The sequence below is a fragment of the Cricetulus griseus genome, assembly GCF_003668045.3.
Source record: "Cricetulus griseus strain 17A/GY chromosome 1 unlocalized genomic scaffold, alternate assembly CriGri-PICRH-1.0 chr1_0, whole genome shotgun sequence".
Classification (NCBI taxonomy): domain Eukaryota; kingdom Metazoa; phylum Chordata; class Mammalia; order Rodentia; family Cricetidae; genus Cricetulus; species Cricetulus griseus.
This window is the reverse complement of record NW_023276806.1, coordinates 152,427,637-152,498,769: the sequence shown is the minus strand read 5'-3', so window position 1 is coordinate 152,498,769 and position 71,133 is coordinate 152,427,637. Positions and strand designations below refer to the sequence as shown.

The 71,133-nt window shown below is 44.8% G+C and overlaps 2 protein-coding genes across 3 annotated transcripts; both read left to right on the top strand.

Annotated features, from left to right (window-relative positions):
* The first annotated feature begins 18,215 nt into the window (after window positions 1–18,215).
* Txnrd1 (thioredoxin reductase 1) lies at window positions 18,216–58,539 on the top strand. The gene is given in 14 exon segments (NM_001256882.1): window positions 18,216–18,328; window positions 36,150–36,272; window positions 37,546–37,618; window positions 39,093–39,212; window positions 41,095–41,237; window positions 41,637–41,752; window positions 43,358–43,583; window positions 44,916–45,008; window positions 45,603–45,679; window positions 46,063–46,219; window positions 46,311–46,418; window positions 48,767–48,862; window positions 51,705–51,839; window positions 56,859–58,539. Coding segments are annotated over 13 exon segments (1,500 nt in total). The 5' UTR covers window positions 18,216–18,328; window positions 36,150–36,185; the 3' UTR covers window positions 56,928–58,539.
* Eid3 (EP300 interacting inhibitor of differentiation 3) lies at window positions 19,482–33,908 on the top strand. Of its 2 annotated transcripts, XM_027392530.2 has the most exons (3): window positions 19,574–19,607; window positions 22,195–22,265; window positions 27,705–33,908. In XM_027392530.2, exon 3 carries the CDS (start codon window positions 27,738–27,740, stop codon window positions 28,908–28,910), a length of 1,173 nt encoding a protein of 390 aa, XP_027248331.1. In that variant the 5' UTR covers window positions 19,574–19,607; window positions 22,195–22,265; window positions 27,705–27,737; the 3' UTR covers window positions 28,911–33,908. The 2 variants fall into 2 exon arrangements, with proteins under 2 accessions (XP_027248330.1, XP_027248331.1); XM_027392529.2 differs by lacking the exon at window positions 22,195–22,265 and having other exon boundaries at window positions 19,482–19,607.
* Window positions 58,540–71,133: the final 12,594 nt, after the last annotated feature.

The following is a 71,133-nucleotide window of genomic DNA, read 5'->3' as shown; positions in this document are numbered from 1 at the left end:
AAAGTATACTATCTCACAACTTTTAAAATATAGCATATTGTATCAACCATATTTATCATGCTCTCAGTAGACCTCAAGACTTCACAGAGTCCATGCCTCTTGTCCAACTGCAGTTTTATATCCTTAATCCAATCTTTCCCCCATTGTTAAAAGACCCACATTGAAGCCTAATAGCCACAATTCTGCTCTCTGTTCCCATAAGTTCATCATTTCTAGGTTACACATAAAATTGAAATTGTGTGACATTTGTCTTCCAGTGTGTCACTTTTTTTTTTTTTTTGGCAAGCATATAACTTTACTACTTACTAAAGATGAAATCAAATTTGCATGCACAGGTGAGCACTCACTGAAACACCTTGGATTCATCACATATTTGAGTTTCAATTAGCTTATATATATATTTATATTTATATAAAAAGAGCAATAATGGCAATATGTTATGCATCAATAGCAGCAACAGCTTTTCCAGGTTCTGCAGTCATTTGAACAAAATTGTAGAGACATTCAGCACACTCCATTTAAAAAAACAAAAACAAACAAACAAACAACAACAACAAAAAAGTAAAAAACAAAATCCCAGAAAAACAGCACAGTTCTGTTACTCTTGTGGTACTTGGCACCATTTTTTTTTTTTAAATTAGCTTCTCGGTCATCATCTGGGAGGAAACCATTCTGAGCAACATCACTAAAAACAGCTCTGATAAAGCATGGTCATTACTATGTATCATAAAGCAGGTCCACATATGAGTGAGTACATATCATGTTTGTCTTTTTGTGATTGGGTTACCTTGCTCAGAATGGTTTCTTTGAGTTCCATCCATTTTCCTGCAAATTTCAAGATTCCATTGTTTTTTTTTTTCTGCTGAGTAGTACTCCATTGTGTAAATGTACCACAATTTCTCTATCCATTCTTTGGTTGAGGGGCATCTAGGCTGCTTCCAGTTTCTGGCTATTACAAATAATGCTGCTATGAACATGGTTGAACATATGTCCTTGTTATATGAATGTGCTTCTTTTGGGGATATGCCTAGGAGTGGAGTTTCTGGATCTTGTGTTAGACTCATTCCCATTTTCTTGAGGAGTCGCCATATTGATTTCCACAGTGGTTGTACAAGTTGGCACTCCCACCAGCAGTAGAGGAGTGTTCCTCTTTCTCCACATCCTCTCCAGCATAAACTGTCATTGGTATTTTTGATTTTAGCCATTCTGACAGGAGTAAGAAGGTATCTCAGAGTTGTTTTGATTTGCATTTCCCTGATGACTAAGGATGTTGAACACTTTCTCATGTGCCTTTCAGCCATCTTAGATTCCTCTATTGAGAATTGTCTATTCAGTTCTGTACCACACTTTTTAATTGGATTGTTTGGTGTGTTGGAGACTAGCTTCTTGAGTTCCTTGTATATTTTGGAGATCAGCCCTCTGTCAGATGTGGGGTTGGTGAATATCTTTTCCCAGTCTGTGGGCTGTCGTTTTGTCTTGCTGACTGTGTCCTTTGCCTTACAGAAGCTTCTCAGTTTCAGGAGGTCCCATTTATTAATTGTTGATCTCAGTGTCTATGCTACTGGTGTTATGTTCAGGAAGCAGTCTCCTGTACCATTAATTCAAAGGTATTTCCCACTTTATCTTCTAGTAGGTTCAGTGTGGCTGGGTTTATGTTGAGGTCTTTGATCCATTTTGACTTAAGTTGTGTGCAGGGCAATAGGCTTGGGTCTATCTGTAGTCTTCTACATGTTTGCATCCAGTTATGCCAGCACCATTTGTTGAAGATGTTCTCTTTGTTCCAGTGTATATATTTGGATTGTTTGTCAAAAATCAGGTGTTCATAGGTGTGTGGATTAATATCAGGGTTTTTAATTCTATTCCATTGGTCTACCTGTCTATTTTTGTGCCAATATCAAGCAGTTTTCAGGACTATAGCTCTGTAATAGAGCTTAAAGTTAGGGATGGTGATGCCTCCAGAAGTTCCTCTATTGTACAGGGTTGTTTTGGCTATTCTGGGTCTTTTGTTTCTCCATATAAAGTTGAGAATTGTTCTTTCAAGGTCAGTGAAGAATTGTGTTGGGATTTTGATGGGGATTGCATTGAATCTGTAGATTGCTTTTGGTAAGATTGCCATTTTTACTATGTTGATCCTGCCTATCCACGAGCATGGGAGATCTTTCCATTTTCTGGTATCTTTTTAATTTCTTTCTTTAGAGACTCAAAATTCTTACGGTACAGGTCTTTCACTTTTTTGGTTAGTGTTACTCCAAGGTATTTTATGTTGTTTGTGGCAATTGTAAAGGGTGATGCTTCTCTGATTTCTTTCTTCACCAATGTGTCATCTGTATGTAGTAGGGCTACAGGTTTTTTTAGTTAATCTTGTATCCTGCCACTTTGCTGAAGGTTTTTATCAGCTGTAGGAGTTCCCTGGTTGAGTTTTTCGGGTCACTTATGTAGACTATCATATCATCTGCAAATAGTTTGACTTCTTCCTTTCCAATTTGTATTCCCTTAATCTCATTTTGTTGTCTTATTGCTCTAGCTAGAACTTCAAGGACAATATTGAAGAGGTATGGAGAGAGTGGACAGCCTTGCCTTGTTCCTGAATTTAGAGGAATTTCATTGATTTTTTCACCATTTAATTTGATGTTGGCTGTTGGCTTGCTGTATATTGCTTTTATTATGTTGAGGTATGTTCCTGTTATCCCTGATTTCTCCAGGACCTTTATCATGAAGAGGTGTTGGATTTTGTCAAAGGCTTTTTCGGCATCTAGTGAGATGATCATGTGATTTTTTTTTCCTCAGTCTGTTATATGGTGGATTACATTGATGGATTTTTGTATGTTGAACCATCCTTGCATCCCTGGGATGAAGCCTACTTGATCGGGATGGATGGTTTCTCTGATGTGTTCTTGGATTCGATTTGCCAATATTTTATTGAGAATTTTTGCATCAATGTTCATGAGGGATATTGGTCTGTAGTTCTCTTTCTTAGTTGTGTCTTTGTGTGGCTTGGGTATCAAGGTTATTGTGGCCTCATAAAAAGAGTTTGGTAATGACCCTTCTGCTTCTATTGTGTGGAATACTTTGAGGAGAATTGGTATTAGCTGTACTTTGAATTTCTGGTAGAATTCTGCACTGAAGCCATCTGGCCCTGGGCTTTTTTTGGTTGGGAGACTTCTAATGACTGCTTCAATTTCATTAGAGGTTATAGGTCTATTTAAATTGCTTATCTGTTCTTGATTTAATTTTGGTAAGTGAAATCTGTCCAGAAAATTGTCCATTTCCTGATGAGATCACCTTTTAAATTTATTTTATGTGTAATGAAGTGAAGGTGTCAGATCCCCTGGAGTTGGGAGTTACAGACAGTTGTGAGCTGCCATGTGGGTGCTGGGAATTGAACCTGGGTCCTCTGGAAGAGCAGCCAGTGCTCTTAACCACTGAGCCATCTCTCCAGCCCCAAGATCACCTTAAGATGAGGAAATGAGGGGTGGGGGAGGAAGGATGGGGGTGAGGGGAGGGAGAGGGAGAAGGGATTTACATGTGAAACAAGCTTGTTCCCAACTTGAACTGAAAATAAAAAAAAAGGTGAGGAAATGAAATGTAGAAGAGCATTACTGTGCAGAGTGGTTAGCTCTCTGGTGAGCACACTGATAGTTCCTGGTCACTTCCTAGCTTTCTCTGACTACTTCTTCAGAACCCTTGTGGGTGCACCCCACCTGCCTTAGGTATGATGCTTATGGTATTGGTGCCATAGTGTTCCTGGAAGTCATGGTGACTTTTGTAACTGGAGGTTATATAATAGACCATCACACCAGCCACATCTTAGCCATGCCTGTGGATGAGCTGCCTCTCAAATATGTCTACCTGGGATAGCTTTCTAGTGTCTTTGGCCTGATGAGTAAGGAGAAATCAATTAATATCAGTGAATATGAACTTAATATTGTTATGCACTGGCCACCATCTTAGAGCTATTTGCATGGGAAACAGATTAAAATTTGAGAGTACTTGCGTGACATTTTGCCCAAAGTATCTGTCCAGACACTACATGTCACTAATGGGTGCTCCCACATATGCATCCTGAGCTCCAGCTTTGATGGAAAGGGCCCAGTATTTGAGTCATTCTCACTGTTCCCCACAATAGCCTTGTGTGGTTGTCAGACTAAATTCTAGATGCTAGGGGCTGTGGAGAGTGTTCACTGTCTGCTGTCCCTGCTGCCTCTGTAGGGGTTGCTTTTCTTAAACAAAGTTTCTCACCAGCACAGACCCTGGCCCAGCTCTGGTCCCCCACTCAGTCATTTGTTCCTTCAGCAACTGTGTTTTGGGCATCTGCTTGGGTGCCCAGTGCTGGCAGGAGAGAAAAGGTGAATGGGTCACACCCCATTCCCAAGACCATCCTCTTCATCAATATCTGCCTCCCTTGTGCTTTAGAATAATCTGCCATCTGTAAAGGCTCACAGAGGAGGGTGGATGGCGGGTAAGGGTTTTCTCAGGAAAAGTAAGGGACTAGCAATTGACGAGGAGCAAAAAGAAGGAACAAAATATTATGGCTTCTCCACTGAATTAGTCAAAGAGGAGGGTGGAGAGGAAGATGGGAGGCTTTGTCCTACAGGAAGTGAGGATTCCTGGGAGTTGTATCTATTTATAATTATTTTGTGTGTGTGAGTACAGACGCATGCACATTGCGGTGCACATGTGGTCAGAGGCTCATCTTCACCTCATTGAGGTGCTGTCTGTCTTCTTGTGTTTGCTCCTGGGAAGCTGCTCCAGACTTACTGGCTTGAGAGCTGTTGGCAGGTTCTTCTGTCTCTGTCCCCATCTCTCTTCAGGAGTGCAGGAATAGCAGATGTGTGGCGCCACATCTGGTTTTTTGTGGGCTCTGGGAATTAAATTCAGGTCAGGCTTATGAAGCAAATTTTACCCACTGAGCCATCTCAATCCTCTGTGTATTTTTTTTCTCAATGAAACTTAATATAGTCATTAAATATTGAGAGTTTAATTGTAAAAGGATTAAATTAGAGATGGGCTTGAGCGATGGCTTAGTAGGAAAGGGCACTTGTGAAGTGTGAGGTGGGTTTGGTGAGAGGGTCTAGGGTGGAGGATGGCTGTGGTCTCTGCACATGCACAGGAGCACACTCCAATCAGAACAGTTCTATGCAGGTAGTTTTCTTTTCTAACCTTCACATGGGGTCATCAGGCCCATACAGCAAGTGCCTGTACCCACTGAGCCATCTTGCCAGTCCCCTTTTATCTTTTGAAATAGTTTTTAAAATTATTATTTGTTTGTGTGGCTGTTTTGTCTCTATGTGTGTCTGTGCATCATGTACTTGCCCACAGAGGTCAGAAGAAGGTGTTTGGTTCCCTGCAACTAGAGTAACAGATGATTATAAGCTAATGTGGCAGTGCTGGGACTCAAACCCATGTCCTCTGGAAGAGTAACCAGTGCTCTTAACTACTGAGCCATCCATAACTCTGATGACCCTTTTAAAATTGAAATCTTATTTGTGTGTGTGTGTGTGTGTGTGTGTGTGTGTGTGTGCACCTGCTCATCTGGATGTGTACCATGTTAGTGTGTGTGTGTACTCACACGCTGGTGCTATGTTAGTGCATACAGATGCCTGTCAGGGGTAAGAAGGTGTCAGCTCTCCTGGAGCTGGAGTTATAGTAAGGCGGTTGTGAACCACCCAATGTGGGTGTTTAGAGCTTAACTTGGGTCCTCTGCAGGAGCAGCAAGTGTTTTTAGTCACAGCCCTTGCTTTTGTTTTTGAGACAGGTTCTCACTATAACACCCAGCCCCACCTTGAGCTTTCAGTTCTCCTGCCTCACCTTCCCAAGTGCGAAGATTACAGATGTGAGCCAGCATGCCCAGTTTATGACATTTTCTTTTTCATGTGACAAAATAATATGTAAGAAGTAGTTTTATTTTATGTAGATTTTTGCTGTATTAAGAATTATTTCCTCTAGGCAGTGGTGGTGCACACCTTTAGTCCCAGCACTTGGGAGGCAGAGTCAGGTGGGACTCTGTGAGTGTAAGGCCAGCCTGGTCTACAGAATGAGTTCTAGGACAGCCAGGACTACACAGAGAGACCCTGGAACAGATCACTTTTCTAGATCTAAGTATGAACCTTTCTGAAGTTTGGAGTCTTTGAACTGGCTTGTACATATACCCTACAAAGTCAGTGACCTGCTGGAATCTAGTGAGAAATAATAGCCGGCTTCTAAGTAGTATTGCTTGCCAACTTGAGAGGTAAAAAGCTGTGTCTCTGGGATTATTGATGAGGTATAGTGTTTTCCCCGTGTCCTAGTGCCTGGCTGGGATTGTGTTCTGTTCCATTTCATTGTCTGTTAGTCACGCTCCTTGTGGAGTACTAGTAACAGAGGGAAGGAACCCTAAACAGTGATGGCCATGAGCCCTGCTGTAAACCCATAAGCACTGACAAAGTTACTGACAAAGTTCTGTGAGGCAGAGGTTGCTATCACTTCCCTGTCACTGATGAGAAAAGGCTCAAAGAGTTAAATAAGTCACTCAAGGTTATTCACCCGGCAAGTCAGCTGGGACTCAGCACTGAGGAATATGCCTGCAGAGTCCAGGCCCCTGATGAGTGTTGTCATGACCCCACCAACACCTCCATACACAGTCAACACAACTGTGTTAGTGTTGTTCATGGAAATAATCGCTACACTTGTTGGGACCCTGGTTTGTGCTCTGCTTATTTTTTTTTAAATGTCTGTTTTTGTTTGTTTGTTTTTGTTTTTGAGACAGTTTTTCATGTTGTAGCCCAGGCTGCACTTGAGCTCCTTTTGTAGTCCAGGCTGGACTCAAACAGTAAAGCTCCTGCCTTTGCTTCTCCGGTGTGTGGTCTGCTCTTCCATGAATGGATGAAGAGGGTGGATATCAGTGATTGCATAGCACTTGTGGGAATTTAGACATCTCTTCCTCTTCTGGGCACACTGTTGTTTTTCAAAAGGTACACGGAGTGGGGCTGAAAACAACTCTCACATTTCTCACAAGGATTGCTCTACAGTAGAGACTAGAAATACATCTGGGGCCCAATTCATGACAAAAGGGAATAGTGTGACCCATCTAGGTTCTTTTGCCTGTTTTCTTTTCTTGTGGTGCTGGGGGCCAAACCCAGGAACTTGTACATGGCAGGCAAGTGCTTTGCCACTGAGGTACATCCTCAGCCATCCATCCACTGTGGCTGAGTTGTCAGATTCAAATTAAGGTAATGTTGTATATTTTGTAGTAATTAATGTCTCCTCTCCAGATGTTGTCAATTGGACAGATTTAGATTAAGATTTTCATAATATAAACTTTATTTAGTTGATATCCTAGTGGATTGGTCTTGCTAGCAAATAATGAAGGACTTTTCTTGTACTTAGGTGATATGAGTCCTACTGTTTGTGGTCATTAGTCATAGTCACAAGTTGAGGGCTCTTGAGCTTTCCTTTCCTCATCTGTACATAGAGATGGGATGAGGTACATATAAATGCCTACCGCAGTTCCTGACACCTAGTTATAGCAGTAGCTGCTAACTCATGTGATATTAGGCATCCATAAAAATGATTCATGGAAGTTTAATAGCATGGGAAATTGTCTACATCATAATGCTTCATGAGAAAAATGAAAAATGTAAAATAGATTTTTGTAAAATGTCACATCTTGCTTTAGAAAGCAAAGGAGGGCTGGAGAGCTGGCTCAGCAGTTAAAAACACTTATTCTTGCAGAGGACCTGGGTTCTGTTGCCAGCATCCACATGGTGGCTCAGAATTCCAGCTCCAGAGGATGAGATGCCCTTTTCTGACTTCCATGGGCACCAGGAACACATGTAGTGTATATGAATCTATGCAGGCAAAACATGCATATCCATAAAATAAAATAAATCTTTTTTATTTAAAGCACAGAAGAAGGGTTGAAAAATCCTGGTGTTTGTGCTCCTGTCCTTCAGTGTATTAGGCACTGTGTAAATATAAATGAGTCAGATCTGGTTTCTCTTTAGGAGAAAGGCTTTAAAATATTTAAGTTTTTACAACTATGTGGATGCACATGTATCTGTGTGGGAAGGGTGTGTGCATGTAGATACAGGTGGCTTGTAGAGGCCACATGTCTCCCTGGACCTTACAGGCAGTTGTGCACCACAGCTGGGGATGGGTTCAGTCCTTCTGCAAGAGAACCTAGCCATCTCTTAATCCACAGGAGAAAATTTTGGTAGACGACAGACTCACAATCTGGGGTGGAAGAAATGGAGGAATTTCAGGATGTTGCTCAGATTTCTGTCATGAAGTGTGGGCTGTGGTGCCATTCTCTCAGAGACTGATGACTTCTTCTTCTTCTTCTTCTTCTTCTTCTTCTTCTTCTTCTTCTTCTTCTTCTTCTTCTTCTTCTTCTTCTTCTTCTTCTTCTTCTTCTTCTTCTTCTTCTTCTTCTTCTTCTTCTTCTTCTTGGTTTTTTAGGACAGGGTTTCTCTGTGTAGCTTTGGAGCCGATCCTGGCCCCGAACTCACAGAGATCCACCTGCCTCTGCCTCCCGAGTGCTGGGATTAAAGACATGCGCCACCAGCGCCCAGCCAGAGACTGACTTCTAAGGAACACAATGGTTTTTGTCTTGGCCATACTGTGGTGCCCAAGGTAGCTGTTTATATCGAGGGTAACTGCACATGTCTGGGTGAGCTAGGGTACAGGCTTGAGAAGGCCCAATCTACAGATAAGCTTTGGGGATGAAATAGAACTGGAGGAAAGTCTGTGTGGTGAAAAGTCTGTGTGGTGAGACCAGAGCCTGACTCTTCACTGGATCCAGACAGTGAGGAGAGTCTTCCTTTTAAAAGTCCCTATAATGTTGTACAGGTGGTCTGCTTATGCTTCAGTTTGGCCACAAATGTTCTCACACCCCAGACAAAAATGGCTTAAAGTAGTAGAAGCCTATTTTTCTTTCCTGAAATAAGTCTAGGCAGCAGTAGCCTAACACCGGAAATCTGACTTTCCTTAGCCCTCAGCATAAGCAGGGTACCCAAACTAGCCATCACTGGGAAGAGGGCTGAGAGAGAACATGTCCCTTCCATGTAAGAATATTTCCTGGAAGTTACACATAACAATTTGCCTAGACTTACTAGCCAAAGTGTAGTCACTTAGCCATATGCATGCCAAAGGGAGACTGAAAAGTGAAATCTTTATTTTAGGATGTTGTACGGCCCGCCCTGGTGATGTTGATAACATCTTGTATTTACCTGTGCATGGCTCAGACTGGTTCATCTGAAAAGATAGCACAACCATTTCCACATAGGTCATGTATGTCTCTAATTTAAACTGCATGTATAAGCCAGGTGCAGAGGCTAGGGTACAAAGATCACCTGCACTTCAGTTTGAGACTAACTTAGGCAATACAGTGAGCCTCCTATCTCAGAAACGGAAACCAGAAACCAAACAACTTTCAAAAACAGCAACCATAAATGTAGATGCTTTATAGTGATGCCTGTATGTGACAGTACTTCATCTTTTTGGGAAGACAATGACTGCTCCTTGGACTAGAGGCCTAGCACATGTCTTTCTTCTGAGAAAGATGAATTCCACAAATGATTAACTTTGAACCCTGTTCAGAACAGTGTCCTCTACTGCACTGATTTAGAGTTCCTGAGAGTTTCAGTGCTTGCTACAGTTTCAGTCTGTAGATAAGAGAATTATAAGGAACTAGGTGGGAACATACCAGGTTGTTCTCTGTGGTGAGGTTGCTCTTTTGTTTTGTCTTGGTGCTGTGGAATCATATGCTTGCTTGGCAGGAGCTCTCCCACTAAGCTACAGACTGGAAAGGAAAACTTGGGGGCAGCTTATGAGACCTAAGTCTGTCTCATTTAACACCAGTGCCTGGCAGGCATGTTGCATGTGGCCCAATAGTAAATCATAAACTCCCTTGAAACTATGAGGGACACCTCCCCCGTTTTTAGAAGTGATTAGATGGCCTGGTTCTTGAGCATGAACTTTGTAGATGACCACATCATGTTGCAGTGCTAAAAGGTTGGACTGGCATAGTGTTTGCTACCCATCAGGAGGATCCAGGGTTCCTTCTGGCTCAGGAGGTGACTATGGTCTTCCATCAACTGCCTATAGTCAGCTGTTGGCAGTTTGGGTTTTTCAAGAAAGTGGAGGAAGATGCTCCTCACAGTCAAGCACCTCACAGCAGGTGTAAGTGGGTAAGAAGAAGAGGTGGGAAACTTTGATCTCTAGGCTCCCAAAGCTGGCTACCATTAGTAATTAGTTCATGGCTGCCTGGCTGGGGGCGAGGGTGGCTGATCCCCAGTTTTATAAGACAAGACATCTGAGAGTTTACTGGAATGGAGCCCACGCCTCCTGCGGCTCTTCAGGCTAGTAGTTTTCTGCATTAAAACCTTTTATCTTCCGGCTGGATGTGGTGGCACACACCTGGAATCCAGCGCTTGAGAGGATTGAGTTCAGGACAGCAGCAGGGGCTACAGGAGAGAAACCCTGTGTCAAAAACAAACAAATGACAAAACGCTGTTTCCCTTCTTTTACAGCTAAAATAGGACAGTGAAAAATCTAAAGTGAATAGCACACAGGAGTGTGTTTCTGCCTGCTCCAGTAGTGCCTTAGTTTTGTGTGTACATGGAACACAAACTTAAGGTAGTATTTCCACGCCTAGCAAGTTGACTGAGCAAAGCATGCTCTTTTCTCCTTGGGAAAGATGAGCACTGTAGAAAACGCATGCTTGGGGCTAGGGTGTAGACCAGCTGGCAGAGTTCTTGCTTAGCCTGCAGGAAACCCAGGGTTTGCTCTCCAGTACCACCGAAATGACCTGCCACCTGTAATCACTTCAGAGGTGAAGGCAGAAGAATCAAGGTCTTCCTCATCTACATAGCAAGTTCAAGGCCACTCTGGCCTATGTGAAACTCTGTCTCAAAAAAATGAAATAAAATGGCATGCTTCATGCAGACTGGGAATGGGAAGAAGGTGAGTGTCACCCTTTAATTAGATTGTGGACAGGGTCTGGTGTAATACATTGTTGACAGCAGTTGACTGTGAATGACTGACCTCCTACACGGGGCGGTCGGGGGGGGGGGCGGAGGAGAAAGCATTCCAGCTTTACATCATGTCAGAAGAACCCAATGATGCTAATATTGATTACCGATCACGTTCTAGGTCCTTCTCTGTTTACTCACCGCATTCCACAACTGCCACACAAGGCATAGCGACTATTGTTATTTATCAGCACTTTACTGAGAAGTAAACTGAGGCACACAGCTTGCTAGCAGCAAGGCCAGGCTGTAGCAGGATCCCCCACTACTAAAATACACTGCTTGTCAGTAGAAAACCAAAGGAGACGTGGCAGTGTGGGGTTAGCCCAGAGCTGTGTCAAAGAAGAGACTAGGCCCCAGTTAAAGGCAGGCTGTGGGGTTCCAGAGCACATTTGGAGTTGGCACAGTGTGGAGTGCTGGTAAAGGGGCCTCAGCACAGCAGTCCTTGTTTTCTGTGGACGCAGAATGATGTGAGGATGGTACTGGAAGAGAAGACGGAGAGGACAGCTGGTGCCCAGAGGTGAGCTCCTGCCAGCTCAGAGAGCCACCATTAGACAGACACTCAGTCTGTGCACAGACTGGTAGCTTGAAACTAGCTTAGGCTGAAGTGTTTATGCCACAGACACTGGCAAATGCAACAAGACAGGGCTCCTTCACCTTCATCTGCAAGCTTTTCTCCACTTCCCTGACATCCAAAAGCACACAGAATCCAAACGTGGAGTGTGTACCTCCTATGGGGGCATGTACTGTGCCCGGCACGGGGGAAACAGGTGGTGGATTGTGGACTAGCTGTGAGCCCTCAGGCCAGTTACCCAGCCTTGAGTTACTCATCTGTGAATGGAGATGATGCTAAGACTCTCAAAGGGCTGTGGGAGAAGGAGGCTCTCAGGAAGTAAGAGAAATGAAGAGATGTCCTTAGTGCAGAAAACAAGGTGGAAGAAACAAAGGCGGAGTGACTAGGTTTGTGTTTGAGGGGAGATGTCTTTGTGTGGTCATGGCCACCATGTAGGATTTCACTGTTCCCAGGATGGATGCTGTGTGGATAAAGTCTTCTTTGGCCCTTGTTAGAAAGTTACCGCTGTTTTTTGTATCTTTAGCATGTTGCTGTTCACACTTTGTGGCCTGTTCCTCCCTATACATTACTTAACTGTAAAAACATGGATCTGTATCTAAGGCTTTTTGTCACCTCTCCAGTGTTAAGACCACTACATCACTCCCCAGTGATGACACGCCAGTGTCTGATTCTCTTCTGTGTATTCAGTAGAGCATGTGGACCACATGTGAGCATTCACCATGGTCCAGGTCCTTCCCCAGCAGATTACAGAAGGAATTTTATTCAGATGACCAGTATGTTCTCAGTGTTGTCCCAGCTTCCCTCTGAGAAATGAGTTTCTTACAAGTGAAATTCACCTCTCTAGAACTTTAGGAGACCCCCCCCACATCTGTCATGTTAAAAATATTCTTTCCCTTCTGGGGAAAAGATACAATCCATATAAATTAATTAGTAATATCCTCAATTTACAGATTTAATCTTTGAACAAATATTTACTGAGTGATTACTATGTGTGCACACTGTATTAAGTGCTGGGCATTCAGTGATGAAAGTCATAATTGTGGCCCCTGCTCACTTGTGGCTATTTACATTGAAATCATTTAAACTTAAATAAAATAAACAGGTCTGTACTGATGCAAACTGTCTTTTAAGAGCTCAACAGTCACGTGGCACTGAGGTGGGAGAGCACAGATGAACATCTCTGTCACAGCGAAAGTTCTGCTGGACTGTGCTATTCTAGAGGAGGCTGGCATGCATCAAATAGTCCTAAATAAAGTATAATTGCAAGTGTGAGTACCAGGCAGACTGTCTGGTTATGTGGCACGTTTCATAGGACATGGCTTCTTTGATGCCATCCCCAAGGAAGACAGGTTGGAACTGGATTTGTGGAGTACTTGGGAGTCAGTGAAGCCCTGTGGTGAGAGGAAGCACAGTAATTAAAGGGATGCAGGACGGACTAATGACTGGGGTTGGAGGGAGGTGTAGGTGAGATGAAGAGGTGAAGGACCACTGAGGATCTGGTGGGAAGCAGATAAGGGAGCTTGGAAGCCTCTAGTTAGACAAAACCGGGGCTTTACTTCTGAGTCCTACTGCCAACATAAATGTGTGTTCAAAGAGGTTCTTCGGTCACCTTGTCCTTTCCTCTTTGGGACCTGCCACATTACCCTGTCTGGGTTATTCCCTCAGTATGTCGATATGATAACACCCTGTAATCAACTCTTTTTTTATAGGAACAAAAATACAAAGGCCCTGGCACTGTTAGCCCCATCCCGCATCCTCTTCAGGCTTCATTCCCTGCTCCCTGCTTCTTGTTGTTTCAGGATGAAAGAGTTGGCTCTGCTCCCCACCTCCAGTACTTTTCTGTTCCTTGTTTCCCTCAGCTTCTTCACTGGTTCTTATCCACAGGTTCTCTCAGCAGCACTTCGTCTCTAGGCCTCCTTCCTTAAACAGCCAACTTTCATTGGCTTCTGCCTACATTCCCAGGGCCTCCTACTTGGCCGAGTCCTTCTCTCTGTAACTTGGTGCTCAGGGCTCTGTCTCTGGGCCACCTTCATTTCCCTAAATGCACCAGCTCTCTGGTGATTTCATCTAGGACCACAGTGTGAGAATTAACTTCATGTGTCAGCTTGGCCCAGCTATGGTCACCCACTCCTTTAGTGTGACAGAGATGCTGCTGTAAAGGTGTTCTAAAAGTGTAATTAACATTGAAATCAGTAAAACAGATTACCTTCCATAATGCTTGTGGGCTTTATACAACTACTTCAAGGCTCTCAGAGAAAAGCCAGAGGCCCACCAAAGAGGAGTCCCCTGCCTGCAGAGTGATACTAAAATCTCCAGCCTGTGGATTGTAGATTTGTTGGCCTTCGAAGCATTGAGCCAGTTCTTTAAGACAGGGTCTCTTACAGTCCTGGCTGGCCTCAAACTTCCAAGCAAAGGATAACCTTGAACTTCTGATCCTCTGGCCTTCACTTCCAAAACATTAGGATCACAGGCAAGTCCCCTGTTTGCAATTCTTTTTTTTTTTTTTAAATTCACTTTCCCCTTATACTCATATATTCCACAGATTGTTTTTTTTCTAGAAAAACCTAACATATGTAGTATTTTTATTTTAGTATTTGTTTATTTTTTTTTGAAATTGGGTAGTCTTGGCTGGCTTGGAAATCACTTTGTAGATCAGGTTGGCCTCAAACTCACAGATATCTGTCTGTTTCCACCTCCTGAGTGCTGGGATTGAAGGCATCTGCCACTAGGCCCATCTAGTACATATAGTATACATATAGTATATATTGATGTCATTTATATTGGGGTCTCCTGATTTCTCTCAAATTTTTACTTTTAACTCTGACCTCTAGATATATATATCCAATTGCCTATGGGAACATAGACCTCTCAAGTTGGACTATGAATGTGAACCAAACTAACTTTTGCTCCCTGGGCTGGTAGACTCTTATCTTCCTTTGACATCTCTCATTCCACTGTCTGCAAACCTGTGTCAGCTTCTGCCTCACTAGTCCAAGCCTTTATGGCTTCAACCTCCATGCAGCTTCCTCCTGGATCTGTGCCTCTTTTCTACCATTTCTTCCTGGTTCCCTGGCTGCCTGGCTGGCTAAGTACAGCAGGCTTTAGACTTGATTCTTGTTTGTTTCTTGTCTCCTCTGCTTAGAAAGGTTTGCATGGTGTGCACCTTCACTTTCCTTTAGGCTCGCCCCACAGGCACATTCTTAGATAGTTTCTTACCCTTCTGCTTCCTTTATTGTTCTTCAAAGTGCAAAGAGCTCTTTCAACACCCACCTCACCCCTGTTGCCTGGTTGAAGAAAGCAATGGCTTCTATGAACCAAGAAAAGCACAGCATGTTCGAGTGATGATAGAAATGATCAAGGAATTGATGATGCCTGAGGGGATCTTTCCTGATGAAGTTATTGGAATGACAAGAATTGGTGAGAGCCTGCACAGGAGCCCAAGGACCTTGCTTTTATTCTACCTGGAGTCATGGCAAAGAATTTAGTAGTTTGGTGGCCATGGGGAAATACTGGGAAATTCTGTCTGGTTCATTCTATTTGCCTAAATAGAAACTAGGTTATGAGCAGAGGGATGGCAGAAGCAGCAAGCAGTGAGACACGTGAGAAAAGGAGGAGAAAGTGGAAGTCACCAGGGCTGCTGGGAAAATACAACAGGGTGATAGACTGCTGTAAGGACTCAGGCACTATGCTGGCCTGCCCCTGTCACCTGGCAGAACCCTGGTCAGCCCAGGTTTCCATGGTTGTATAGTCTGCACTCAGGTGCAAAGGACCCCTTTAAAAGAAAGACTCCTGCCCACTTCCGTGCTCTTTCCCTCTCTCTTCCCCGCGGTTCTCTTGGAGCAGATAAGACTTTTCCTGCCTCCCTCTTCTCTTCTGTCCTCTCTCTGTCTCTGTGTCTCTTTACCTCTTTTCTCTTTCCTTCCCCCCTTCCCTTTCTAATAAAACTTCCCACTTAAGCTTGTCTAGGTTCATAGAGCTCAGAGACTAACCCAAGGAGTCGACACTCTGACGCAAAAGCAAAAGGTTTCTTTTTATTGTTCAAGCTAGCCAGCTTGGATCTCACTGCTTGGCGGGTAAATGAGATGCCAACCAGCCAAAAAGAGAAGCTTTTAAAGGGGCAGACCATAAGCTTGAAGGCCACAAATTTCAGGGTTTCCATGGTTACTTAAGGTCATACAAAGTACAGAGTCAAGCAGTAACTATATATTTTAAGCAAGATACGTTTGAGTGAGATAAGACAGGCATGGGCTTGCAGAGTTATGGGGTCACAGGGTCTGTCAGTTATCCCCTGGACTGGGGAATCTTTACAACAGGCAGGGGACCTTTAAGACCAGCAATTAGCAAAGGAATGTTAACAGGAGTGGTGGACAGTCACCTCCCCTTCTCTGAGAGCAGGGGCTCAGGTGCCAGTCATGGCACTCCTGGTTTAAGGAGTTAAATTTTCCTTTGCCATTAGAAGTTCCCTTTTCAGGGCCTAAGTTTTTAAACTTTTATTAATTTTAATTTTTGGTTCCTCAAGCTCTGTCTGCCTGGCGTGTTTGTCCCTCTGCCTTGGTCACCCTCGCCTGCCATGGGATCAGCCAAGGTCCCCACACGCTTTCTGATAACAGTTGCTGAGTAGGGCTGAGGACAGCTTTGAGATTTGTGGCCTTGACTTTTAAGTAGAAATCACTTTTACTCTCCAAGTGTTTCTCCAACAATGTAAGGGTACAGGCTGTGTGGACAGCTAGCATTAACAAGAGTGGGTCTTTTTTGGTTTTGGATTTTTTCTTGTTAGTTTTGTGTGTGTGGTGTGTGTGTGTGTGTGTGTGTGTGTGTGTGTGTGTGTGTGTGTGTGTGTGTGTGTGTGTGTCTGGGTTTCTCTGTGTAGCTTTGGAGCCTGTAGACACTTTGTAGACCAGAATAGCCTCAAACTCACAGAGATGCACCTGCCTCTGTCTCCTGGGTATTGGGATTAAAGGATTTTATCCAGATGGTGTCTGACAGTATCGAGCCTTTAATCCTGGCAGACGCAGGTAGATCTCTGCATCTGAAAACCTGAGTGGGTTACAGGACAGCCAGAGCTACACAGAGAAACTCAGTCTTGAAAAACCAAACCAAACAAACAATACATAACAATCAATCACAAAAACACTAAGGGTGGGTCTGCCTTGTCTGTGCCATTAAGAAGCCCAGGAGGTGCCAGGCGGTGGTGGAGCACGCCTTTTAGTCCCAGTACTTGGGAGGCAGAGACAGGTGGATCTCTGTGAGTTCGAGACCAGCCTGGTCTACAAGACCTAGTTCCAGGACAGCCTCCAAAGCCACAGAGAAACCCCGACTCAAAAAACAAAACAAACAACAAAAAGAAGCCTGGGAGGCAATCTCAAGGGCCCTAGAGGAAGGAAGGCCTGAACAGCCATTGTACCAGCTCAGTGTGCTCTGTCTCTAGGTGGACATTTTATAGTGGAACACTTTTAATGCAATATGTCCCATATCGCCTGTCTTAGCTAACAGTTGAGAAACAGACAAGCATTTCCCATCATTTTCTGAGCACCTGCTCTGTACCACATTCTGGAGAGGCAAGAAATCAAACAAGGGTTTGCTTTTCCAAAGTTCTGATACTTAGATGTGTAATTAAGAGTAGGTATTTGGGGCCACAAAGAGCTACTAAGCACTTGGTTACAGTCCTAACACTTCAGTCCAGGTGAGGTGATGGTACAAGCACTGCATACATATGAGAAGTGTGTGGAGTGGGGGAAGTGTGGGAGAAGGGTTAGCCTGTGCAGTGTGTGTACATTGTGCAAGTTTTTTACTTTCACCTTGGAAAAGCCTAGAAGGAACGCAGGAGGCCGCCCAGTTACCAGGAGGTGTGGCCTTAAGCTGTTAGGAGCTTTCGCCTTGTTTTCTTTCACCCTGGCAAGAACCAAAGTAGTGGGCCAAACACTTCATTCATTCATTCATTCATCTATCCACCAAGCATTCTCACCGACCTAAGGGTAGAGAAGCATGAGAGGACATGCCTCCTTTGGCAGATGCTGTGCTAAGTGCCAAATATACTATTTCCCTTAAAGTGAACAAGACAACCCCAAGCCTGACAAGGAGGAAGTAATGTAAGGAGAATTAGTCACTTCTTTTCAGGGTTAGTCAGATATGATTTAAAAATCCCAGTAACTTCCTTTAGGGAATTACTAAATGTGACTAATCCATTGCCTTAGGGCAGTGCGTCCCTAACTTTATTGTCAACTAAAATCACTTGTGGAGTTTTTAAAACCTAGGTGCCAGGGTCACAGCCAGTACCAAGGTCATCAGAACATCTGTGTGGGTGCCAGGAGTCAGTATTTCTAAAGTTCCTCATATGACGACGTATTTCGTAGAGAGCAGCGCCCAGGGCAGGCAGGGGATGGTTTACTCATTGCACACTCAACTACTACTGGGTCTGGTTCCCAACATTCTTTGAATTGCAGCCCTAGCCTTGGGTGGGGGTGGGGCGGTTCTGAGCATCAGGAATAGGCGCTGTCCAATTAGGAGCTCTTACTTTGCCGAGCCGATGGGTACAGGTTGCCAGGGCTGCACGAGGACTGGATTTTTGCTTTGTCATTCTGACACTGTCAGTTCACCCGCCTACTAAGAGCAGGGCGTGGCTTCCTAGAGCCACTAGGAACCAGCCAGTCTTTAGCCTCAGTTTGCTTCCGTCAGGCCTTGCATCCACGCGGAAGGTGTGGGACGCCGCGGGGTGAGGAGAGCTGGTGTTTTCATCGTGCTTGTTCACGTAAGCTCTGTGTCAGCGTGAAGCTGACCGCCAGGGGCCTGGGTTGCTCATTAAGTTCGCTGGCGGGTCGGAGAGCATCGCTCCGGGGTGGTGATTTGGAAGGGGAGGGGGCACACATTCAATGTGTGTCTGAGAGGGCTGGGTCTTTTGCGGTCGAGCTAAGGGAAGCTCTTGGCAGGGTGCTCAGGATAGCCAGGGCCACAAAGCTTCAGTATATGGGGACTTGAGTCTGGTCCTTGGCTACTGGTGGCTTGCAGGCTACCAGAGAAAATGGGTATCATTTGCAGAGCAAGGGTCTTGATTTATACATATGTGGCAGTGTGCCGAATATGAGTGATAACATTAAGAAATTGCATGCCTTTACAGGTATTTTCACATGCTAAGAAACTCCATGATATTGTGCCGCACATGTCATGTTTTTCAAGTGGCTTGCCCTTCCCGACCTAGGCTGTTATTTAACAGGGCAGCTGAGACTGCTACACAGCCCTTCCCTAACTGAAGGAGGCGGTGCAGCCTGTCCTGTCTGCATTTGAGTCCTGTTTACAGTATTGACTGGCTGCTCCAACTTGTGCAAGTTGCTTGGCTAGAAGTAGCTCAGTTTCCCTACCTGTGAAATGGATGTGGTAATACCTACGTCTAAAATACAGCTGTTAAGACTAAATACTATATATAAAAACATTGCATTATATCATTATGCCATGTTAACTGTTGATATTAGTACTGAATAACTATTCTTTCAAGTGCTGGTATCAATATAGCTGTGGGCTCCGTTTTTAATTGTCCCAGACTTTACCGAGTTTACCCCTTAGTGAAATGGGACCATCCTCCCCTGATGTCATCCAGAGCGTGGATGGACTGTGGTTTCAGATTCCAGGAAGCCCTGGCTGTTGCATCCTCCAGGTGCAGTGTCAAAAGCCAGACCATGCTGGGACGAGCTAGTGTTGTGTGGTCGCGAGGTCGGTGTCTTTAGCTGCCCCTCAGTGCTTCTTTTGAGTTCTGGCGGACCTGGAGTCTCGTGGTCCGGCAGCTTGCGGGTCGGAGTCCACCGGCGGGAGTGCCCAGAGGGCGCGTGGCGTCCCGGAAGCCCCGCCCGGAGGAAGGCTCAGTGCCGCTCTGCTTTGTGCTACAGAGGGCAGGCGGGGCCTGCGGCGGCGGCGGCGCGGGTGCGAGCGCGAGCGAGCCCAGAGAGGCCGCAGGACGCGGGCCGAGAGAGGCCGCAGGAGGCGGCGAGCAGCGGAAGGCGCGTCCGGAGGAGGGTGGCCATGGTCCAGCCCTGAAGGTAGGAGCTGCGTGCTCCCCAGCCCCGATCCCGGATCCCCAGCCCCGGGCCACTACGGGCTGCCGGCCCACGTGCTCAGATCCCTGAACCGAGACGGCAAAGCCAAGCCGTTTCTTTTAAAGTGACCGTTCAGAGTGCCCTTTGCTTGGGTTTCCCCCTCTTTTAGCCTCCAGCGGCAGGGTGAGTGGCCTGGGGAAGTCTTGAGAAAAGGGCATCAGGAAATGCTTACGCCTCCCTCATCAGACCGCCCCGTCTCCTTCCTCTTTAATTCTCTGAGGCGTGGGCCTCCTGGAAACCCCAGGCTCCGAGGAGCCCCCGGGAATCCCCTGGGTTGAATTTGTTTCCCGGCAGGCATTTCTTTTCCTAGCTCAGAGTTAACAGTTGTGGCTATAAAGGAATGGAGTCTACCCTCCAGTGGCAAGTATGCTGAACGTCTGCTTTTGGTCCATCCACTTGGAGAATTACAAAAATGAAGTCAGATCTTGGGGATCAAACCCCGGTGTCCGTGCGTGGTAGCAAGTGCCTTTCCCCACTGAGCCATCTTGCCAGCCCCTTTGATTTTCAGAGTAACATATGCTGGAGCGTTGCCCTCTTGGTGTAAGGCCTGCTAGGTTTAAGAACATTTATTTAGTTGTATGTGCTGTTAAGAAGGACGTTAACAATTGATTCACATTTTTATTTAGTCTTTGCTTGCTTCTAAAAGAAACATACTTTTTTGAAGAGTGAATATAGGGAATGGAGCTAGACTTCAAAGGCAAACAGCAAATGGATGGAAACTAATTAAGGGAGATAAAAGGCTTTTACCTGTAGTTAAAGTAGTTGTGTAACTCAGACCTTTAGTGTTCAAGTAAAATAACACAAAGACCTAGTAATGGGCCTTCCTGGGGAAACCCCACCTCTATTGTAGATGTATATTAAGAAGTTACAATCATTTGATTTCTACATAATCTTATTCATGCTCTTGATTTTAACATCAGTGGAGTTAGTTTCAGGCTTTTGTGAGTTACACAGTCACGAATGAAAGAAATATGTACATACCATTTACCATACACATAGAGCTGTTCTTTTTGTATTTTCCTTTGGTTTTAATGAGCAGCGCCAAAAGTGGGAGGAGACAGAGCAGGTAAGATTCAGTATTGAGAATTTGAGCCATTGTTTGCCACAATGAGTATATTATAGACAATGAGAACTTTGGAAGGGCTCGGTTGGCACAAATGACTACTTAAAGAGGCTTTGTGCAGATGTTTCCCCTCCTTCCCTTTGTGTGTGTCTGGGGTGGGGGGGTTGGGGGTAGGGCTGTGCCAGGATTGGACAGGGCAGCACTCATTGTGGGTAAATGCTCTACCACAGAGCTGTAACCCCAGGGCAACACTTTAGTGTTGTCTGTTTGTAGTGCTGGGGGTAGAACCCAGGGCTCTTCACTTGCTGGGAAAATGTTGTTCCACTTAACTACACCACATTCCTAGCCCTTTGTATTGTTTCTCTTTTGAGGCAGTCTTCTATGCAGATCAACCTGGCCTTGGAGTTATGTTTTCTCCTGCCTCTGTCTCCTTCAATGCTAGGATTACAGGTGTGTGCCACCAAGCCTGGCAGCATCTTATTTTGTCTTTAGGGCAAGAATCAGAGTGTGTATGTGTGTGCTCATGTTTGTACTTACCATGATGTTCATATGAAGGTCAAAGGACAACTTGTGTGATTCCATTCTCTTCTTCCACCATGTGGGCCTCAGGGATTGAACTCATGTTGTCAGGCTTAACAGCTGGTACCTTTCAACACCAAGCCATCTTGACTTTCCTGATTCCAGAGTTTTGAAACTACCCATGTAAATGCCTCTCTTGGTAGCACTGAGAAGAAAGAGCACAGTGAATGAAAAGGTATCCATTGGAATACTACCAGACATAGTTAAGTCTTCAGTAGTTTGAGAGAAGAGTTGTGGGTGGTAAGATTAAAATTGGCCACATGAGACTCAATTTCTTTTTTTTTTTTTTTTTTTTTTTTTTTTTTGGTTTTTTGAGACAAGGTTTCTCTGTAGCTTTGGAGGCTGTCCTGGAACTAGCTCTTGTAGACCAGACTCACCTGCCTCTGCCTCCCGAGTGCTGGGATTAAAGGCGTGCCCCACCAACACCCGGTGAGACTCAATTTCTTGATGGCAGGAATAGAAGCTGTGACAGGCAGGCAACAAAGCATTGTGAGGTTCACCTCCAAGAAGGCGGATCCCAGTTGTGTTCATTTGTAGTTTCAAGCCTCCCTAAGTTAGCAGCAACCCGAACTCTTCTTGATAGCCATCAGAGAAGGGCACTCAAGCATCTCACTCAGGTGGGCCTCACATTCAGAAGGCTTCCTCCCTAACCTGGCCGGCCTTCTGCCTGATTGCTGCTTGTTGCTGCCAGATCTGCTTCCAGGATAAAGAGCTCACTTTTCAGTGTGGTGTTATATACCTTCTTGGCTGGGGCCAACGTGGTTTTCTTTTCATCTCCTCTCCCAAACTCCTGTAAGCTCCTGGGAATAGTTCTCTAGATCTCCCCACCTTGCTGGTTTCTTTACATCACTTTCTGTGCAGACACACATTACCTCTGTGTTTCCACAGCACCCCACAAATCCTTATTTCTGGAAAGGGAGGAACCCTGCCAGAGACAATTTTCTGCCTCTCTTATCAAGGTAGGTTTTCTTTATATGGCTGTGTTGTTTGCACGGGTGTGATAGTACTCCCATCCAAATGAATATGCCATAGTGACAGTAACAATGGTTTATGTGCTGGATTCTAAGTCCTCACAACTGCCTGATGAAAGAAGGATCTGGTGTTATCCAGTATTGCAGATAAAACCAAGGCTTCCAGAGTTACCGGAGCATGCCCTGATTACATAGCTGGCTGCCAGGCAGAGACCCCCTGTCTGCAAAGCTCACACCTCTGAGAGACAGGCCTGCTTCTGATCTGGTTCTCATGTTTGTGAGTCAGAATGGAGCCCGTGCAAATCCAGCATAGTTCCGGCATACAGTAAACCACCATTCATTAGAGGCTTGCTAGATGAGCCTTCATTCCACTGTGCCCACTAAATCAGAAGGGTGATGTGTCTTTGGTGTGTCTTTTAGCTCTTCATATGATAAATTATCACTTGATTCATACACTCATTCCATAAGTATTCATTAGGTGGCAGGGACATAGAAGCTCACTTAAAGGAGATAACATTGAAGTTACCTGATTTCATCAAGATGGGTTGTCAGACAGGAAACTGTGAGCTGCTCAGAACTGGTTCTGAGTAGCACATTGGCAAACAATTTAGAATTTTTATATCTGACAGTCGGTGCCTTTAGCATGACATGCAGGTGAGCCTTTGTCAGTCAGGAAGAAAGTAGGACTGAAGTTTATCGGGTACCTGCACTGTCAGCACCAGGCTGGGTGTTACCGTGTACGATAATGTATACATTTAAAAATACTTCTGATAGCTGGGCAGTGGTGGCCCATGGCCTTTCATCCCAACACTCAGGAAGTAGAGGCAGGCAGATGTCTGTGAGTTCAAGGTCATCTAGGTCTACAGAATGAGTTCTAGGACAGCCAGTGCTACACAGAGAAACCCTGTCTTGAAAAAACAACCAAAAAACTGGTTAAGGCTTACAGTGCAGCTCAATGGTGAGGGGATTGCCTGGTACATTCAAGGCCCTGGGTCCAATCCACAGCATACCAAAAAATGTATGCTGACAAATGTTTTTCTATAAGTAAAAAAGAAAAAAGGACCAGCATTAGTATTTTAAGAGAGAGTAGAATACCCAGTAGACTGACTACAAATGTGGAAACTGCAGTGCTCCCAGAGAGCAGTAAGTGGAAGTTAAGCATTTTTTAAAACATATGTGTGTGTTTATATGTGATATGTTCATGTGAGAACAGGGCTCTGGGGAGGTCAGAGGCATCAGATCCCTATGGAGCCAGAGTCACAGACATGGGCTCCAGGACCCAAGGGTCCTCTGGAAGAGCAGCAAGTGCTCTTAACCACTGAGCCATCTTTCAGGTCCTCCAAAACAGGCATTTTTATTTGAACCCAGGCGTGCTTCAATTCTACCTTGGATAGCAGGACAGTCAGGCCTTGTGTTGATCTAAATGATGCTTTTCTTGGCTCTGAAGTGTGTGGGTTGATAGTAAAGTGTCCTGAAGTACGTGTTGTCACCACAGAGGAAGGGTGGAGGTTTTGTATATTCTAAAATACCATCCAGGTACAAGGTAATTGGTGTGACTTGACTTGCATTTTATCTTTTGCTTCATGAATATACTGCTGCCTTGTGCCTGGGTGCATACAGCCCATTGGTAGCACTGTGATTAGTAGGTGTCAGGCCTGGGTTTGATCTCCAACACTGTAAAATAATGTAATACATTTTATTTGAAAGAGCAGTTACTTAAAAGTCCCTCTGGGGTACCTAAAATATATGACTTCGAGTGAAATCCAAGGAGTAGTTCACGAGAACACCTTATGTGGAAACCCTACCTCTGTGGACCTGCCTTGGAATAGCTGGAGGGGTTTTTCCCTCCCTCCCTCCCTCCCTCCCTCTCTCCCTTCCTTCCTTCAAGATTTTATGTCTGCCTGCATGTATGTCTGCAGGCCAGAAGAGGGCGCAAGATCTCTTTATAGATGGTTGTGAGACACCATATGGTTCCTGGGATTTGAACTCAGAACCTCTGGAAGAGCAACCAGTGCTCTTAACATTTTGAGCCATCTCTCCAGACCCCTCTTCAGGGTTCAAACATTTTTCATCACTAGAAACCTTAGTGGATTTTTTTTTTCTTCCACAGACAGGGTTTCTCTATATAGCCCCTGCTGTCTTGGCACTAGCTCTTGTAGTCCAGGCTGGCCTTGAACTCACAGAGATCCACCCACCTCTCAAGTGCTGGCTCTGATTGATACTCTTAACAGTGGAATATGCTTAATGCTCATTCTTCCTTAACAGTTGAAACTTTGAAAAGTATTTTTTCTTTCTTTTTTTTGAGTCAGGGCCTCAAGTATCCTGAGCTGGCCTCAGACTGGCTATGTAGCTGATGATGACTTTGAATTTGATCTTCCTGCCTCCCCCTCCCAAATGCTAGGATTGAAGGTGTCATTACCAATGCCCAGGTCTGAGGATCAAACCCAGGGCTTGTGCATATGGACAAGTACAACTGTACTACATCCTAGGCCTAAAAACATCGTCCTTTTCCTTAAAACAGTGAAAAGAAAATTAAATTACTACTTTGTATGTAAAAGTGTCTTTGAGACACTTTGGGATTGTAGTAAGTACCTACTCAATAGTTAAACACACTGATTGATTATGTAATCATAATTCTGTATTTGAGTAATTTCGTAATTATTGTCTTACAAGTGAGGAATGGTGCTAGCTAGGCTGAAGGTTTAGCCACCTGTCTGAACTAATACCTAGTAGGGCAGATAAAGATGGGGACACAGACTTTTCTCCCAGTCCATTTAATTAAATTATGTGTATGTCTGCATCTGTGTTTCTGTGAATATATTCTGTGTATGTGCAGGTGCCTGCAAAGGCCAGAGGAGGTTGGGTCCCCTGAGATGGAGTTACAGGGTGTTGTAAGTCTCAGTCCTCTAGAAGAGCTGCAAGAGCTCTTAATCTCTGAACCTTGTCTCCAGTCCTTCCAACCCATTAAACATTTTTTTAAAAATTAGCTTTATGCTATGCATATGGTTTATGTGTAGGCAAGAGTACCATGGTCTGTGTGGAATTCAACAGACAAGTTAGTGGGTTGGTTCTCTCCTCTTTTAGTGTTTTGTCTTTTTTAACGCTTTATTTTTGAAAATGTGTGTGTGTGTACACATGTGCCGGAGTCCAGTTCTGTGGAGTTCAGGTTCCAAAGAGAAGGTGTGGAGTCTGTGAGGGAGTGAGGCTGACAGGATCTGAAAGTGAATCAGGATGACTGCCCATTTATTGAGATTAGGCTACACCTTATGCTCTCTATTGAAAGCAGACTTAATGATTCAAGAAAAATGTCATTACAACATTTTTCTTGAAACGAAACCCAATAAGTTTGGCAAGAATCTAAATGCCTATTGTACTCCAAGGTTCAGTAACCCAGCCATGTGAGTCTTACACTTCCTCCTGCATGGTCAGAAGTGTCAGACATCGAGTCCTGAGAAATAAACCCCTAAGAGAATTTTCATTCTTCAAAGGACATGACATGGTGTTTGTATCATGTCACAAAACAAACGCTGAGCAGTTTCCTAATTACTGGCCCATTCCCCTCATATGCTACCAAAAGGAAGGTCCTGACACCTCACTCTTTTTCCATTATACCATACCATTCTGATTCCTTCAGGGTATACTACTCTGTATAGCAGAGAGGGATCACACCAGTCTAACTTCTTAACAGAATGAATCTGTTCACCATGGGGCAGACCAGATCTTGTCGTACAGTAAGCTACTAATAGAGGGCACTATTCTATACTTATTAACTGGAGTCTTAACCCTAAAGACCCTAAAGCCTTAGGCTCTGGGTCTGGGCCCAGGTGAGCCCAGTTAGTAAATCCTTAACTTCTCTATTCCTGGTGTAATCAAGGGGATGGGGACGCAATGGGGATTCTTGTGTGGGAATAGGCTGAGTTATGCTATATGGTTCCATGGTGGCAGGGAATTTTTTTCCAAGAATTATTTTACTCGAAGAGACTGGCACTGTATATATTCTCATCTTATACCAACACTCACACAAAATTCCCAAAGGAGAAGGCATAAGGAACTCCCATGACATAGAATGCTTAAAACATGAAGGTAAAGGATGCTGCAGAGTTGTGATCCACAGTGTGGAAGTGCTGGAACTTAGTCAAGCAGTGGTTTCGCCATGCACGCCAGTGAAGGTTGGAAGAGAGTGTAGGAGCTGGAATTCAAGCAGTGGCTGTGAGCCACCCCATGTGGGTCCTGGGAACCAAACCCGTGTCCTTAATTAAGAGCTGGGAAGGCTCTCAAACACAGAGACATCTCTCCAGCTTCAAAGAAGTTTATTTTATATATTGTAGTGATTTTTCTCACCCTCCGTCCTCTCCCTTCCTATCCCCTTTTTTGAAACTCGCTCTGGACAGTATGTCTTGCACTCCTGGGGCTAGAACTATGATTCAGAAGTTAAAGAGTGAATCCTTGGGAAGCACGGGGTCTGATGCCCTCTTCTGACCTCCTCAGGCACCAGGTGTGCCTATGGTGCAATACATACAAAATAACATTTTTTTTTCTAATTTAAGAAAAGGCATGTTTCAATCTTTTTGTTTTTTCAAGACAGGGTTTCCCTGTGTGGCTTTTGTTGTCGTTTAACTTACTCTGTAGACCAGGGTGGTCTTGAACTCAGCTGCCTGTCTTTGCCTCCCAAGTGCTGGGATTAAAGGTTTGTGCCACCACACCCAGCCTGAGTTTGTGAGTTGCTCCTGGATAAAATTATTGCACTTGAATAGGACTTTGGAATAATTTAGTATCGCTATAGATGTTACTTGCTCTTCATTCACTGCAAAGAACTTTTTTCTAGCTGTCTCCCAGCACCCCAGGTGAACCAAAGGAAAAAGGGCCTAACAGTTGCTTCTCTGGACTCTGGGACTGACCCCTGTACCCTCCCTGGTCAGGCTTTCTTTGTGTTGAGTTAGGCATGTACTCATCCGTGTGTACTGATGATAACCTGAGCCACATTAACTGCTCGATGGGTCTCCAGTGAGCTGGTGTGTGGGTTTTCATGACGTTTAAAATCTTCGTTAGATTGCTTGTTTTCTAGGATTAAGGTTAACCACCTCAGTAGAGTATAAAAGCCTTTATTTAGCCTTTGGCAGGCTTCCAGATAAACAGCGCCTTTCCAGAACCCTGCCCACTGTTCTTCCACCCTTGAGTGGAGACACATCTAAGATCGCTTTTGTGTAACATGAGCCTTGCTCACCACTGGTGCATGAATTAGCTTGGCAGAAAAAGAAGGTTGGGGCTGAGGCCTGACCCTAGGGCTGCTGCTGGGGCCTGAGCTGGGGGCGTGGTCACGGGGTGGGCTGGGGGCGGGGCCGCTTGCGCATGGGCAGGAGGCCTCCTCTCCAACGGTCTCCAGTTCGATCGATCAGCCTTCGTCACTGGCATCGTCACCGTTGCTAGCCCTCTGAGAGCTGTTACCTGCGTGCAACCGGCATGTCTAGAGGAGAAGGTTCCCTGCCTGGAGGCAAAGAAAAAGGAGAGGAGATGGTCGGAAGCCTGGCTTGGCGGTACCTGGTGAAGCAGGGGGAGGAAGAGGCACTGAAGAAAGAAGAGGAGGAGGAGGAAGAGGAGGAGGAGGAAGAGGAGGAAGAGGAGGAGGAGGAAGAGGAAGAGGAGGAGGAGGGGGGAGGCCCGGACTGTTGCTCTGACGACCTGAGTCCTGAGGCCTCAGGCATGCACCCGGACCTCCTGGAGCTGGCAGTGGACAGAGAGAAGTGCCGCAGCATCCGCAGGCAGTACCGACAGCTCATCTACAATGTACAGCAGAACCGCGAGGACATCGTGAACACAGCCAGCGACTCGCTGACCGAGGCCCTGGAGGAAGCCAATGTGCTGTTTGATGGCGTGAGCAGAACCAGAGAGGCCGCCCTTGACGCCCAGTTCCTGGTTTTGGCCTCTGATCTGGGTAAAGAAAAGGCAAAGCAGTTAAACTCTGATATGAGCTTTTTTAATCACGTTGTGTTCTGTGACTTACTGTTGGTGTTTGTGGGCCTGAATTGGGTGGAAGACCAGTGTGAAGAGCTGAGCGACTGCGATGACACCATTGCACTTGCCTTTTGGGGGATGGTGCAGAAGGAAGCAACATCCTGGATGCTGAGAGCTGAAACCTTCCACTTCGTTTTTGGCTCTTTTAAGGCAGAGCGTTCTGCCCGAAAGCCCCGGCTTGAACATCACAAAAGAGCTTGCAAAATGGAAGGAAATGGAGATATGCCTACAAAGTTGAAGAAGCTGGACATGCATGCTAATCAGGAGACGACAGAAAAAGAAGTAGAAAGAATCTTGGGATTGCTGCAAACCTACTTTCAAAAGTACCCCGATACCCCAGTGTCCTATTTTGAGTTTGTGGTTGACCCAAACTCATTCTCTCGCACTGTGGAGAATATCTTCTATGTTTCTTTTATTATAAGGGATGGCTTTGCAAGAATAAGGCTTGACCAAGACAGACTGCCAATATTAGAGCCAACTAACGTTAACCAGGTGGATGAAGAAAGTGATCCCTGTTCCTATGGCAGGAAGCAAGGAGTTATATCTTTGAGTTTACAAGACTGGAAAAATATTGTCTCCACTTTTGAAATTTCAGAGGCTATGATCAAAAACTCATGCTAAAGATTTTTGTTTGTAGTGTATGACTCCCATCTTGTACTAAGGTATCTCAAAATAGAATCAAAATAGAAGCACACACTCTAGTAAACTATTTTCAAGAATAAATGAAATTGTCTGCTGTGCAGTGTATTTTTCTTGATAACTTACAAGGTTGTCTTAAAAGTTGACTGTTGTGATCCACATGACACTTATAGTAAGTAAGCTCTTAAGTTTATCAGAAGGTGTTAGCCGACTTGCTAAAAACAAAAACCAGTTCTTGTTATGGAACGGCCTCCCTGTCATGGTGAGCCCAGGGTCCTGCAGGGGGTGCTTTTCACCAAGGGCGGGAAGAGTGGGACCAGAAAAAAAGTGAGTCAGTAGTTGGGCAGTGTTAAGGCTTCCTTTCAAAAAGTGGAGCTCCATATTCAAAACGATTTCTTTGATAAATGAACAAGAATGTGTGTGTGTGCGCATGCTGTTAGACTCACACAACCAAGACATTCTGGGTCTTTTGTTCTGTTGTTTTGAGACGGGGTCTCACTTTGTAGCTCTGACTGTCCTGCCTCTGCCAGCCTACTTGCTGGGATTAAAGGTGTGCACCTCTGTGCTCTTTGAGAAGGCATTCTGCGTAAGAAGGGCAAATGTGTGGAGTTGTGACATGAGAGAACATGCAGATTTATAGAAAAACTTTTCTACTTGAACATTAAGCTGGGCAGGAATCACAGCAACCTTACCAGTGTTCTCAGAGATAGATGTCCAGTAGCAAGCCTTACCTCTAGTCCATCTGGCCAATATCTCTGAATTCACACAAAGTGTCCTTCAGAATCGGTGCTGGTTCATCATGTAACAACTCATCCTTGATTTCAAAGGTGGGAGGGGTGCTGGAGAAATGGCTCAGTGGTTAAGAACACTGCTCTTCCAGAGGTCACGAGTTCAGTTTCCAGCACCCACATGGTGGCTCACAGCCATTTGTAATGGGAACAGATGCCCTCTTCTTTCTAAACCTGGCTTAAATTTTGAAGATCATTGATTTCTCTAGGAGACCTAAGAAATTCCAAATTGGCTAAGTGTTTTGCATAATTATCACCCCATTTTGTTTGCAGTTTTCCTTTAGATCTGTTGTCTGAATTTTTCTGAATTCTCTGATGGTCTCTTCTGTCATGCAGGCACTACAATGCAAGTGATGCACTCATACATGAATATAAGAAACAAACTGGAGGGTTTTGTTATGTGTCTGGGCCTATATTCTCTCTTCACCCCTAGTGCTTGTGCGGCACACTCAGTTTCTTGTGGCCTAAGTTGGATGGAAATGGGGGCTGATTTGAGGAGTTGTGCTGACAAATAGTCTTTTTTCTGGAAGATAACATCAAAGGAAAGCAGTGCTCTGAAATATTCCAAGTTGGGAACTCCTGTTTAAGATGTTTGTATCATAAGTTTTTTTTTTTTTTCCTTTGCTGCTTTGTAGTTTTAAGAATGTAAACTACAGGACAACTAGGGATTTCTTAGCATGGTTGAGTGATTTCTTAGCATGAGTGCTGCTTTAGCTTCTACCCTCAACATCAGTGATGGTGTATGCATGTGTCTATGTGTGGTGTGTGTGTGTGCTATTTGGTGGTCAATGAGGAAAATTTGGGTTATTAAAATTGAGAAGAGGCAGCACACATGCCCCAAGCTACTTCTTATCCTTTTATGAATGTAAGTCTTTGGTGGTGGTTAGTGGTATTTTTGTTATGCTTAATATTAACAGTAAAATTTCTTACTAAATCTAAGGTAGTACAGAGGAGGGAAATCCAATGATTGGGAGGTGGGATCTTTGCGAAGAGAAAGTTGTTACACCAGTAATGAATAGATAATTCGGAAGAAAAGGCCTTTCTAATAAAAGCAGACCACTTTCTATAGTAGCTATTCCCCCTTTCTGCACATGAAGAAGTGCTCACTCTTCAAGATGAAGGACAGCATCATTTGGTCCTGCTGATTGGTCCTCATCCTGGCATCTCTTAGCCAGAGCCCTAGGGTTTCGGGAGGTCTGTTTGGGCAAAGTAGATGCTGCTGGGTTACAAGATCTGACTCAGATCCTTACTCGACAGACTGCCTTGTTGAATGTCTTTGCCTGGTTGTGTTCTGACATGTAGAGAGCGCTTTTAAAACACAAACAGAAAATGGAGGCTTGGGAAGAGCTTAATTTTCTGATCTGTTGAGAGGGGTGACTTTCCTATATAGATCACTTTGGCCTCTTGCTTGTGCTTTCACTGGTTGTAATGTTGGCAGCTTGTTGCATTGTTTTGCATTCAGACTAGGGACCTTGGAAAGAGAATTGAGCAGCAGGAGATGAATTCAGTTATAGAAATGAACTGAATTGCAATTCTGCTTGTCAAGATTCAGCAAAAAGAAGCTGACTCTATGGAGAAAACTTATGGGTTTTGTTTTAAAGGTAGAACTCTGATAGCACCAGGTGCATGTGGTACACATGCGTACATTCAGGCAGAAGACTCCATCTAAAGCAAGATTACAGGATTAAATTAGAAATGCACGTGATTAGATATAGTTAGTAGGTTATTGGGAAAAGCAAGAGATTAACTAAAGATGTGTTTGTGGGGTGCATGTGATGCTTGTATGTGTAGAAGTGAAAGGACAAGCTCTCTCTGTAGACTCAGCTGGCCTCAGATTCACAGAGCTCCGCCTGCTTCTGCCTCCCAAGTGCTGGGATTAAAGGCGTGTTCCACTGCAAAAGGCAGCCTTTGAAAGTTGTTGTTTTTAGTTACTGTGTGATCTGGGGATTGAACGCTGGTCATCATGAGTTTGTACAGGGAGCACTTTTACTGATGGTGTCACCGGGAAAGTTTCTCCCATATTTAAAAAAAATTTTTTTAATTAGTTAATTTATTTACTGTGCATGGTCATTTGGAGGTCAGAGGACAACTTCTGGGAATTGGACTCTATGTGAGTCCCAGGGATTACATTTAAGTGGAGCTGGCAGGTGACTTTATCTGTTAATTGATCTCATCAGCTTGGGAAAGTTTAATGCCACAGCCTGTCATATCTGAAATAAAAGTGACATCTGGCTTGGATTTGATGGGATTTAATGTGCACAAAGCATGTCTGGCACAGTATCTGTCTCATTGTGGACGCTCAGCACGGTGCCACCTACTTCTGTGTTGACAACTCTGTAGTGATTTATTTACTTTGAATCTCATACTTTTTAAGGTCCTTACCTTTGTTCTGGTGGAATCTACTGCCAGCTGATGGTAATGTGCACATTGCTAACTGACTCAACGACTGCTAAGTGCCCACTGTGCCAGGCACTGCTCGCTAGAGCACTGTCCATCTAGAATGTGCTTTACAGTGTCCTGGGTGTGCTAATTTCCTTGTGTTGCTGTAACAAATTGCCAAACACCCAATAGCTTTAGACCCACACTGCCATAGCAGTCTTGGAGGCTGGTGTCAAACCAAAATGGGTTTGGATAGACTAAAGTCAGGACATTGACAAGTCTGGTTCCTATCTTTCACTTGATTACATTTTGAGTGGGGCGCCAATTAGCAGGAGCTGAATGACAGCCAGTTCAATTTTCGATAGGGTTAAGTGAAAGTATAATGTTTAGTTCTAAGGTCAACTGAGGGCTTCACTTGCTCACATCTTGCCAGTTAAACCTTTGGAACACTTCTTTTCTTGTTTTTGTTAAAAGCTGATTGATATAATTTGATTTAAAGCTTGAACTGTAAAAATCCCTTAGATGCAAAATTTTGGTAAAGAACATTTTTTAAACTGTCTTAGTTAAGGTTTCTATTGCTGTGAAGAGACACCATGACATGGCAACTCATATAAAGGAAAACATTTAATTGAGGCTGGCTTACAGTTCAGAGGTTTGGTCCATTATCACCATGGTGGGAAGCATGGCGCAACAGACAGACATGGTGCTGGAGAAGGAGCTAAGAGTTCTACATCCAGATTGGCAGGTACCTAGAAGAGAATGCCACACTGGGCCTCTGGCTTGAGCATCTGAAACCTCAAAGCCCACCCTCAGTGACACACTTCCTCCAACAAGGCCACACCTCCTAATAGTGCCATGCCCAATGAGTCCATGAGAGCCATTTTCTTTCAAGCCACCCATAAAGTTTAGGATGTATTTGTTCTGGCTCATTTTGCTTAGGTGTCTGCCCTAAGAACATGCAGTTAAAATGAATTGGAGGTTATAATAGTTATTTTTTAAGTCAAATTTTTATTTAATGGGATTTCAAATGTGATTACTTTGTTGTCCATTGAGGTCACTGAAGTTCAAGATTTCTAAGAACGCCTTTTTTCAAAGAACAAATGCTTAATCTAGTTATGTCATCAGCCCTTAGCCATGATTCTTTTATCAGAGTGAATTAAGAGACAGACATACTCATGACAACTTCAAAGTTCTCCATTGGAGGTCTTTGGCTCCCAATTTCTTCAAACAGTTTAAGGGTAGGTTTACCTCTGCTTACTGACATCAGCCTCTTATGAGTGAGTTGAGATCACTTTCATTACTGTCCCATTCAGAATACCTGTGGGTCTGTATGCTACTTGGAAATACACTTCCATTCCCAGCAAGAAGCATCTACAGATTGGACCTCATGTTCCCCTAAGAGGGGATGTTCATCCATTGAGTGACAATTGGAACGTTGATCTGTGCATCTTAGTTTTCTCATTCCCTGTGCTTTGTAATGATGCTCTCTTCTTACAGCTAACCTCTGTATCAGCACCATCATCACTTTGCGCTGTCTCCTGTGTCCGTGTGCTTGCTTCACACTGAACAGTGTGGTTCCAGGAGAAGATTTCTTTTTGCGCCTGCCTTTTGTTCACCAGTTTGAAAAAAGCACACACAAGTACCACCAGTTGTTGTTGTTGTTGTTATTATTATTATTATTATTTATGTGTGTGGTGTTTGTTTGCATGTATGTCTGTGTCTCACTTGTGTGCCTGGTTCCTGTGGAGTTAAGAGACAATTATGAGTTGCCATGTTGGCACTGGAAATTGAACCTAGGTCCTCTGGAAGAGCAGCTGGGGTGGGTGGGTGGGTGTGTGTGTGTGTGTGTGTGTGTGTGTGTGTGTGTGTGTGCGCGCGTAAGTGTGTGAAAGCTGGTGTCTGGGAACCAGACTCTGCAGCAGGATACTGACCATCTGTTGAAGTATCTTTTTTTTGTTTGTTTTTGTTTTTTTGTTTTTCGAGACAGGGTTTCTCTGTGGCTTTGGAGGCTGTCCTGGAACTAGCTCTTGTAGATCAGGCTGGTCTCAAACTCACAGAGATCCTCTGCCTCCCGAGTGCTGGGATTAAAGGTGTGCACTGCCAATGCCCGGCGAAGTATCTTTTGTTTACTCTTTAAAACCAACAGATGAGCCTCATGCTCTTGGTGACCCCTAGGGAGGCGTCATGATGGTTATTTGGCCTTACTTTGTATGGAGGGCTCTTATTACCAGCTTCTTTTCCCCCCACAGCGCCCTGCATTGAAGGAGAAGCCTTGGTCATCATGCCAGCTGGCGAATGCTGGTTGTGCTTCCCAGCTTCTCGAGGTAGCCCTTTTGTGCAGACGGTCTGGGTGATGAGACACAGTTGCCCCAACTGTTGCTGGTTTCCAGGTTTTCTCCGTCCATTTCCCCAGCCTCTGTGTGCACCCCGTGTGCTGCGGAGGGGCACTCGTGGGGCTGTGCTTCCTCCACGTTCTTCCACGGCACCCCCCTCCACATTCCCGATGCCCTGTTCTCCTGACCCCCGGCTCTGCCCTCCACCCTCTACACCTGATTGTAGGCAGGAAAAAAATATGCAGTCTGGGCTGGTAAGTGTGGGGCTTTTTAGTTATTAAGGGTAAAATGATTAAAAAGTATTTTTATTATACTTACTGATTTTCAGCCACTATCCTCATTAGCCCAGGGTTTTATTATAAGGTAATAGTGAATGTATTGCTAAAACAGTGTTCCAAAACAATGTAGAATGTAGCCAATTACATATATAAATATATATATATATATATATATATATATACACACATACATATATTAGAATGAAAAAGATATTTAAAAGTTTTTCCTTAATACCCGTTTTTAAAGTCTGATACATGCAAATACCAAAACAAAAACCAAACAGGACTTCAGACATGCACTGGGTAAAGCTGTGAGCTTCATAGAGTATGTGTCTCCGAAGGACTGGCTGGTAGAAGGCATGCATAAGACCGTAGGTTTGAAGCCGAGTGTGGCACCGCATGCTTGAACCCCAGCACTTGGGAGGCAGTTCTACAGTGTGAGTTCCAGGAGACCCAGAGCTACATAGTGAGACACTGTCACATAAAACAAAATCCCCAACTTATAAAATACCTTGTAGAAGCAGAGGCTTGAACTTACACGTCGATCAATACTGGTTAGTGATTTTAGATTTTTGCATCTCAGCCACACAGTGTAATAAAGTCTTAAATCTTGGCCAACTTTGCAGTTGCTGTGTTAACATTATTGTGTTTGTTATTCTCCAGACTCCCTTCTTAGCCTAAGACCTTTGCCCACTGATTTTGTTTTCACTAAAAAGTAAAGGTGATGGCTAAATTACATTTCTGGCACTATAAAACATGCTGGACAGTTATATCAAATAGTCTCACACTGTGCAATTGGGAGAATTTCAGTAGAAGTTTTTTGTTCTGTGTTTTGTTTGCCCCAAGGTGAGGGAAACCTAATTTAAAATATAGTTTTAAAACTCTAGGAAGGGATGTTGGATGGCTCAGCAGGTAAAGGTGCCTTGTCACCAAGCTGACAGATGAACTGACCCCAGCAGATTCTCCTCTGATTTCCACAACTATGCTGTGGCAGGCTTCCCCCCACAAATAAATAAAACCGGGTAAGAAAAAAAAAATCCTGGGGCAGTCAGTATGAAACTATGACAGTGAAACCCACTAATAAACCCATTAATACATGCTTGTAAAACACTAAATTCTGGAGAGAAGAGTTGCTCTAACTTTGTTGAGGTGTTGGTCGGTTTGGATGGGCATCAGTATGTGAAATTGGGTGAACACTCCCGAGTAGTAGGTAAGCAGGCATAGGGAAAGGCATTGGGGTGCAGTACTCGGGCATCCTGGCCTCCATGAAAGGAAGCACTGGTCCCCTTCAGGAAGGCTGAATGTTTCCATATGTAGCTGCAGTGAGAGTTGACATTTTCTCTTTGAAAATAACCTTTGTTTTCTTTAAAGAAAGATTCCCAAAGCTTTTTGGACCTTGCTGCTTTTCAGTAAATTCTTTTCATTTATGTTGTATCCCTGCAGTCATATCAACAAGGCCAACTTGAGAAGCTGCCCACAATGAATGGCTCTGAAGGTCGCCCCGAGTTCTATGACTTCGACCTCATCATCATTGGTGGAGGCTCAGGAGGACTGGCGGCAGCTAAGGCAAGGCCTGCTCTCTGTGCCATGGTGTCTAGGTGATGGGTGGACACAGTGCCCCCACCCTGGCAGTTCCCCACTCCTCTGGGTTTGCCCTGACCATGGCTTGTGGTTTTTTCCATTGACTTGGTCGAGACATATAAAAGGGCCACTCTGTAATCACTTCCATACTGAAATGTCAGCTCTTCATGTAAAAGTTCAGAGCCCAGCGATTTAAGGCACACTTTATTTCATTCTAAATTTGCTTGATATTTCCCCCCAAGGATAGTAAAGGTGTATGGATATGGTTTGAAATTGCTGACATTGTTTGGGGGTTTGTTTGTTTTAAATTTTGATTTTTTTCACTTTGTTGGCTTTTCTGTAATTAATCTTCAATGAACAGTTAGAGTTCTTAAATGTAATTAAAAGTGACTTGCCTCTGGTGTATAGCGGTGATTTGAGAATAACTAGTCAGTCCAGGACCTGACTGGAAAAAGGACCTGCAGGTACAGGACATGCCTGTGTGATGGCCTCAGGCCTGTCATCATCCAGCAGGATCTCTCAAAGGCAAAGGTGGTTACATTCTCTAAGGTTCTTCCTATGGTCAGTCAGTAAGATAGTCCCAGGAACCTCCCACATCAGGAACAGGGAGTACCTGGTGTGAAGCAAGGCTTTGCTAAAGGTGTCTCAGCAAAGCACCTGACACTTGGCCTTTTGTTCTGTGGTGGTGGCATGTTTGAAGGACACACAGCCTCAGTCCTTGTTCTCCAGTACTGCTGCAGGTCCAGTGGCCAGTATACCATGCTTCCTCTGAGAGAAAAAGTAGTCTCTACAAGACAGTTTCAGAAAAACAAAAGCATAGCCCCTTCCAGTACTCTGGCTTAGATAGAACTAGGTAAAACTTAGTTTTTAGATGCTGCCTTTCAGAGCACAGCGTGAGGCAAGCTCCTTGGGCTGTCAGTTAACTGGCTTTGCCAGGTGTTAATCACATGCTTGGAAATAGAAAAAAAAGTTGCTCAGGTTTGTGTTATATGTGCTAACATTTGAAGAGGACACATGCAGGAGTCATCTAAGGCCTGCTAGTGGTTTCTAACAATTTTCCAGCTATAATTGGTGTAAACCTTGGACCTGTCTGAGTGTCTTAACTTGTCCTGCAGCTGGACTAATCAACAGTGTAAGGTTTCCACACACTGATCTGTGATTGGTTATGTTTTAGAGCATAATAAAAACATCGTGATTGCTCAGCCCTATTTCCATTCTTTTAACTCATTGTAATATTTTTTTTTTGTTTGTTTCCCAGGAGGCAGCAAAATTTGATAAGAAGGTGCTGGTCTTGGATTTTGTCACACCAACTCCTCTCGGAACTAGATGGGGTGAGCTTCTAAGATGCTGTCTGTGTGGTTTGCTGGAAGTAGTCCTTTCCCCTGGCAGTGATGCCGATGGCTCCTAAAACCCAACTCTTCTACAAGAGCAGAGTTAAAGGGGATCCAGTTAAATGCTGTAGATTTAGATTCAGCAGAAACACTGACCACAGGCTGGCAGACATTTCATGATCTGTTACACAGTGGAGTTTGAAGCTTTGTAAGCTTCCTCCCCTAAATCCTCCTCCTGCATTCAGATACCTAAATAAGGCAGCTATAGCCATTCTGTGAGTTACATGCTGGCTGTTCATTCACTGACTGTGTATTGGTTACTTGTGAAGCAGGAGCATGGGGCTTTAGTGGTGAACTTACTGTAGAAGAAGTTCCCATCCCTTTGGAACTTCTTTTTACATCAGTGGGAAACAGAAGTGAGCCCTTTACTGTTGGTGGTGAGTGGTACTTAAAGGGGGGACTCCTGGGTAGAGGAGAGCTTAGCTATGGGACTTGTAAGGCAGGGTTTCTGAAGAAGTGCTCAAAGTTGAAGCAGAACATCAGGTAGTGTTTGCTAGCATTCTCACAGAATAGCTCAATAGGTCCCCAGGCAGGTAAGAGTCCTTAGTGGGTATAGCTGGATAGTTGATCTGGACATAATACGTAAAGTGGAAAGAAAGGCAGGTCCAACTGTACAGTACTTCACAGGCCAATGAAGTCAGTTAATGGCTCTTTTGAGGAGTCTGAGGCCAGAGAAATGATTAGTTTGTTTATAAAGATTGCTTGGCTCCTTGCAGTAGTAAGTGGCAGTGCAGCCAGATACAGTGGCATCGCAGCCTATCAACTCATCCATCCAGTAAGTAATTAGTGTTCAGTACTCCATGGGGCACTGTTCTTGGTCCTGGATTCATTTCCTGAGCTGTGGAGTTTGGATTTGTGATACTGTGGTGGTACTCTTCCCCAGAGGATATGCCTTTGGACTGTGAGCTCCATAGCCACCTCCCCTCCCTGCCTGCAGATCACAGTGGTCTCTCAGCTTAGAGGTGACTATTTTGGGAGAGGGGAGCTTTACCGTAGGAGTTCTTTAGAGAATCAGTGAAAACTATAGGCTGCTGCCTCAGAAATTCACAGACACCAAATTTTTACATATTTTCAGACCTCCGCCTAACCATGCCCTCTCTATTTCTGTGTGTAGATTTAGTATCAAGTATAGCATTATGCACATGGTAAAATTTCAATTTTTCTGTCACTGTCAACCATTTGAATCTGGACGTTACAGAAATTGTAGTAATCTGTCTGTTTTGTTTCAGGATGGCTATGTGCTCTGTCCGTAGGCCATAATCGTAGAAATGCCATGAGGCTTGGGAACAAACTTTAACAGTATTGGCCATGTTAAGCAACAATAATAATAGTGTCTCATTGCATATTAGTGACCTTTGGCTTCTTTGAAGACCCTGAGTGGGCTGTGAGCTGACTTTGACTTCTGTTGTTGCAGGTCTGGGAGGAACGTGTGTGAACGTGGGGTGCATACCTAAAAAGCTGATGCACCAGGCGGCTTTGTTAGGACAAGCCTTGAAAGACTCTCGAAACTATGGATGGAAAGTTGAGGACACAGGTATGAGAGAGAAAGAAGGGGCTTTGAGCTGTGGCCTTGCGACGTCCATCATAATACCTACAGCTTTGTTCTGCGTTGAGTTCTGCTAGTAGCCCAAAGTGGCCTGGGTTAGCCCCAGAGCTGTACATGGTAAAATTCCAGAAGCTCTTCTTGAACCAGGAGCTTACGCGGTGCTGTGACAGGCACTCAAGGCTGTGAAGAGTACTTAGTTATAATGCATGCATTGCACGAGAGTTCGTATCACTGGCTTTTGGGCATTAAATGACAGCTGCACTCCTGCATCACATGACTAGCAACGACTTACCTGGGTTTGCCTCTGTCACTTGCTAGCATTATGACAAGTCCATTGATTTACTAGATTTACTTAAAATGTAGTACTTAAAAAAAAAAAAAAAGAATCAAAAACAAACTCAACCCACATGGGAACAGAGGTTGGTTAAACATTGGTAGTTATTATAGTTAAATAATTGGCAGATGGGGCAAGATATGCACTGTCCTCTTCCATTCCTGGTGAACAGTGGATTCTATTCTTCTAGTGAGCAGAGGCCAGGCAGGCAGGCTTTCCAGCTCCCTACAGCATCCCCACCCCCAAGTATCTAGTTTGTTTGGCCCCATAGCCCCTAAGATGAACTCATTTCGTAAGGTTGGCTCTAGTTCTAACATTGTATGCTGTGTGGATTGAGTATCTGTGTGGTGTTTGCAATTGAAGAAGCAGACGGTTAAGTGTCATAGGCCTGGCTTCACCATGTGCTTGGAGGCCAGGCTGCTTGACTAGTGCTTGTAGACTCTTAACTTTTCATGAGAGAAGCCTCTTTTCCTGTTGTTTCTTCTTAACACAGCCTCCCTAGGGCTTGTCTTTTCCTTATTTCTTGAGTGTATTTTATCTGTGCCTTGTTTTCTTCAAGCCATTAGTAACAGTGATTAACCAATGACTAAAGGTTGATTTTGTTGGGTTTTGGGTTTGTTTTGTTTTGTTTTGTTTTGTTTTGTTTTGTTTTGAGAGAGCATTTCTCTGTGTAGCCCTGACTATTGGGGGACTCACTTTGTAGACCAGGCTGGCCTCGAACTCACAGACCTGCTTGTGTCAGCCTCTGTTTCCTGAGTGCTGAGATTAGAGGCATGTTTTAAAGACAGAAGCCTTACTCTGTAGTCCAGGCTGGCTTGGGATGCACTGGGTAGCTCAGCTGCCCTTGTAAGTGCTGATGCAGGCATGTGCGTGTCAAAAAAGATGGATTTTTATCAGTTGAAATTTTGAGATCTAGTATTTAGTGTCTTGACTCAAAGGACTAATTTAATTACAGAATGGAAAATTTTCTTTCTTCTAGGTGAGGATTTGGGGACAATGGGATTTCAAGTTCTCTGAATAAGGAGCTAGCAAACTTGTAGATGAAGCAGTGTTTGAGATGTTGGGGCCTTACATACTGTTTCTGTGGCAGTCACTTAGCTCTATCTTCATAATGTGAAAACAGCTTGAGATGATATGTTAATGAATTTGACCATATTCACTAAAATATCATCGACCAAAATGATGGCAGGCCCATAGTGCCACAGTGTGCCCACATAAGCATGTGTTGTTTACACTGTAGTAACCCCACACCAGCCTGCAGCAGAGTCTGGGTTTGTTGCAGATGCACCCCTAGCTTTAATGGCACCCTGTTCCCCACAAGCCAGTGTTTGTAATCCGAGTAAACGATCTATTCACGTCTTGATAAAGGAGAAAGGAATTTGTGTTGCAGTTTGGGATCCTGAACGTGAGAAAGTGGCCTTTGTGCTCCAGGAGAACTTGTTCATCTGGGTTGAAACGCCTGGCTCCAGGTGAGACATTCCTGAGAAACTCATGAGGCAGTGGGAAGGACTGAATGTTTTCTCTCTTCTCACGCAGTTAAGCATGACTGGGAGAAGATGACAGAGTCTGTGCAGAATCACATCGGCTCGCTGAACTGGGGCTACCGAGTAGCTCTTCGGGAAAAGAAGGTCTACTATGAGAATGCCTATGGGAAATTCATTGGTTCTCACAAGATTAAGGTAACTGTAAAGCTACATTCTCCTCCCTTGCTTTTTCATAACTGTTTCCATTGGTGTGAGCAGAGAAAATCATCTCCAGTATGTTTTTTAAAAATCAGACAAGTGTCAAAGTTAAGGCTACTGTCACCTGGATTGTCCAGTTGGGTTACTTTGCTGTCACACTTGATGGGGCCTTCTGTGGGACATCTGGGTTGGTGGAGTGCCAGGGTCCTAGACTTGAATTTGAGGTTTGCCTCTGTCACTTGCTAGCATTATTCTTTATGGCAGTCCTTTACTGCTCATCCTTTAGTGTCTCTTACTGTCATTGTGAGGACTGAGGGAGACTTGTGTTCGTGCCCTTTACTAACTAAGGTTCTAAGGGATAGTCCTCTGCTGGAATTGACATTGTTTCCTTTGCAGGCAAAAAATAACAAAGGAAAAGAAAAAATTTATTCAGCAGAGCGGTTTCTCATCGCCACTGGGGAAAGGCCACGCTACCTGGGCATCCCTGGAGACAAAGAGTACTGCATCAGCAGGTGGGAGAAGTGGGCTCATGGGCTGTGCCTTCGGCTTGTTCTTTAAACCCACTTAGTTCATTGCTTGCATTATTTGCCGTATTTTGTCCGTTGGGATTGGAAGAAACAAGGGACTGACGTTTTAAAAGTTGAGAGCTACAAGCATTGGTCATCCTGCAGTTAATACATTACATTGGCAACCTAACATAGCTAGATGTACAATACATTTCTCTTTGCAGTCGAAATTAATTAATCTGTATCTGAAAACCAGATGGGTATTCGGAACATTTTGTAAAATAAGTGTGGTTTTGTATGTAGGTTTATTTTTTGCAAAGCAAGGATCATGTCCTTGTTAATACTAGGGAAGTACAAACTGAAAGGATTAGTTCGAATAGCCATCCATAGAGGTTCATGAACCCTTGGCTCCTCTGCCTGGCTCCTCTAGGGTTTCAGTGTCCTGTAGCAGGACCTTCTAAACATGTGTCAAGAAAAAAGATTTTGCCCACCCAGGGATAGCATTTCCAGCACTGTTGCTTGAGGAGTTTTAAGTTACAAAGTCATTAGGACACATTGCCAATTTCTGTCTTTTTGGATGCATTTTTTGCCTGGGATATTCTGGTTGTGTTTAACTTCCTTACCTGCTGGGGAGTTGGGGTGGGGGCTCCTCCCGTGCAGACAGGGGCAGTTCTGATATTTCTGTCTCTCCTGCCTGGAATGTGTGAATTTTAAGGAATGAACTCCATAGTTCTGGAGGTTTGGCAATGACTCCTGACTGAATTCCTAGTTGATAGATGGTACCTTCCTGCAGTGTCCTTGTGTGGTGGAAAAGATGATGTGGGGCTCTTCACAGGCTACAGTCCGTTCATGAGAGCTGGGCCTTTATGATCTATTAAAAACCTGTTAATACTGGGTACACTTGGGAAGTAGGAATTTTGGTGTTTGGACACATAGATGTTCATACCCTAGGAGGCTCCCTTCCCATTTTTATTTTGTTAAAATTAGACTTTTACTATGTAGCCCTGGCTGTCCTAGAACTTACTATGTGACCAGGCTGGCCTTGAACTCACAGAGATCCACTTACTTCTGCCTCTTGAGTGCTGGGCTTAAAGACTTGCACCACCACACCTGGCTGATTTTATGATCTCTTATCTGTTGTTTATTTCTAACTCAACTACAAAATTTTTGTTGAATTAAAATTTCATAACTTTTCATATTACAAAAATGAGATTTTCAAAATTTTCTTCCCACTCTTCTTCCCATTCTTGATAACTAGATGTTCCTGGCAAGAAGTTAAACCCACCCAGGAATGAAACTGAGTGTAGATCAGTGGGGGTTTGGGTTTGCACATGGGTCATGTTTTCCAGATGGCACAAGATGACTGTGGGATCTCATACCAGAAGTTACACTAGTGGCTGTGTTTAGTGAGCATATTTGAAAACCGGCTGGGTATTTCCAACAAAGAATAGTTATGTATGACTTTTAAAATTTTCTCATGTTGTATGTGTAGTGTCTTAACAAATGTTGATAATACTAAAAGTTCTAATCTTAGGAAAGTGGAAAATACTTCCATCACTCCCCATATCTGACCAATGTCTTTGTCCTTTTTTCTCCCCTTAACTTTTTCAGTGATGATCTTTTCTCCTTGCCTTACTGCCCCGGTAAAACCCTAGTGGTTGGAGCGTCCTATGTTGCTTTGGAATGTGCAGGGTTTCTTGCTGGTATTGGCTTAGATGTGACTGTAATGGTACGGTCCATTCTCCTGAGAGGATTTGACCGGGACATGGCCAACAAAATTGGTGAACACATGGAAGAACATGGTATCAAGTTTATAAGGCAATTCGTGCCAATTAAAGTAAGTGGTTTTCTGTGGGGTTGTTGGTTTTATATTCCGGGGAAAAGTCAAAAGGCAGGATTAGTGGTAGAAGCAGGCCTGTAAGCATTCTAAACACGAGGAGCGCTGGGAATTACCAGGACAGCATTCTTCCTCTCAGCATTTCTCAACCTGGGGGTGTGGGGTGGATGCGTGTCAAATGACCTTTTCACTGGGGTCACCTAAGACCATTAGAAAATACAGATATTTATAATTTATAAAGTAGCAAAATTGCAGTTAAGGATTAGCTAAAAATAGCCAGTTGTGATGATGCCACGCAGGTAGGATTTGCTGAAGGAGGCAGAGGCAGGAGGATCATGAGTTCCAGGCCAGCCTGGACTACACATTTTAGCTGGGTGGTGGTAATGCACACCTCTAATCCAAGCACTTGGGAGGCAGAGGCAGGTGGATCTCAGTGAGTTTGAGGCCAGCCAGTACTGTTACACAGAAAAGTCCTGTCTCAATCCCCCCCTCAAAAAAAAAAAAATTAGCCAAAAATAATTTTATGTTTTGGGGTCACCACAACATGAAGAACTAACTGTATTAGAGGACCACTGCTCTGTCTGGGTTTAGAGGAACAGGCGTAGCCCTTATATTTGCATTAGCACTGTAATTAGGAGACAATGTGTGTTGTACTGTTGAGAAGTATTTCTTTTCTGAAATGTAGCATCTTTCTGAATAATGTCAATGTTCATGAGGTTGTCGACCCTTGAGAGAGCTGATGGACTGTCCCGTGGTGTCTGATGCCCTTAGACTGTAGTAGGTTGTCAAGGTAGGCAGGGATGTTTGTTCTGCTGATGCAGGAGGCTTCTCACTCCTTCCCCATGTCCCTAGCAACTGTGAACGCTACTTAAACATATCTTTTACACTGTGATTTTTAGTGCTTTCTAACTGTCATTTAAACCCTTACTCACGTACTTCACTGTTCTTTGTCAGTGAAAGCTGAACATTTGTAGTCAAGAGATGCTCTCAAAGCGTGTGGCAGTGGCTCTCGGATTGATAATTAACCTGGAGACTGCAGTGGCTGATGGGGTCCATCTTAGGGAGTGTGCTGTGCCTTCTCTACTTCTTCCCCACTTTTTTCTCTGCATTTTAAGAATTATTTGAGGAAAAGCCTGTCGAATAAACAGTGTTGGTATGGAAGCAGAAGGTCAATGAAAGTTGTTCATCCTGATGTTGCTATGTGAGGGAGATGGATGTCAAAACCCTTTCAGGGCTAAGTTCTGTTTCACTGAGGACGAACAGATAGAAAGGGAGGAAACATTTGGTCTTCTTGTCTGTCTGTTTAAAAGCAAAACTTGATTACTTTTATAGGTTGAGCAGATTGAAGCAGGGACACCAGGCCGACTCAGGGTAACTGCTCAGTCCACGAACAGTGAAGAGACTATGCAAGGCGAATTTAACACAGTAAGGCGTGGGCCTGGGTCAAGTGGCAGAAGGTGTTCATGAGTAGACTTTCTCTGTCCATGATCTTCCCTTTTTGTCTCCCAGACTGTCATTTAGGAAATAATTGAGCCATGGACTGTATTGAGTTTGTCTAGCCAAACCCTAACCCTTACCATTACCCTAGCTCGACCACTATACCTAAACTTTTTTTTTTTTTTTTTTTAAGATTTACTTACTTATTATGTGTACAGTGTTCTGCCTGGATGTTTCCTACAGGCCAGAGGAGGGCACCAGATCTCATTATAGATGGTTGTGAGCCACCATGTGGTTGCTGAGAATTGAACTCAGGACCTTTGGAAGAACAAGCAGTGCTCTTAACCACTGGGCCATTTCTCCAGCCCCCCACTGTACCTAAACTTAACCCTAACCCTAATTTAAGGCAGCACCTCCCTTTCCTTTAAAAAATGCCAAGGGATGTTCGCTGTATCTGTTCAAAAGACTTTAAAAAATAAAAGGTTTTCATTCATTTACACTCTTGTATTTTATTAATGAAATGTGTTTTCCAGGTCTGGGGTTAAGTGGTTTGTGCAGCCATCTTTGCTTATTCTTTTTCAGGTGTTGCTGGCAGTAGGAAGAGATGCTTGTACGAGAACGATTGGCTTAGAGACAGTGGGCGTGAAGATCAATGAAAAGTAAGGGGACAGACATGGTGCAGTTACTTAGTGCTTTGCTCTGCCTTTGCCTTTTTAAAGTTCCAGTCTCCGAGGCTGAGCACTGCCTTTGGCTTTGGAAGCTCTTCTTTCAGTGCTGCCAAATCAGCTGGCAGGGGTGGGGTGGAGGTGGGGGGAGGGTGGCTCTTTGTTAGAATTTTCACTCTTAACCACTATGTTAAAGGAGGTTTTGGATTTATGCTTTAAAATATTTTCCATACTTGACTTTCAAAGTAGTCACCAGGATTTTCACAGAGTGTTTGATTCCTGTGTGCAGTTTTGTTTTTAGTAATTAGAGCAATGTTGTTCTGGGGAGGAAGAGGACTTAGTTTTACTTGACTAATCATGGCAGTTGATGGTTGCAGGACTGGGAAAATACCTGTTACAGATGAAGAGCAGACCAATGTGCCTTACATCTATGCTATTGGTGACATTCTGGAGGGAAAGCTGGAGCTGACGCCTGTGGCCATCCAGGCTGGGAGATTGCTCGCTCAGAGGCTGTATGGGGGCTCCACTGTCAAAGTGAGTTTTGTGCTGTCACCCACTGAGACAGTGTTTTCTGTCATCATTTTGCCTCTCTTCATTCTCTTTTTTTTCCCCCCATGTGAAACAGTGTGACTATGACAACGTTCCAACAACTGTATTTACTCCTTTGGAGTATGGCTGTTGTGGCCTGTCTGAAGAAAAAGCTGTTGAGAAATTTGGGGAAGAAAATATTGAAGTGAGTTCTCCTTTGTTTTCATCTTACTCTTTTCAGAAGTTCAAGGTGGTTTCAAATATATAGAAAACTACAGTTACAAATGAATTAGTGAGCATTTTATTTTTTTAAATTTACTCTATTTTTTTAAACGTGTATTTATTTTTGTTTCATGTGTATGGGCGTTTTGCCTGTATGTATCTCTGTACCACATGTGTACCCTTGGAGGCCAGAAGGCATCAGACCCCTTAGAATGAGAGTTACAGGTGGTTGTGAGCTGTTTGGTATATGCGGGGAATTGATTGAATCCTGGTCCTTTGGAAGACTGCCAGTGCCGCTCTTCACTGCCAAGCCTTGTCTGTGAACATGCCTATAACCCAGTGTCCATTTCTGTAATTATTATCTGAGGATAGACTGTCTATCAGAAGAAGTTAGGAGCTAAATAATGTAAGAACACTTCTGTTCAAGCATCAGAACATGAGTTCAAATTCCCAGCACTCACATAAACCCAACGTTGGTGGTGGGGGACAGGCAGGCAGTATTGACAGGATGAATGCTGGTCCTTTGCTGGCTGCTGGCCTCCCCAAACAATGGTATGCTCCAGGGTCAAGGGAACAAAGCAGAGAGTAGTAAGAGGATTCCTAGTGGCATCCATTCTATTGTGGCATTCCTTTCTGGCCACACACAGACCTGCACAAATTTTGCTTTCCCCAGGTGTCTCAGGGTTCTATTACTGTGAAGAGACCCCATGACCACGGCAACTCTGATAAAGAAAACAGTTGAGGTGGGGGCTTACAGGTTCAGAGGTTTAGTCAGTTACAGTGGTGGAAAGCATGGCAGCATGCAAGCAGACATGGTGCTAGAGAAGGAGCTGAGAGGGCTACACCTTGATCTGCAGGCAGCAGATGGGTGTAGCCACCTCCACAGTGACAAAACTTGTCTAACAAGACCACACCTCCTAATAGTGCTACTCACTATGGGCCAGGTATTAAAGCACATGAGTCTATGGGGGCCATTCCTGTTCAAACCAGCACACCAAGGGTCTTAAGTTTCTTTGTAAGCAGTTCACGTTCATATAAATAGTCTTTGATTTTCTTACTTTAATTTGCTGTTTTCTTTATGAAAGTGATATATTTGCATTGAAGAAATTTTGAACAATTTAGTTAAGGAAATAGGAAACAGCTACTCGTAGGTTATATCTGTAATGTCAAAATTTGGAGTGGTTTTCTTTTTTTTTTTTCTTCTTTTTTTGAGACAGGGTTTCTCTGTATTGCTTTGGAGCCTGTCCTGGCACTCACTCTGTAGACCAGGCTGGCCTCGAACTCACAGAGATTCACCTGCCTCTGCCTCCCGAGTGCTGGGACTAAAGGCGTGGTTTTCTTAGACTTTTCTGTGCCCAATGTTGTGATGCCTTTGCACTTGTGCATATCAGACCACTGTCAAATGCTCTCACTAGGGAACTTGTAAAAGGCCCATGCTGTATCCTCACACTGAGGCTGGAGGTTAGAGGAGAAAACAGTCCTATTTGTCATCCATAAGACACAACAAAGGGGTCCCTGTCTGCTGGTACCTGCACCCCTTTCCTTCTTCCTGTGCTGACTAATAAAGTCCCAGGAGGAGGTGTCTGCAGGCAGGAAGCAAGAGAACCAGCATCTAGGTAGTTGCTAGAGTTGTCCCTACCAGCTAGAGTGGACTTTTATTTAGTTGTCATTTCTCTAGGCCAGTGGTTCTCAACCTTCTTAAAACTAAAACCCTTCAGTACAATTCCTCATGTTGTGGTGACCCCCAGCCATAAAATTATTTTCATAGCTGCTTTATAACTGTAATGTTGCTAGTGTTATGAGTCGTAATGTAAATATGTTTTCCATGGTCTTAGGTGACCCCTGTGAAAGGATCATTTGACCTCCAAAGGGTTCAAGACTCAAAGGTTGAAAACCACTAACAAGGTGGTCACTTTGTATTCTTTTGGGGTGGGGCATCGGTACATACGTTAGGTAGTTCTGACTGTCCTAGAACTCCCTGTGTAGACCAGGCTGGCCTCAAACTCACAGAGATCCACCTGCTTCTGCCTCCTAAATGCTGGAATTAAAGGTGTGTGCTATCCTACCTGTATGTGAGGCAGTAATCACATGTCTTCTTTCTTCATAGTCTTAGTCTTTTTGTTACATCACTTAAGGTTTTCTAATCATGTTGAAATAAGATCAGTCAAAGGGGTTTTGACACCAAAATTCCAAATTATTTGCCTTTTTATCAAGTCACATGTATTTTACGAACTGTATTTAACAAATGCTAATTGTTGAAGCACCTCCACACCCACTGCTTGACAACAGCCCACGGAAGGTAACATCCAAATTGTGCTTATATCTTCCCAGGTTTACCACAGTTTCTTTTGGCCATTGGAATGGACGGTTCCATCCCGAGACAACAACAAATGTTATGCAAAAATAATCTGTAATCTTCAAGACAATGTAAGTGGGTTGATAATCTTATGGTAATGTTTAGCTTTTTCGAGGCTCAGTTTTGACTGTGCCGTGTGTGTGTGTGTGTGTGTGTGTGTGTGTGTGTGTGTGTGTGTGCCGTTAGTACTCCACCTGTCCCACCCCGGGGATGCCATTTGAGGCCAGGGTCTTGGCCCTTTGCTTGCTGCCCACTCACGTTCCTGTTGCAGGCAGTCAAAGCGCACCTTAGTGAAGGAGTCAAAGGGCACTTGGAACTTGTCTGTGTTGATTGATGAGAAGTAGTGAAATCCTCCACTACCTAAAAAAATGACCGCCCCACAAAAACAAACAAACAAACAAACACACACTGTTATTGTTTTGTTTAAAAAGAAGAAAAGAGAAATTGCTGAGACAGACATATTGACTATAAGTTTATTATAAGGGCCGGTAGAATGGGGAGACTAAGAAGAGGAACAGGGTAATGGCTGACCGCCATGGCCGGTCGCCATAGAGAGACAGAGAGAGCGCACAGAGCGCGGGACAGAGGAACAGAGCGGGACAGAGAAACAGAGAGAGAGGAGACAGGAGACAGAGAGAGAGAGAGAAAGAGAGAGAGGGGGGGAGGGGGGAGAGAGAGAGAGAGAGACAGGGAGAGAGAGCATAAAGGTGCAGGGGCCTATCTTTTAAAGGGGTCCTCTGCACCTGCGTGCAGACTTCTTTCCCATGGAACCTTGGGCTGACCAGGGTATTGCCTGAGTGGATTCCACCAGGTAACAGGGGCAGGGCAGCATAATGCCTGAACCTTTCACACACCCCAGGTGTGCTGGCGCTTTAATCCTCAGAGCTGGCACTGTAGAGAAAGCATAGTGGGAGGGACCTCATTCAGCTGGGTTCCGGACTGAGATTTAAACACATGACTACGGTAGTGCTTAGCCTGGGCAGACTCCTCCACCTCAAAAAGTCCACACCTATAGTATGAGAGAGAGATTGAATACATTTTATATCTCAGAACACATACTCTCTTTAAATATTGTATCAGAAACTGAATTTTTTTTCAACATAGCCAGCATTTGACCTTAAAAATTCCTACAGAAAAAATATGAACAAAGCCAAAACCTTACTCTTAACACCCAAGAAACTTGTTTAAATTATTGAAAAAATAATTTTAGGGTTTCCCTGTAATAAAAACATATATTTTGCTTAAAAACTGTTTTAGATGAGACAGTTATAGAAATTTTTTCAGAGCCCAGAGTTTGAGGACATTGCCTTGGATGCAGAAGTCATCACTGAGGCTGGCATCTAGTAAATGAATATACTAGAGTAAACCCCAATGAACTCTGCCATTGACTTAAGGAACAATTGTATGTCATTGTCTCTCTTTCTCTCTGGATGTAAGTTTTATTAAAACATGCTGTATGTTAGTGTCACCTGACTTCACAATGGCTGAATGTCCTTGGTTTTAAGTGTCACTTAGCACATGTGAAACGATTAAAACTCACGCACAGCTAGAAGGGCTCACTGCACGCGCAGGTCCGTGAGCGCTGGTGTTTGGCTGTGTAGGAGAACAGCACCTCAGGTGGAGTCTACAGCAGCTCCTTTTCCTGAAGGCTCGTGCACCTCAGAATCTGTGTTAATATGTGCTTACTGGTTAGCATATCAGTGAACACTGATAATCTTACCTGCTCCTTCTGCCTATTCTGTGGATAAGGAAACCGAGTCCAGTCATTACTTAGCTCTTAGATTCTAGTCTGTGTAGCAGCCATGGCAATGACCATCAGTCCCTGCTGGCTCACTTTTGTTTTATTCCTTCACACCTCTTCTGAAGTTGGAGTCTGTCTCATGAATGTTCAGTTTTTGTTTGCTTGGTGTGTATCTGCACAAATATAAACATTACACAGTGCTGCTTGCTTTGTGATGTAATTACAAGAGTCATCCTCAGTAAATGGAGCCTGGTCCTTTTACTTTTAATGTCATTTATTGAAAGGACAGTAGATGCGGCTTCATGATAGAGTGCTTGTTTAGTTTCCTACAGTTCTGGGTTCAGTCCCTGGCACTGCACACGCAAAGGCCTGATTGTATATTTAGGTTTTACTGCATAAGGATATGCAAACCTACTACATTTTAAATGTCTCTAAGATTACAGCATGTGTGTATTCCTTATCCATGCCCCAAGCCTCCAGTTGTCTGATTAGAATGTAGCAAGACTGGCAGCAGAGTGACCTTAGACTGCTTCTAGTGAAGCCTCTGCACTTTAGCTTGTAGCGCCTGCCCTGATCAGCTAGTCTGTCAGCTCTGAAAATGAACCAGTTGAACTACACAAGATTTCTGTTCTGGTCAGAGATAATCTGCCTTTGAGATTTAGATTTTCTCCAGAATAAATAATGCTCACAAGGTATTTCAGAGTTTCCAGGTATTTCCTTTCTGTGTGCTTATGGAAGGGTATGGACAAGATCTGAGTTGCTCTTCCTATGCCAGAGTGTTAGGTAAAGGATCTTGAAATTTGAGTGACTTCCGTTAAGTCTCTATCATCACCGATCCTTTGTCAGGTACTGAGAGAACCAGATAGAGAACCTGGGTGCTGCCCACTGCTGGACCTTCCTGGAGTGGTTGTGGCTAGGCAGCTGCAGGCACTGTGCCTTTCCGGTTACTCCTCTGTTGCCTGCAGTTTTTAGTGTTTTCCTCCTGTTTGGTGTGGACTCGTTCCCTGTTACGCATACGAAGTCATCACTTTCTGCAGCACATCGTTGGGCTTTCACAGTGCAAGGCAGTCATTTCTGTGAGGAGCTTTCTAGAACTTACTGAGGAAGTACCTCAGGCTGTGGAAGAGAAAGGAGAGACCGGCTTATCCATATCACTTTATTTTGCTTCATAGGAACGTGTCGTGGGCTTTCATGTACTGGGTCCAAACGCTGGAGAAGTGACACAGGGCTTCGCAGCTGCACTCAAGTGTGGACTGACCAAACAGCAGCTGGACAGCACTATTGGTATCCACCCTGTCTGTGCAGAGGTGAGTCACTCGCACTTCCCAGTTCCATTGGAGAATGCCCACATTTGCCACTCAGAGTGGCATTCTTCCAGCATTTCAGCCACTTTTCTATGTGACCGTGTGGCAGTGATTGTTAATACCCCAAAAGAAGGCTCGCCTTCTAGACTGGGGGTTCCCTTTCTTCATATTTGACAATGTCTCAACATAAGGCTCGCCTTCTAGACTGGGGGTTCCCTTTCTTCATGTTTGATAATGCCTCAACAGATACACCTTCTAGACTGGGGGGTTCCCCTTTTTCATATTTGATAATGCCTTAACAGAAGGCTCGCCTAACTAACTTTTGGCCTGCACATGTACGTGCATGTACACTCAGACATGTGCATGAACACACACACACACATACACATAATACACAAACATACACACACACAATACACACATACAATACACACATACACACAGTGTATACACACACATAAAGGCTTGGGTGTAACTTGGTAGAGTGCTTGCCTCAGTGTGCATAAGGCTTTGATTCAATCCCAGCACTTAACTGGGCGTGGCAGCGTACACCTGTAATCAATCCTAGCACTTAGGTGGAGGAAGGAGAATCAGAAGTTCAAAGTCATCCTCAACTACATAGTGAATTTGTATGCAGAATAAGCTAAAGACCCCCATCTTTAAAACAAACAAAAACACAGAAAAATGCTGAGCTTCTGTTTGCTTTGCCTTTCTGTCATTAGGAATGGTATCTGTCTCTGGGTTGACTGGAAACAAACTGCTAACGTGATTCTCTAAACAGTCACAGCAGAGAGGTGCATGAGCCCTCAAAGCTGCTGTTAGTCATAAAAAAAAAAAAAAAAAAAAAAAAAAACCTAATCTGCAAACAATTATAAAGACTAAAGAGTGTGGATTAATACTGTGTGTGTGTGTGTGTGTGTGTGTGTGTATGTATGTATGTATGTATGTATGTATGTATGTATGTATGTATTTGTTTTTTTGGGGATAAGGTTCACTGTGTAGTTCTGGCTGTCCTGGAACTCACTCTGTAGACCAGGCTGGCCTCGGACTCAGAGATCCACCTCCTGAGTGGGATTAAAGGCGTGTGCCTCCACCACCACCTGGTTTAGGTGAATACTCTTTGGACGTATCTTTTATTCAGATACTCATTTATTCATGGGGAAGGTGCTGGTGAATTTTCTTTTTTTTAAGAGTATATGTTAACAGTACCACAAACAGGCTAATGTGAGAAAGCAGAAATCGGGCTGGCTAGATGACTCAGCAGTTAAGAGATTATACCCCTTTTGCAAAGAACCTGAGTTGATCCCCAGCACCCATGTCAGAAGGTTCACAACCACCAGGAACTCCAGTACCAGGGGAGCTTAGGACATCCACACGCACTTGGCATTTGCTCACATATTTTTTAGGTGATTAAAAAATTAAATAATAAAAATGTTTTTTAAAACAGAAATGTATCCCCCTACCATTCTGAGCATGCCTTCTCCAACTGCAGCATCTTCACCTTCACCAGCCTGCTTCTGTTACACTGTGGGAGATGAACTGAGGAGAACATGGGTGTAGCTGCAGTCCAGTGTTGTGGCTGTAAAGGTGGAAAAGGGGAGGGGATGGTGGTGTCTGGTTGGGGAGGCAACTATAGAAGTGTGGAGAGAAAACAACACTGAAAACCTGACAGCGAATTGGAGGAAGTGTTGCTAGGACCTCCCACTGACTGGATGTGGCTGCTACCATGTGCCAGGCACCATGCTCTTGCTGTGTTATCTTCTCTTCCTTTTCTTGGGACGTAGAGGGCAGCATTTCCTGGTGACAGTGACATTGAGGACAGGTCACAGGGCTTGGCCCACAGTTGCCTGGCCTGAGGTGTGATCTCATTCAGTAATTGCTTCTCAGTGAAGTCTGGCACATCTTTGCTTTTTAGCTTGGCTTGCACAAGTTTACTAAACTAGGAACAGTGTCCAGTGTGGACTTGACAGAAAGGCTATGGTGATAAAGCATCTAGACCCCAGCATTTGCATTTGACACTGCACCTGCTGAGTTGGTGGCTGGTCTTCTTCAGGGTCCTTCCCACACAGAAGAAACAGCTTGACTGGAAGGTTTTTGTTGCTTTGTCATCCTTGCCCGTGAATTCTACTTGATTAGAAATTAGAATTTTGCCAAATCAAGAGCTTTTCCATCTGCAGACGTCTAGAAAAGTGAAGTTTGACTTTGAAGGGGTCCTCTCTGGGGAAGGTTGCTCTGATGCCAGTAGCTGTGAGGCAGTATCCAGACATTTGCAGTCCTGAGTGCTGCCCGGTGAGGTCCCCGGGATGGTTGCTGCTGGCTTGTGAGAGAAAGGGATGGATAGAAATAGAGGAAGAATTCAGAAACTTGAGCCATTTGACAGATTAATAATGCAAAATTAGGGACTAATTTACATGCCTTTTAAAATTCATTTCCCTATTTATGTTTTATTGAATTTCACAATGTCAGTCATAGACAGATAGAAATAGTGGTTAGTTAGAAACTTGTCCTGAGCCAGTGAGAAGTGCTCTGAAATGGCCATGGGGCCAGGGCAGACTGATGGCTGCCTTACAGAGGATCACTAAATGACCTGCCTGCTGCCACAGAGAGGGACCCAGGAACCAGCATTGTTCATTGTTCCTCTCAGAGGAGTAATTACTATGAACACAGAAAGTCTCCAGTTGACACCTTGTCTTTAGGCAATACAATTTCCTTCTGGAAATTTCTGTAGGAAACCGTCTTGCTCTGACTGGAGGTCTTAGAGAAGCCCCAGTACCTGGATTGTTAGTAATGCCTGAGTGATAGTCAGAGTGATTCTGGCTAAGTAACTTCACTTGGAGGAAAAGCTAACACAGAAAGACCATCTAGTAAGATCTCTTTAAAATGTCTAATGTCTTAAATAAGGCTGGCTGCAGCAGCTCCTGCTATGTCAGGACGAGAGAAGGAAGCGGGGTTCCAGGCTGAGCCTGGCTTAAGCTACACACAGTGAGACCTTGTCTTTAGAAAATAAAATGACCAAGGCTATCTTAAAATGCCTCAAGAATGTTTGTTTGTTTTTAACGTTCAGTACACTCCCATTCTAAAGAGAGTGGGAACCTCATGGCTCAGCAACACGAGGTAAGACCTCATTGTACCAGTGGAAGTGTCTGGCAGCACTTCCTCTGTAGTGTCCTGTGTACTGCCCTCTGCCATCACTTTTTACAGGCAAATATTTTTGTAAAAGTTGTGAAGCAATGGTGTAAGCGTTGATACCTTTGGAAAATCAACCCTTCCATCTTTCTGTTGGTCTGGTGTCTGTGATGACTTGCTTCCCCTTTTCAGTAGCCACCAGCACAGGAAAACAAGTAACAGCTCTTTTCGTTTTCAGTGCTCCCACTCCTTGATGGCTTAGTTCTTATCCACACCTCTTTCTAAATCTTTCTGCACCCAAGAAGCAAGATGTAAGCTTGTGGGTGTTGGGAGCCAAGAGTTTATGTTCATTTTCTTGCCCATTCCTTCTCCCGTCAGTCACAAAGACCGGGAATAGCTCGTCTGATGCTGTCTTAAATTGTACACAATACCACTGTCCTGACAACTAGTTCATTATCACACATTGTCCCATCCTTATCTGTAATGTACATTTTTTAAACAAAGGAACTGTGCTCCTTTTCAGAAACAGTTGGGCTGGCTCACAGTGTGTCAGCACTGGATGTAAGGATGCTAATGAGCTTGTGGAATTCGTCGTGAATGTACTTTTTTCTGTAGTTACAAAGGGGATGACTACTTCAGGGATTTTTCATCCTTGCTAACAAAGATGAATTCCTTGTTGCAGTTCCTTTGGTTTTGAATGTGAGTTAGTCATATTTTAGGAATTGAGCTGAGGTTGTGTACTGCTGCTGGTTATAGGAAAAGGCAGTCTCGAAGGTTAAGCCAGAGCAAAGGCTTTCTCAGGGTTAGAAATCCCCTCTTGTCCAAAGGCTGCTTGATTGATTCCAGTTGCTGTGGTCCCTGCACATCAAGGTGGCCTTGATTTCCTGCTCTATTCTCATGTTAAGTAACGATGGCTCATCTGTGAAGAGCAGTATTTGAGATGCCCACAGGAGAATTGCTATGAGCCTGAAACCAGTCTGGGTGACAGAGTGAGGTCCTGTCTCAAATAAGTTAGTGTTCTAAGAACCAAGTTTTTGAAAACCAGTGAAGGTATTATTTGGCACAAAGGGTTGTCCCAGAGTATCATTGAAGATACACGCAGTTCATGTCAGCTTCCTCCAGCACTCTTCAGATACACTGTGGGCTTTGGTTCAGGAGGCGGTGCTTGGCAGGGTTTAAAGGTCCCTAGGCCTGTGCTGACATTTGAAATACTGAGAGGACAGAAACAGTCCACCATGTTGTTAGATGTGTAACCTTTGTGACCTGAGTCATTAGGGGATGGCCTGGTGATTGAACCCTGAGGACCCCCCCCCAGCGCTGCGCACACACACACACACACACACACACACACACACACACACACACACACACAAGAGTATAGTGAGACAGTTTCTTTGCCCGAGAGAGGCACACTGTGTTACAGTAAAGCATCAAGGTAGGGCAATCTGTAGGGGGGGACTGGGGTCTACAAGGTCTCGCTGCATCTCAGCTGTGACCAAGTAGCTACAGAACAGAACAAGGACAGGGGAGCACTGCTGTGGAGACGAGAGGAGGAAAGGGTGGGTGGAGCCAACAAGAGATGCTGCAGATGGAGGCTGTTCCCCTCTGGCTCTCCCTTCCTTCAGCCTGCGTGCTTTTCGTGGCTTTGGTCTGTATGAACTGGGGTGAGCTCTCTAGTGTGTAAGAACAAGGGTAGGGAGAATCGCTAACCACTAAATGTTTGTGCACATACAGAACTGCTTGTTTTAGTGCGCTTCCTCCTGTTATCACCCTGGAGAACTAGAGGGCATCCTTGGTGGTACTCTTCAGTCTGTCTGCTCCCTAAGTCATTTGAATGCATATGAACTCATTTGCTCTGAGCTTTGAAAATGCATGCCTTCTTACTCTTTCCTACAGATATTCACAACGTTGTCGGTGACGAAGCGTTCTGGGGGAGACATCCTGCAGTCTGGCTGCTGAGGTTAAGCCCTGGTGTGGATGCTGCCGCCAAGACTACAGGCCACTGCCTTGCTTCCTTGCCCACATCTAGGTGAAGTTCAGGCTCTTGGGCTCTTGGCGCCTGTCCAAGGTGCTGTCCTAAGGCCACCAGATGGCAGGTAGTAGGCTGCAGCATCACACTGGGGTCACCTTGACGGACTCAGACAGACATTCGGCAGTGTATCAGGGAGATACATTCATGAAGTCACCAGCCTCAAGCCCAAAGTGGTAGGCAGTGACAGATCAACTGTCGGATCTGTTCAGCTAGATCTCCCCTTTAGGTTGTGTAATCTTGTTTTCAAGCTGTCTTATGTCAATTCTAGTTTTCTTTTTTTCTCCATGGGGTCAGTGATACTAAAGCTAGGGAATGTTAGCAATCAGTTTTGTCTAAAAGCATGCCGTGGCTGGATAGCCACAGTCTTACTGTGTGGAAGGGGGATGAATTCATTTATGAAAGCCACACACGTTTGTCCTGAGAAAGAGCAATTACCCTATGACTAAAATACACTGTTCATTTTACTGACCTGTGTAGCTTCGTCTCTTTTAATAAGTCATATGTCCAAAACAAGAAAAACCATAGTCCACTTTTTGCAAGTTTCCCCACTGTGCACATTGCTGAAGCTGCTTAGGAAGGGAGGTGGCGACTTGGCCAGCGTTCTTGACCTCCATTGCATGGCCCTCGAAGTAGTGTAGATTGTTGCCAGCACAGAGGCCAATGAACAACAAATGTCTTTCTTAATACAGTTGTTGTCCTTTGATCTGAGTAGAGATTGTTTGCAATGGAAAACAATTTGCTTTAAACTTCTTGTTTTTGTAAGGTGGATTTAGTTTTAAGCTTCTGTCCCCTGAGAACTACATTCATAGACAAGTCGCTTTTTCCAGACATAGCATATAACTCTTCTGAGGTAATTACTTTTGTAAGGAAGCTGTTCATAACATAAGTTATTATTATTATTGAACGCAGGTGGATGTGAAGGATTTTTATTGAAAAACCAAATGGTTTTTCCTTTTTCTGTCGAATGAACCCAATGATTTGTCTCCTGGGTTATGTGACTGTGAACACGCAGGCTGAGGGCTGTGTTCGCACCACCTCTCCCACTATAAACAGCCATCCTGGCCCTGTAGCCCCTCTTGTCCTCACCTGTAGCACTGAGTGGTGTTTCACAGTACACTTCTGGGCCACCTCAGGGAACGTGTGTTTGCCTAGTGTTCAGCCAGCAGCACTGTCCCTGCCCCACAAGGCTCCCTCATGACCTCCTCCCATCAGCTTATGTGAAAACAGTAGGAAGAGGAGAGAGGATGGAACAGAGGGAGTTGACTCTGTTCAGTTTTATTTATTTATTTTTTAAAACTTTTCACCCAAGTCTGCCAGTCTCTGAGATTAGAACGACGGTGTAGGGTTAACTGTGCCTAATCATGTTGTGATTATCTTAGTGGAATGGAATGTTCTGCCCCCACGAGAAGGAATAGTCTTCATTGTTTATATTCTGTAATCGCACAATGTACTGTAACTCCAATTCCAATTCCATGTATTTTTGTTACAAATTTTCTGGGGAAAAAATGTGAAACAATAAAAGGTGTTCATGCATGTGTGTCTTCTTATTGAATGATGGTTTGGGGTCAACTTCCCAGGTTTTCACTTCTCAGCTTCCAGCAAAAGGCCTGGCACTTTAGAGGTTGGTGTAACTGGCTCGGCAGGTAGGTACAGCTTGGATTAGGATCCATGGGAGGTGGCTTCAGAAGAAACTGGGTAAGGAACCACCATCCTCTAAAGTGTAAGTGTGTGCCTGAGAGGTCCACCACCACTGCTGCCTGCTGTTTGAAAGGCCTTGGCTGGGTCAGGGCTGCCCAGACAGCTAACAGGATGTTTACTCTGCGTGTGTTAGAGCGAGCATGTGTGTGCGCGCATGTGCATGTGTGCGTCTTAGCACTGGATGAGATGCAGTAGGGTTCCTCTCTCCAGTGGGTGGCTACCCATGCAGTCCCTTGAGGCCCCACATTGAGCTCTGAGAGTAGATTTGACCTTTCCCTAGGTTGGGGGTGGGGCGGGGCTGCTAAAGCAGATAAGGAACAGTGGTGGGTGGGTACCTGTGTGGCTGTGCAGAGCTGACAGGATTGAGGATTGGGTGTTGACGCCAGGCTTAGCCGTGGGTACTTTTAGTTCCAGCACTGAAAGGCTGAGGCAGGCCCATCTCTTGGGAATGAATTTGAGGCCTGATTGGTCCACTTAGTGAGTTCCAGGCCAGCTAATGAGACTCTGTCTCAGAAAACCGTAACAAAAAGATGGAATGTTATGTTGCTTGAAGGGACCAAGGGTGGCTGCTTGTGCTGGCATCTGAAGAATCAGAAGGACAGAAGGTGGAGATGTCATTTCAGAGATATCTGAGGTGTGTAAGGCCTACAGGCAGAGGTGCCAAGTGGACACAAGCCAGGACCTGTTCCAGAAAGGCAGAGTAAAGGGTTGAATAAAGGTCAGAGTTTAAGCCTGGAGGGGTGTTTACAGTCTTGGTGATGGAAGGTCCTCCAGGGCACTAGTGCAGAAGGAAGAAACACTTCTAAGAGCCATAGGGGTTTGAGAGAACAGGGCCCCAAGAGGATTCCTGCAGACCCTTCTGGTAATGAAGGTTGGAGGCTCCTGAGGAGCAAACTCAAGGAGAGAACTTTCCAGGCTTGCAGACAAGCGGGAACAAGGTAGTGGCAAGGGAAGTTTGTTAAAGCTTGGAAGCAGCATGGGAGCGCAGGATCCCCACCGAAGGCACTGGGACACAGGCAGGTGCTCACTCTGCCTGGGGTGAGAGCTACATTTCCTCTGCCTCACCCCAGTCCCTTCCCTGGGTGACTGCTGCTTAGTTTTCATTGTCAACTGGACAGGAACTAGAGAACAATTGAGCTATCTAGATTAGGACCAGTCCACTGTGGGTGATGCTATCCCTGGGCAGATGGCCCTTGAAGTTAGCTGAACTAGACAAACTCGGCAAGTCAGTAAGCAGTGGTTCTCCATGGTGTCTGCTTCAGTTCCTGTTTCCAAGTCCCTGACTGACTTCCCTCAGTGATGGACTGTTAGCTGGAAGTGTGAGTTGAAATAAACCCTTTCCTCCCCAGGTTGGAAAAAGGGTTTCATCACAGCCAGCTTTGGGTACAGTGCATTCCCCCATCAGTCCTGACCCAAGCGCCAGAGGTTTGAATTCCAGCTCTGCCTACTGGTGGATGGCCAGGGCTGGAGTCTCTCTGCCTGACTTCATTCTGCCTCGGTCCCTCATCTGTAAGATGTGAGCCCGTACCGGGCAAGCTAGCAGACAGATCACCTTTTGTTGAGCAATGAACTGGAAGTTGAAGGAGCAAAGCATTGCACTGACATCCCGGTCTTGGCCTTTCTCCTGTCTGGGTCTTTCATAGATGCCTGAACTTGCCCAACTAGTGCTCACAGCAATTCCAAGCTCATGTAGGAATTTCACACTTTCTTTGGGCTGAAAAAGCACACGGTGACATATCATAGATTGTATTGCTCCTTTATCTTGTTTCCATGACAACTGCCCCTTTCCAGTTTTCCTGCATCTCTTGCTGGTTTGTATCTACTATATGTCATCCTTCCAACATCCCTTTACATTGTTTATTCTGATCAAATTGCATAACAACCCGAAACGTGCTGCTGTGTGCTCACTCCTTTAACTCTCAGGGTCTGGGAAGCTCAACAGGGGCTGCCAGAGAGAAGGTGGGAAAGTGGCTACAGGAAGGTTCTTAGGGCTACACAGTGAACCAAAGTCATGAGCATTGTTAATACCATGAACAAAAGGCCCAGCATTTGACAAAGCCTTAAACAACTTTTTAAAAAATGCTTCAGAAGGTGACCGTGCAAATCTGACAGTTACCGTGGCCTGATCTTTAAATGCCTACACAGTAGGATCTCAGCCTATTGAGTCACAAGGATCCAGTTCCCATACACTTGTAGATGAGCCCCTTTTACTGTGGGCCAGTGTTTGGAGTGTGCTGAAAGATGGCAAGAAATACACAGGCACAGCAAAGTTAAGACCACAGATGGGGGAGCCTTGTGCATGGTAGCCTGGAGGCACTCAGTCACCAGCCAGAGCTCACTGTGACCATCTGTGGCACAGGTGACTCCTGAGCCCAAGAGATGGCCTGCCCCCTGGTGTCTGCCCTGGGAGCAACAGGCTAGCCCCTACCTGATGTCCTGTGTGTTTTATAAGGACAGAGCTGTAGGGAGCCGTCCCTGCATTCTCCATTACAATGATGGTGCCTGCAGGCACTGAATGTAAATTATTGCGCAGGCGCTGGGTAATTTTCCATTTCCTTGATCTCTGCCTATTCCGTGGCTCATATGGCCTGAGGAGCTGAAGCCCAGCCTTTATTAGGGGACGGGATTCTTGGCTCGGGGTCTCCGCTCTGGTAAGCTTATGCTCTCCTCTCAAGACGCATTAAAGCTTTCCTGCAGAAGGATCCGAATGTCCTGTGTGGTTCTTGCTGGCGAGGCCATAGCGTGGGACACAGAGCAAGGATGCCAAGCCACTAACCCACTAGTCCATGACTGGATTTCTTGTGAGGACTGAACCCTCACTGCCCCCCACCCCAGCCACCTCTCAAAGGTCCCACCAAGGGATTGGCAAGATGGCTCAGCTGGTAAATATATCTGCTACCAAGCCAGCTGACTCTGAAAGGGAATAAAGGAACTCCCTCAAGCTGTCCTCTGACCTCACACACTTGCCCCTCCTCCCTGCACACACACAACTTAATTAATAAAAAGTGTAAAGGTCCAACACATTCCACTTCTGTTACTTTCCGTGTGTGTGTGTGTGTGTGTGTGTGTGTGTGTGTGTGTGTGTGTGTGTGTGTGTGTGTGTGTGTGGTTGTATTTGTGGTCATATGTGTATGAATCTGGTCCACACATGCATGTGTGCCATAGCACATGTTTGAAGGTCATAGGACAACCTTGGGTGTTGGCCCTCATCTTCCACCCTCTTTGGCTACAGTGTTTCCTGTGACCTGCCACTGTGAGCACCAGGCTTACTGGCTGGCTCTTGAGCTTCCTGATACTCCCCTGCCTCAGCCTTACTGTAGGAGTTCTGGGATCACAGGAATGCACTGCCATGTGTGTCTAGCTTTGAAGCAGGTTCTAGGAACTCATCCTCATGCTTGCATGCAAACCTTTACTACTGAGTCATTCCCCTGCCTGCATTTCAGAGATGGTTCGCTTTGTGGTCACCATTTTTGAGCCACACATACACATGGGCACATGTCACTCTGAAGTCCAGCTTTAGCTCTCTTGAAGGGGACCCTATAATACTTTCTAAACAGCTAGCCAATTGTTTACTGTTTTATAGGGTCTTTTGGGCGAGCCGTGAAAGGCCCCATTACATAGGGGCTTCTGGAACTTTCCATCTCCCCACCTCCGAGTGGAAAGCATTTTGACCTGGCAGTTATTTTTGGCAGACACCAGCTGCCCTCAAAAAGGGCCCTCAGTGCAGAGTGCCCGTGGCAAGCCAGTTGCTGGAGTCTGTGGGTGAAGCTGTAAACTTTGGACCCTAGGCAGCTCCAGGGAGTTGTGTTTCCTTCTCTGTTCCTTCTCACTTCCTCTCTCCCAAGCCTTGACTAACAGCCAGGGTTTTGTGTGCTTCCCCAGGTCTGTGGGGACTGTGGGGCATAGGTCTGTGTGGTTGTCTCTCTGACATGCTGTTCTGTCCCTGCAGAAATGCTGCCTCCACCACCACCCCCAGCCCAGCACCCTGCTATGGCTGACATAGACCACCTTTGCCTATCCCCACACTGCCCCTTACAGCGGGCCTCCATCCCGTATGAGACTTTGCTTTCTGTGAAGGCTGTGGGTGTCCTGTCTGGGCTTGGTAGGTTACTCATGGGTTTGTCTAGGCTTTACTTTGCCACACAAAAACAGACCTCCTGGGAGGTCTGACTGGGCCTGATCGGCACTTGCTCCACCCACCTAGGTAATGAAGGTGCAGATTGCCCAGGCCACCATGGCAGACAAGCCATTTCAGGCCACTGAGAAAAATGCCATTGTAGCTCTTGTTGGCTAGCCTTCCATCCAAATCCCTGGGTCTTCTATGGTGGCTAGAGGATTCTGAGCATTGGCTCTCTATGTTCTCTTGAGCCATCCTGGCATGGCAGGAAAAGATGTGACAATCTAGTCCTTAGCACCAGGCAGGGACAGTCTGAGCATCCTGCATGCTTTGTCCTTTGTCATCTCTGCAGCTCTGGCTCATGTGTGTTCCTTACCCAGGAAAACACTGAGGCCCGAAAAGGCCAAGCCGCTAATGGGGGTCGCCAGGCTGTCAAAGGTCACGTCACAAATCAGACACAGATCCAGTTTCCTTCAGAGAAGGTGACTTTGTCCTTATCCTGTACCTACCTCCTCTGTTCCCCTAAGCCAGTGTCCCTTGCAGGAGCTGTGACTAACTCTTCAGGGTCCACACCTCCACAAACCCAAACCGAAAGCATTTGGAAACAGCCTGATTTATTTTATTTTTATTTTCTCATTTCATGTGCTGTGGTGTGTGTGTGTGTGTGTGTGTGTGTGTGTGTGTGTGTGTGTGTGTGTGTGTGTGTGTGTGTGTGTGTTTTCCAGGCTATTGAGTACCTAGAGCAAAGGAAATTAGTCTGTGTACCTCACTGGGTCTGCAGACAAAGGGGCTGTTTTGTTAGCTCTCTGAAAAGGTTGATGATGGGGCTGGAGAGATGGCTCAGTGGCTAAGAGCACTGGCTGCTCTTCCAGCAGTCTTGGGTTCATGGCAACTCATAACTGTCTGTAATCCAGCTGTGCAGGCTGCTTTCAGCCTCTCTGATGGGGATTGGATCCCATATTATTCCTAAATCCATTCTAGGTGAAGACACTGAAGTAGAAAACATCAAAACAGCTTGTCCAAGGTCACACAGCCAGTAACGATAGAGCCAGGATTTGAACCCCGGTCGACTGCACTCAGAACCCATCCTGTTCACATCTGGTCTCTGACAGCTTTGATTAGGTATGCTATGTAGGACAGTCATGCACAGGGCCAGCTCATGGTGTGCTGGGAGATCCCCTACAAATAAAAGCTAGGGTACAATCCATTTAGAAGCAGTCACAGGATGTGCACGTATCTGCAGGCAGCCAGTGCAAGGAGCTCTGCTCAGGGTCCTCCTGAAACACAGGATGAAGAAGTAACTAGGAAACCCTGAAGGCAGGGTGATGTCACTCAGCTTTGCCATCTTTCTTCTTCCTCTGTCTCCCTTTGTCCCATCTATCTCCACACAATTAAGCATCTAACAATAAAGGCTGACATACAAAATACAGCGGTGCCCTTCAGGTTACTGTCTAATGGAAACAGGATAGGAAGCAGTGATGACACAGAGCTGAGAGGCTCTGGTGGAGTGAACTGTAAGGGGCCGTGGGCCCAAAACTATGCGGCTTAAAGCCCACCTTTGTAAGCCTTTTAATGACCTTTAAGTTTTCGGCTTAAAGCCAGCTCTGTGAGCCTCCTGTAACCTGTAATTAGATACGGTTTGGCCAAGCGGAACTGCTAACTGCTTCTGTTCCGAGAAAGGGTCTGGGGCTTTTCTGTTTGCTGTTCCAAGGAAGACCACTAGATGTTCCAGCTGATAAGAAGAATGTTCCAGCCCCAGCAAATACCAGATGTTCCTTCTGTTATTCCCCCCCAATTCTATTGTTGCAGGGCTATTTAAGCCCACTCTAAGTCCCCAATAAATCGAGACCTTGACATTGCACAGACGGACTCTCCTCCTTTCTTGTGCCGCTTGGTCTTCTTTCTGTCTCTCACCCATGACTCTTTCAGACAGCCCCCCTTTGGAACCCTGAATGACTGGACCCGAGGGACGGGTCAGTGAACTATGTCTGATTTGCCAGGGACTTTCCTGGATTTAGCACAGAAAGTCCCGGATTCTGAGACACCCTGGCTTTAAATACGATCCTCGTGTGCATGTTAACCCTGAAAGGCAAATGGTAAAAGAATGGGGTGTATTACAGTGGGAAGTCTTTGCCTCACCTGTGTGGGTATATCTACTGGGTATGAATAAAGAGGTTTATTGTAGATCTGAAGGAAAACAGCCAGAGGCAGCTGGAAGAGTCCAGGCCATGAGAGGAGAAAGGGATTCCGAGAGAGGGAGACAAAAAAAAAAAAAAAAGAAAAAGAAAAGACTAAGAGCAAAGAGAACAGAAAGAGGAGCCAAGAGATCTGTTATATAGGGATCAGAAGTTGGGGGAGGGAAGCCCAGCTCAGGGGCTGGAGGGGTTTAGGGGAGGGGTGGGGATACGAAGTGCTGAGAGGTGCCAGGACTCCATAATAGGCACTGGGAGTGCGAGGAGGCCAGCGTCAGCTTTGATATGTTAGTATGTGCCTCAGCGAGCCATTTGTCCTGAGAGTCTTTGAGACCTACCACTAATATGACAGGTATCAAGTGGCATTTCATTATTCTCCTGCCTTTGTTTTTTCCCCAATTGCCAGGGAAGTTGAACAATTTTTTTTTTTTTTTTTTTTTTTTTTTGGTTGGGAATGTGGCTTACAGGTATTTTCTGTTGCTGTCTTTTCCATCTAATAGGATCTTTTGCAAAACTAGCACTTCATTTTGATGAGTCCAATTTATTAGCTTTTCTTTTTTTTATAGCTTGTTCTTTGGGGGTGATGCCTAAGAACTCTGTAACCCTAGATCTCAAGGACTTTCTTTTTGTTGCCAGAAGTTTCACACTTGCTTTTATGTCCACAGCTGTGTTAATTTTGGATGAGATGGGTGGTTTGGGATTGAGTGGTTTAGACAGTTGGCTTTTGTTGTCATTTATTTGGTGCCTGTGGGTGTCCAGCTGTGCCAGAGCAATCTATTGTAAAGAATAGTCTTTCCTCTATTGAACTGCTTTTGTGCCTCTCAAAAATGAACTGAGAGCAAGGTAGTGCACACATTTAATCCCAGCATGTGGGAGACAGGCAGGCAGATCTCTGTGAGTTGGAGGCCAGCCTAGTCTACATGGTGAGTTCCAGGCTAGCCAGGACCACATAGTGAGAGCCTGTCTCAAGCAAGCAAGCAAGCAAGCAAACAAACAAACAAACAAACACCCTGTTGAGTATATTCCTGGGTCCCCTTCTGGACTTGCCATCCCATCCCATTGATCTCCAAGTCTCTTCCTTTGCCAGTCATACATACTGGGTCACTTTGACTTGGCAATGATTCTTGAAATGGGGAGACAGATTGCTCCCAAGCTTTACTCTTTTTTTTTCAAAGTTTTCTGAGTTATTCTGGTTCTTTTTCCTTTCCATAAAAAGTTTAGAATAATCTTATTCATAGCTAAACATTCTTGCTGGCAGGGTAACACAGAACTAACCTCTGTACTATGATGAACCTGCCAATCATGAGTATGGGGTGTCTCTGTGTATTTATGGCTTCTTGAATTCCTTTCATAAATATTTTACAGTTGTCAGCATAAGAGATCTGTATATGAGCTAAGGATGGGACTTGGTTGCTTGCCTGGTATACACAGAGCCCTGGGTTTGATCCCTTGCACCCTGTAAACTGGTTGTGGTCTCAGCACTCATGAGGTAATGGCTGGAGGATCAGATGTTGAGGTCTTCAGCTACATGAGAGAGTGAAGATCAACCTGAGCATAAAAAACCCACAAACTGTATATTGATAGGTTGATACCTAAGTACTTAATTTTGGTGTGTAATTATAAGCAATATTATGTTTTTTTTAATTTGGCATTCATGTGTTCTCATTGTTTAAAAACAAAATTGATTATTGTGTATTCTTACATACTGTTCCCTCCCTCCCTCCCTCCCCTCCCTCCCTCCCTCCTCCCTCCCTCCCTCCTTTCTTTCTTTCTTTCTTTCTTTCTTTCTTTCTTATTTTTGAGACAGACTTTCTCTGTGTAGCCCTGACTGTTCTGGAACTTGCACTGTAGACCAAGCTGGCCTCAATTCACAGAGATCCTCCTGCCTCTGCCTCCCAGCCTTTCTCCATTAAGTATGCTAGCCGAAGCATTTTTTCTATTTCTTTATTAAATTGAGAGAATGATCCTCTATTCTCATTTTTCAGGGAGTTATTTTATTTTAGTTTTTGAGACAGTGTCTCAATATGTAGACTTGGTGGCTTGGAACTTACTCTGTAGACCAGGCTGACCTCAAACTCACAGAGATCTGCCTGTCTCTGCCTCCCAGTGCTGGGATTAAAGGTGTGCACCACCACAGTGGGCTCTGAGAGTTCTTTTAAAACTCCTGAATGGGCCTTGCATTTTGTCCAGCCCCGTTGCTGCATGACCGCACTCGTTTATAAGATCATATGGTCTCTCCTTTTCAGCTTGTGAATATGACAGATTGTCATGATGAAGGCAGCCCTTATAAAAGAGAGCATTTAACCGGGAGCTTGCTTACAGTTTCTGAGGCTCAGCCCATTGTCATCATGGTGGGGGCGTGGTGGGAGCATGGCACTGGAGCAGTAGCTACATCCTGATCTGCAAGCAGAGAGAGATCCTGGGCTTGGCATGGCCTTTTGAAACCCACCAGTGATACACATCCTCCAACAAGGCCACACCTACTTCAACAAGGCCACATCTATATGAGCCCATGGAAGCCATTCCTATTTAAAAACCACACCTGGCATCCATGGAACAATCTCCACTGTCAATGATGTATAATATGTCTTCATATTGCTGAATTTTATTTAGTAATATTTTATTAAGGATGCTCGTGTCCATATTCAAGAGGAATACTCACCTATGGTTCTCTCCACCCAAATACTAACCAGACCCTATCCTACCAGCTTTCAAAGCCAGAGGAGACCAGGCTCAGGGAGCTATCGCTGTGGATCTCTGTACTGTCTGTGGCTTTACTATCAGAGCCATGCTAGTTTGATAAAATGAATTGGGAATTTCCCCTCCTCTTCTATTTTCTGAATCTTTAGAGAGTGTGTAGAGATTGGGCCAACTCCTCTCTCAACATTTGGTAAATTCTTCATGAAACCATCTGGAATTGGAGACTTCATTTCTGTGAATCTTTAAATTATAAATTCAGTTTCCTTAACAGTTGTGACTGTATTCATAGTTCACTACAGGATGAATTGTATTTTTCAAGGTTTTGGTGTATTCTAAGTTATCCATCAAGCATATGTTCTCAAAGAGCTTTTAAAATCCACTCCTTTATCCCTCACATCCAAGTGAACGCTGGCACCCCAGAGATCCCACAGATTGAGTAAGTCTGGACCTCCAACCAGAACACCTTCCAAAACTCGGGGGATTTCACAGAAATGAGAAGCCTTTGCTTCTTGGAAGTGTCCTGGGCTAATGACTTTGTCCAGCTTGGGATTACATAAAAAACCAGGACTCTGGTACCACCACTAGGTGGCACTCAGGACATACACTTGCTGCCTGCTGTTCAACTGGAAGGGTCTCTGTGAGATGTACTATGAAACTAGAATCTGTAAACCCACCTCCCGTGAGCTCTGAGCTTTCACTTGATTTTTGCAGATCAAGGAGGGACCCTAGAGAGATGTGCCAGCTGGAGGCCCTGTAAGAAGTCAGCTGCATGGAAGAGCACTGCCCAGACAAGAGTCCCATGCTGAGCCTCTCTGAGGGTCAGGGGACAGCAGCAGCCTGTGACATACCTTTTGCTGGGAAACTGTCATGTGCTGTGTGAACTCTCAGAGTAGCTAGCTTTGGAAGTGGAATTGCACTTCTGCTCCCTTTCAGACCTAAGCTTGTTTGTCTCAGCATGTCCTCAAGGCCCCCTGTCTAGCTAGGGATTGGCTGCCACCCCAACTCTGTAACAGGGAGGAAGGAGAATAGCAAAACAGGTCAAGAGTAAAAACACTGTATCCTTGTCCTTAAAAGTAGCTAGAAGGTGGGGGGCTAGAGAGCATCCACTGCTCTTGCAGAGGACCTGTGTTCAATTCCCAGCACCCTTATGGCGGCTCACAACTGCAGTTTCAGAGGATTGCTCTCTTACTGGCCTCTGCAGGCATCAAGCATCCATACGCATACATTCATGCAGACAAAACACTTATATATATAATAAAAATAATAAATAAATCTTAAAAAAAACAGAAGGCAAATCATTCCCAAGAGATATTACTAACACTTACTTCCTCTATATAAAAGTGTCTGCAGTGGGAAAGAGAAGCAAGAAGTGTAGCTATGAGAAACGCAGCTGTGGAGAGAAAACTATTGGGATGCAAGCTGACTGCGTCAACTTCCCCAGTGAGTTTCTGCTGCGTGCCTTGAACAAGATGCATGTGGAATCTTTGCTAGATTCTGGCTTGTATTTAAATCACACCTGAACTATTTGCTGCCCTGTCAGCAGGGGCGCCATTCCTTCAGTCCACCTCTAAGATAAAGGTAAGAGCAGCCTCCTCCTCCATGGGGTTGTGGGGCTCCTATCCAGGCAAGCAGGAGTGTTAGGCACTTGGTGGACCTTTGGATGGCATTGTCACCACTTAGCTTCTGTATGTCTTTCACCTCCCAGTGTAGCCCACGTTTTCAGCACAAAGCCCAGGCCACAGCCTCCCCAGCAGGCTGTGCTCAGTCCCCTGTCCCGACCTCTAATTAAAGAAAGGCATGGTGGTGAAGGCAGAGAAACTCAGCAGCCAGAGGGTGGAGGGGAGCCAGAGCACAGTCCAGGGCCTGCAGATCCTGAGGGAATGACAGGGACTTTAGGTCAAACTTTGAGGAGGAATTGGGACTTGGGTCCTATGTGTGTTCCCGCCTGTCTTTGTCTCTGCTCAGGTCCTGCAGAGTCATCTGATACATTGTTAATGAGACCAATTTGGTCTCTGAAGAAAACCTGTTCTAGGATTAAGCCTTCCCACCATAGGTAAAGCTCATTTCGGGGTAGTCTGTCCTGCTTGGATGTGGCTTCAGTCTCTTGTCACAAAGACCTTTACACTGGACTCCAAGGTGACCCAAAAGGACAACTGAATCAAGACAGAAGGACAGGCTATGTTAAGAGAACATGGGAAACTGAACTCTCACCATCTGTGAGGAAAGAGTTCCATTGTAGTTAACAGCACTGGCTGTGATGTTGTCTACACACAGCATTTGCTTCAAAGTGGTCCTGAGCAAGAACATGAAATCAGCAGTGAAAATGCTCATGGCCTGAGTTACAAACATGCTGTAACTTCATCCATAGCAAAAGTGTGTCTTACCTTATGTGTGCAACCCTTGTGACCCACAGTTTTACCTAATCGCCTGCAGTCCTACTCAGTGCACCCCAAGGACTATCTGCAATCCTACTCAGTGTGCCTCAGGGACCATCTGCAGTCTCACTCAATGCCTCAGGGACCATCTGCAATCCTACTCAGTGTGCCTCAGGGACCATCTGCAGTCCCACTCAATGCCTCAGGGACCTTCTGTAGTCATACTCAGTGTACCTCAGGGACCATCTGCAGTCCTACTCAGTGTGCCTCAGGGACCATCTGCAGGCCTACTCAGTGTGCCTCAGGGACCTTCTGTAGTCATACTCAGTGTACCTCAGGGACCATCTGCAGGCTACTCAGTGTTCCTCAGGAACTATCTGCAGGCCTACTCAGTGTGTCTCAGGGACCATCTGCAGGCCTACTCAGTGTGTCTCAGGGACCTTCTGTAGTCATACTCAGTGTACCTCAGGGACCATCTGCAGTCCTACTCAGTGTGCCTCAGGGACCATCTGCAGGCCTACTCAGTGTGTCTCAGGGACCTTCTGTAGTCATACTCAGTGTACCTCAGGGACCATCTGCAGTCCTACTCAGTGTGCCTCAGGGACCATCTGCAGTCCCACTCAATGCCTCAGGGACCATCTGCAGGCCTACTCAGTGTGCCTCAGGGACCATCTGCAAGCCTACTCAGTGTGCCTCAGGGACCATTCTATGATCTCATTTACTGGGAGAATAAAGGGAGGAAAGGAAGAAGGAAGAGAAAGAAGGAAAAGAGGCTAACAATGTAGCTCAACTGGCAGGGTACTAACCCAGACTGCTAGAGGCCTTCAGTTGGATCCCCAGCACCACATAAAACCAGTCATGGTGGCCCAAACCTGCAATCACAAAATTAGAGGGGAAGAGCCAGGAGTATCAAAGTTCAAGGTCATTCTCAGGTATTGGCCAGCCTGGGCTACATGAGGCCCTATCTATAAATTAGTAAATAATGAAAGAAGGAAAGAGTTCTTTGAGATATGACCGATGTTATTGCATTATTGGTGATGGGGCAGAGATGCATCTC

What these genes read in the sequence shown, in the direction of transcription:
- Eid3 (XM_027392529.2), top strand. Translation starts at nt 27,738, where the DNA reads ATGTCTAGAGGAGAAGGTTCCCTGCCTGGAGGCAAAGAAAAAGGAGAG.